We start from the raw sequence: 72,089 nt of genomic DNA on the forward strand, positions 1-72,089 counted from the left end.
AAGATAGTGATGGTGATGATGATGAGATGATGAAGATAGTGATGGTGATGATGATGATGATGATAAAGATATCGATGGTGATAATGATGGTGATGATGATGATGAAGATGGTGATGATGGTGAAGATGATGATGACAATGAAGATAGTGATGGTGAGGATGATGATTTGTACCTTGCAGGCAAACATCCCTGCCAAGCAGGGATTTCATCACCAGGTGAATCTGTGATCTGGATGTTCCAGACCCCTCAATTGCCAGTATTTATTTCCTCACTACTTCTACCTCACATGTTATTTTACTTTCTTTTCCAGTGAAAAAGTAGGTCCTGAAGAATGAGGGCAGAGTCTTTTCTCTTTGCGATGCAGATGAGTCATTGCCTGGTGAAGTGCCTGGCTTAGAGCTTGGTACATGGGTGAGTAAGCTACAGAGTCCTTCCCTCTCCCCAGGCTTCACTACTTGTGAGGACATCTGCAGAAGGAACTGGGGCCAGAAGCCACAATAGCCTGAGTGCCACAGAAAGGATGCTCCATCTGAGACCAGGGTGTTCGGTGCTGGGATCCATCACTCCCAACGGCTAGCTGCTAGTGAAGAAACCTGGGAAAAGGGCCACAGTGGCAGGTGTGTGGGGAGCTGCCAGGGACTCAGTATTGCCAGGGCAGGAAGTGAGGAGGTGAGGGGCAGGAGGCAGCCGGAGGAGGCTCAGGGGTATCCAGGGCGGATCTTGGAAAGCTACTAACAGCAAAGTGCAGACTTGTTTATAGGCTTAAAAAAATCAATATAGGCATACAGGACAAAAGGTTAAAAAGGAAGGAGAAGGGGAGGAGAGGGGAGAGAAAGGAGGAAGAAAAGGGAAGAGAGGGGAGGGGAGAGAAGGAAAGAGAGAGAAGGGGACAGGTGAGAAAACTACAAATAACAACAAACTTTTCTCTCCTCGCACATCTCCCTGTTCCAGACTCTTCTCCACAAAGGAATGTAGAATTTCTAAGTTCTTTCTAGGAAAGAAAGGTGTGTGTAGCAGAGTGTGCTGGCTAGTTTTATGTCAACTTGACACAAGATAGAGTCATCTCAGAGGAGGGAGACTCAATGGAGAAAGATAAGATCATGCTGCAGGCAAGCCTGCACAGCATTTTCTTCATTAGTGATTGATGGGGGAGGGCCCAGTCCATTGTGAGTGGGACACCCCTGGGCTGGTGGTCCTGGGTTCTCTAAGAAAGCAGGCTGAACAAGCTTGCTCTATGGGAGCAAGCCAGTAAGCAGCACCCCGCCATGGTCTCTCCATCAGCTCCAATCTCCAGGTTCCTGCCCTGTCTGAGTTCCTGTCCTGTTTTCCTTCAATGATGAACTGTAATGTGGAAGTGTAAGCCAAATAAACCCTTTCCTCCCCAACTTGCTTTTGGTCATGATGTTTCCTCATAGAAATAGTGACTCAAACTAAGACAAGAGTGTTCTAATATTTGTGAGCATGTATATTCACTTTTTTTTTATCAGTGATCACATATGATGTGTACTGCCCTGAAGTTGATATTGTAGAATTTAGTTTAGTCTTGTGCATTAGAAGCCATCTAAAGTCCGGACACACGGATATATGACATTGGTCTTAAAAGCTGTAGGATTCTCTGTTGTATGAGTGTCCAGTGATTTATTCAAATTCTCCCCTGTCTCTGGATATTCGGGTTGCTTTCAGTTTTTGTCTATTACAAACGCTCCTTCGATGCACTTTTTTTTTTGGTCTGTGTATTTATTCAATGCATATTTACTGAGTGTCTTTCTGCCAGGCACATTTCTAAACTATAGTAGAAACAAATATTGCTCTTTTTGTAAACAGAAGGGGGAGTTCTGATTCAAGGGAATGTATGTTTTTAGTGTTCAGGGATCTTTCCAAAATGTTCACCAAAATGGCTGCAGAAATCACTACTCCTTACATGCATGGCTGAAGATGTGCTTAGCAGTAGGGTGTTCATCCAGCACGTGCTGGGCCTTAGGTTCAAATCCCAGCACTGGAAATAAAAACACTACATGTGAATGGTTGTTTTGCTCATCCTTGCTGGCACTGGGTATTAATCAGACTTGAGAACTTTCACCAAGCTGGTGAGCAAGACCCAGAGCCTTTCATTACTGCTTTGACTGATTACGTATGAGCAACACTGGATGCCTTTTCTTATTGATTCATCACTTGTATTTCTTGCCTGTAAACTACATGTTTGGACACTTTCCTACTGAATGGTTGTCTTCCTACAGTGTTCTGCTTGTTCCTCATAAATCAAGGAAATTAGTCTTTTTTTAAATATGTTTTTCAAATATCTTTTTTGGATAACACCTTCTCTTTGACTCTACTTATGGTAATTTTTTTTTGCAATCCTTTCTTATAAAGATGATGTTCAAGTTGAGTCTTGAAGGATGAGTAATAACATTAATTGCTAATACCTACGTGTGCTTCATACATGCTGAGCATGCTTCAAAGAGTTGAGCTACATATTAACTCATTTAATTTTTTCCAAAGCTCATTTCATTTTTCCAACAACCCCAGGAGGTAAACCCCAATCATCTCTATTTTCAGAGAAGAAACAAGCAGGTGGTCAGGGAAATAACTTGTCAGGACCTCGCCGCTGGTGAAGGCAGAAGCCGGAGTCAAAACCACATGAACCAATTGCCAGGCAGTCTGGGAATAGTGGCCGAGGCATGGAGGTGCTGGCACAGGGATAGACTGGTGCTGAGGAGACAAGGGGAAGAAAACTGGTGAGGCACAGGGTGAGGGTACTGGGCTTGGTAAGGGGGTGTCCATTTTTGCCTCTCCTATTGCATATGGCTTCCTTAAACTCAGGGTCCATGTCTGGACCTCCTATTACTTCACTTGAAAAAATGTCCAGGGAGATGGAAGAAAACGGAAACACGTATGTCATTGTGCCTGTATATACATGAGTGACATAAGGCCTGTTATAAGGCTGAGAGAGTGGCCAATAATCTTTTCTTGAGATCACTGACATGGCTTGTGGGGTTGGGCAAGCCATGAGGTGGGCAAGCCTTTCATACACAGTCTACAAGTCCACAAGTCCGTCTTGTGCAGTTGGCCTCTGCTTTACAGGCCACTGGCAGCAAGTGTTTCTCTGGCGGCTGTGTTACCACCCACAGGTGCATTTCAGGATGTCTTCTCGGGACAGTCTCGGACAGAGTACCGTTCTCCAAGAAAACACGGCTGAGAAGAGAGATGGGAATACGATGCCTCAAAGACAGATAAAAATGAGGGCAGATTATGTGTCCCCCTGTCATAACACTTTAGAGACGAGTTGTAATCTCAGGACTTGGAAAGCACAGGCAAGAGGATCAGAAATTCGAGGTCATCCTTGGTGGTGCATCAAGTTTGAGGCCAGCCTGCCCTATATGAGATCCTGTCTTTAAAAAAAAAAAGTTTGAAAATGAACAATTCTAAATGTCTTTCTTACATAGAGGTGATGTTAAGTCCTGTGTGATGGACAGAAGATTCTGGCATGACAAAGTGTCGTGTTATTTCTCAGCAGTGCTCTACTCCGTTAGCCTTTGACAGTGCTACTCACGGCTGTGTGCATGGGAGGGATTTCTGAGCAGGTCGCTCAGTGTCCAGCAGTGTTTTCTCTTCTTGTCTATTGGGCCAATGGTTGTGTGGCGGTGTGTGGTGTGCATGCATGTGTGTGTATATGAATGTGTGTGTGCATGCATGTGTGTATATAGGTATGTGTATGTGCATGCATGTGTGTGTATATGTATGTGTGTGTGCATGCATGTGTGTGTATATGTATGTGTATGTGCATGCATGTGTGTGTATATGTATGTGTGTGTGCATTCATGTGTGTATATAGGTATGTGTGTGTGCATGCATGTGTGTGTATAGGAATGTGTGTGTGAATGCGTGAGTGCGTATATGAATGTGTGTGTGTGTGCATGCATGTGTGAGTGTATGAATGTGTGTGTGCATGTGTGAGTGTACGTATATGTATGTGTGTGTCTGTGTGTCCTGTTTTGTTGTTTCTTGTCACTGCCTTGGCCTGTGCATGATTGTCTAGCCTGAAGATGACCAAAGCTAGTAGAGATAACTGAAGTTGAGAATGTAATAAAGTCCTAATTGCAGAAGGGACAATACAATGAGATAAACAGGATGAGATTCAACAAGGATGAGGTAAAGTCCTGTCCCTGAGGCTCAGAAAGTCCCACCCTGTTAAAGCCTAGAGGGAGACTCAGAAGAAAGATTCTGAGATAGAAACTCAACCTGAGCGGTCCCTTTGAAGTGTGGCTGCTTTGAACTGGTTGCAGTCAGAACTCTTGTCAGCTGGTGGGCATGGACCAGGATGAGGTGGTGTCGGTATGAAAAGAACAGGCTGCTAGTGAGGATTCTGTAGACAGGCGCTGAGTGATCGGGTCCTTTAACAACAGCCTTCAGAACCTGCAGAGAGGTTCTAGCAGCAACCCACGAACACAGGAATTGCAACTTAGAGACTTTGGGGGGTGGTCTCTGTCCTTAAAGGGCAGGGTCTTTTGTCTTTAGAGGGGGGGTCTCTGTGCTTAAAGGAGGATTTCTGTGTTTAGAGGGTAGGGGTCTCTGTGCTTAGAGATTTGGGGGGGTCTTTGCTTAGAGGGCGTGGTCTCTGTTCTTAGAGGGCGTCTGAGTGCAGTAGATTAACAAAGGCACAAGACAAGTTATAAAGCCCTAAACTGGGAAGCCAATCCAGTTGTCCCACCATGCCTTGGGGCAATTACATGAAGAGAGCTTAGGGAGCTTAGCAGTTTGGGAAGGTACTAGGAAGACTACAAGGTGGGGCCAGTCCCATCTACAACAGTCTCTGTGATCTACCTGGCATCACATTCACACTGGCTAGATCCTACCTATCTGGAGCAGCTTGGGTTTTTAAGAATATTTTAAGAATTCTGAATATGCCCCGCAATGGGTATTTAATCAAAACTACAAAGTTTTGTAAATGCTAGAAGGTGCTAGAAAGTCTTTCCCTAGAGGACTAAAGTCTTTGAGAGGATGGTGAAACTGCCTACATGGATTTGAAGACCGCACCAAATAGCCCCCCAAACCTACAGGCCTGGTGGTACATGCTTGTAATTTGGGAGGTTAAGGCATGAGGATTGAAAAGTTCAGGGGCCAGTTTGGGCTAAAGAGTGAATTCAAGAACAGTTGGAACAACTTCATGAGTGAGACCCTGTCTCAAAATAAAAAGACAAGTGGAGAAGTAACTGAAAGATAGAATGTTTGCCTAGCACTAGGCCCAAGTGAAGTCCTCAGTACAAACCAACCAACCAACTAACTAACCAACCAACCAACCAACCAACCAACCAACCAACCAACCAACCAAAGAGTCCAAAGGTCAAAGATGGATAGGTAAAAATACAGGGAAGGGCTGGTGAGACGGCTCTGGCTAGGATTATGTACTGCTCTTGTAGAGTTATCAGCATCCACATTAGGTGGCTCCCAACTGTCTGTTATATATATATATATATATATATATATATATATATATATATATATATATATACATATATATATATGTATATATATATATAGTATATATATATAACAATTTTTAAAAGGCAAGAAAAAATAAATCTTAACCTAAGCAAAGAAAATAATATAAACAAAGAAAAATACAGGATGGTAGACCTTTGTGGTTTAGAGATTTACCAGGAATTTCATTCTTAAATATTAGTTGCTTAATTTCTTTTGCTCTTGCTTCTCTCCCTCATAAAGTGGCACTCACAATTGGAACTCCTCACAGAAATCTTATAAAAAGAAATTGAAGTAATACCAAGTGCATAGAGCAGGGTGGAGCATGCAGGAACTGCTTAAAGTGATACCACTTAGTGTACTGTATGGAGACATGTGGTGGTGGGCAGTGCTGAGCTGAAGGGCATAAGCAAGTCTGTCCCCGAGGGTGTCTGTGTGCTTGCAGAGGTGGTGTGGAGGAATGCCACCACTGGGGGGAAGACTGAGACAGTGGCCTCCAGTGTTTCAGCCATAGCACGAGCCCGTGATCCTGTATCCCCATTTGCCACTGCTAGGAGTGAGAACTGTACATTGCTGTCCCCACTGCCAGGGACTTGGAGGAATAGCATCATTAGTGTGACTTCTCAAATGCTGTCACACCAGTCCTCTCAAAGAGCCAAGTAGGTGGACATCTTCATCCACGTCTACAGTCTCCCATCTCCCACGCTCGTGGTAAGAAAGCACTCACCCTCAACCTCAGTTCATATGGTTAGGCTGAGTCTGATCCTACCTCCCAGATCTGAGCCTAGCACAAGACCCACTTAGCTCTCTATTCCTGCCTCTGCCATGAGGGCTTGTTCATAGATGTGCATGTGACCCCAGTCAGTCCAGTAAGAACATCAAAATGGCGCTAAGACCTCACGTGAAAGCCACCTGCTGAGCCCAGTCAAACCATAGAACCTCAAGAGAAGTAATAAATCATGGCTTCATTAGAGATCACCATAAAGAGTAGCTGGGACAGAGACTGAACAGTGGAGCCTCGGAGAGAATCCAGCCCCAAAGTCAGCCCCCACTGCCACCCTGCAGCAGCACCTGCCGTAAAGAACACAGGTCTTAAACAAGACCTTAGGCCAAGGGTAGCAAGCAGGTAGAGACTCAGAGCCCTCTTAGCCCAGTCTACCTCTCTCCTCATCAGCGATGGAGATGACAAGCACTCCAAAGATTTACTTTGCTCTTTCTCAGACAATTCACCTTCTTAGCTATGCAATCCGGATACAAAATCATTCAACACCATGATAATAAGAGATTCTCAAGGGGTCAATCCTTCCTTGAAGGGAAAAGTGAAATCAGGAGAACCTTTGTTCCTTGAGTTCTTTATAATTAAGTGGGGAATTAGGACATATCCATAACATGAAAACGTATATTTACAGACTCCAGAATCCCTGTTGAGAATTTCCTCTCTGGACATCCACAAAGTTTGCTATGGTGTGTGTGTGCAAGGAGTTCACTGGAGGGTTTTGCAGGGGGGTAAGGAGATCAATTATTCTCCTACATGGAAGTGGTTGAAGACATTGTGATCTACTCACATGATGGGATCTATGAAGCCAGATGCTATAAAAAACATAAAACAGATATATTTGTGTTGACCATAAGGACACAAGAGAACAACCCTCCCACTCAGTGCCATAGCTCCTGTGAGCACCATGCCCCCCCCCCCCCCCCGTATAGCACAGCATGATTGTTACTTCATGGAGTCATGTGATCCTTCCTTATGCTGTTTTGTTTTTGAAGACAGGATTGATGTAGCCCAGGCTGACTTTAAACTCTTGCCTGTATGTTCCAACTGCTAGGATTATGGGCATATGTCTCTAGGTTCTTGAGGTTATTTCGGTGTATTAAACATGCTTGTGGACAATAGATATGAAAATGTATGTATACGTTTCTCCAAGTGTGGTATGTGAGGGATAATAGGAGGGCGTTGGCATTTCATTCTGTGCCTTTTTCCAATGTATTAGTTAATCAAATACTTGTACTCTTTGTACATCCACAAGTATTATGTGGGGACTGGATTGTGGGTCATGGTTTTGTTCTTTATCCTGGTGCTTCTTTCTTTTTTTTTGCTTTAAAGAGTCATTGTTCTTATTTTATGTTTATATGTGTCTTGCTGGCATGCATGTATATGCACCATGTTCATGCCTAGTGCCCTGGAAGCCAGAAAAGGGTGTTGGATCTCCTGAGGAGTTACAGCAGGCTGGCTCTGGGCTACAGTATGGGTGCTGAGAACTGAACCGAAGTCCTCTGCAAGAGCAGCCAGTGCTCTTAACCTCTGAGCCCTCTCTCCAGCTCCTCTGTCCCTGTTTTCTAATTACTAATGCACAGCGTTAAATAGGTTTTTTTTTTTCCTTAAAGAGACCCCTGAGCATAACCATACACAAACCTAAGTGTGTAAGCTTCTTTAAGTCAAGGTACCACCTCCTCATGCGAGGCAACACATCTCTCCTGCTGCAACACTTCCTCTAAGATGTGCTTGTCTTCACTTGTGGCCCTGACACCCTTGGGTGAGCACATCCTTTTGGCCTCGGTACAGTTAGTAGAATGTGGGATAGGGTGGCAGGTGGTTGTGCTCCTACTTTTTTTTTTTTTTTTTTTTTTTTTTTTGATCAGTCCCTGCCAGGTGGCCTCCGCCATCAGATCCTCTGGGCGGCTTCCAGTGTGCCAGCTCTCAGGGGCTGCTTAGAAGAGGGCTATGAATCAGCAGATTTGCCTAAGGCAAGTCTGGCTGGGCGCCAGCACCAGGCCTGCCTGACTTCAACTGGCCCACTTAAGCAGTACCTGGGAAGAGGGGTCAGAGCCACCTCCGGGGTCTGGAAATGAGTCATCTCCTTTGGCTGCCCTGGGGAGGCAGATGGCCCTGCCAAGGGAGCGGATTTGGGGACTCTGAACTGAGGGCCTGGCACCAGTGAGTGAAGAGGCCTTGGCAGGAAGCCTGAGGAATCCTGACTCTCCCATCCTCCCCGCTGCCACCCTGTTGACGATGACTTCTTCCTCTGTATTCATTGAGAACCCTTCCACTGTAGTCCCCCTGCCTCTTTTTGCCTGGGGTCTACAACTTCCAAAAGCAGGAAGGAGTGAGCCAGTCACTGCAGTAAATCGGTGCAGGAGATACCCTCACCACCTTCAGCATGGCTTCCACGCGGCAGGGCAGATGAAGGAACTCTCACCTCCCAGACCAGGCAAAGCTGCTCAAGAATTAGACCCAACCACGGGCTGGAAGCGTCATTCCTCTTCTGGGGTCATGCTGCTCTATGGGTATGGTGCTCCCGCTGGTTAGAAAGCAGTGCTCGTTTATCTCCCTTCTCACCGAAGCAGCCAGTGGGGCAGGCAGAGTGCTGCCCTTGGGAGATTGTTGTTGTACTCTCTAATTCCACTTGCCTTGAACTTGAGCTGTTCCCTGGAGGCAGAGACCCATCCATGTTGTCCTTCGAAGCAAAATCTTTAACAGAGAACGATGAAGCCATAACACAGATAGCGCCATAACACAGTGTGAAGTTCTCCACCAGCAACTCCTGTCTGGGTGCTCTCTTCTGCAGAAAAGAGGGGTTCCCAGCCCCCATCAGTACAGGGTGAGGCTGCAGGTGTTGGGGTAGTCAGGCATGTGAGAGAGAAGACAGTCGTCTGGGCTGTCTGTCCTCTGTGGTACTAGACACTGGAACACATCAGAGTGGTGGACATTCTTCCTTATTTCTATAGATGACAGAAAGGAAGGTCAGAGGATTTCCAGGATTTGTTTTAAGGTCAAACAACCTGATGTCCAAACCTGTCCTCCTCTCACTGGGCAGATGAGGGGACCTCATGGTCTAAAGAAACCAATACCTCCTCGGTGAGTCAATGAGGACAGTGAGTGTTGAGATTCAACTTTCTACCCTCTTGGTTCCGGGAGTGTGACCCAGCCTCACTGTGGCTCACAATGGGGACTCTGTGCCAACAAGGCAGAAGTGACAAGTCTCTACCTGAGACTGGGCAGATACAATCTCTGCCCCGGTCTTAATTCCCACGAAATTCTATATCATCACACTGGAAGACAAACCAAAGGAGTTGCCCAACCCTTCCCAATTTCAGGGCCTGTAAACTGAAGGCCTTGTTTACTTGTCCTTCCCACCTCATGGGAAGATTCAACTGGTGGAAAGCATGTCTTTCCAGGCTCCAGGGCCCTGAGCTCCAGGCCTTTCAAGGATTGTGTAGGGGCTACCAACCCACCCAGCCACCTTCTTCCTGGTAAGGGCAATAGTTGCTGTGTTTCCTGAAGCACCTTGCAGGGTCTGGCTTTGGGCCTCGTGGTTACCATGACAAGGCTAGAACGCAGCCCCCTGGGCCTCAGCTCTGGCCAAACTGCAATAAAACATCAATTTTCAAACAGAAGCAACTCTCAATTATTCATGACCTAATGGCTCAATTTGTTGATCCTCTACTGGCTCCTTCCCTTTCCCTCCTCTCTCTTTGCCAGCTGCCTTTGGCTCTCCTCCTTAATCCACCCACCAGAGGAGGGCTAGGGAGGGGACAGAGGCTCAGGCAATGTTAGGGCCTGTTAGTGATTACAGTAGAGGGTTTGTTTGCAAAGCAGCTTGGGTGGAGGGTGGATGCTTTTGCATATTCTTGCTAATCTCATTCCCGCTTAGCGCAGCTGATAGACGACTTCCTTGAGTGTTTCAATTCCCCGGGCTTGCTAAATCTTAGCAGAAACAGAGGCTGAAATCCAAACAGCCAGAACCAGTGGGAGCCCAGGCTGAGGCTAGAGGGCTTGAGGGAAAACCCACCAGCGCTGTCCTATCCTGCCTGTGTGTGTTTACCTAGCATCTCTGAAGGCCCGTCTTTAATGGAACATGCTAGAAACTGGGTTTTGAGATATTCAGAACACTCAGGTTTTCCTCTCTAGATTGGTTGGAGTTGTATATTCCCAAATCAACTAAAGGAGCAAATAACACTTGAAAGCCTGTTTGCACAATATACTAATTCACAAGCAGGAGTAGGGGCGCACACCTGTAATGTCAGCATTCAGGAGGCCTCTGCAGGACACGGGTGAGTTCAAAGTCAGCTTGGCTGTCTGGTGAAAACTAGCTTAGATTGCAAACTGAGACCCCTTTTCAGGATACCAAGAGATGCTCAGGGTTCGAGTCCCAGAACTGCAAGAAAATAGATTCACATGCTATAGCAATCCAAGACTAAGGATGGGTTGTATTCTCAAAAAAGGATTTCTTTAAAGGATATTATGACTTTTTATTATCAAGAACAGAAATAAAGTTAACCGAGGTATCTCAGGTGCTGTGTTTGTCATTATGAACTATCTTTGTTTTTTGTTTTTGTTTGTTTGTTTTTTGAGTTTTTTTTTTGTTTATTTGTTTGTTTGGTTTGTCCAGACAGGGTTTCTCTGTGTACCGCTCTGGCTGTCCTGGAACTCACTCTGTAGATCAGGCTGGCCTCAAACTCACAGAAATCCACCTGCCTCTGCCTCCCGAGTGCTGGGATTAAAGTCGTGCCTGACGATTTATAAACTATCTTATTTCACATTTACCCCAACTCTGTAGGCAGAAAGGCAACATGCAGCTTAGGAAAGGGGCGCAGTTCAGGTTGCCCAGGGTGGGGAGAGTATATTGTCTGGCATTTGACAACATTTGAAGGAGCTGTGGTCCCAGATCTACTACATTGCTCCCCGTTTCCTCTAGGGTAATCTGAGGTTCATGTATCAGCTTCTCCCATTGGCCCAGCTACCGTCACCACTACCAGCAAGACCCCAGTAATGGGACCCAGAACCCCCACTCTCCTTCCTGTCTTCTTCCTGTATCTTGACTCCCAAGGGCTCCTGGACTCTGCTAGACCATCCCTCCCACCCAGCAGTGACCTGTGTATATCATGTTTCTCCCGTTGGCATTGTTATGTCTCGTATGAGCATTTGACTTCTTTTGTACAGATTCATTTCATGTCTTCAGAGGATAAGTTGTACACAAAGGGACCCCGCCATGCTTTGTGAGGATTTTAATTGGTCACTATCCTAGCCTGATGCTGGGTGCACATAAAACTGATAATACCTATTCTCTGATTGGTTTACTGATTTGGGAGGTGGAAACCAAATGAAGTGCACGTCATCCTCGTTGTATGTCTCATGGCACTTAACACAATGCTGGGCACATCATAGACGCTCGATGCCAGTTTTGATTGCGTGACTGCTTGGCAGAAAGTAGGCTGAGCATCTGCTATGCACTTTCTGTATGCTACCTAAGGTGAACTGCAGAATATGTCTATGAAGTAGATGTTGTCTCTGCTTTTCACACAGCCCCAGACTACACAGCTGGGGTTCCTAGGCACTTTAAGGATGTTAGCTTGAGACTATGATCACCCTTGGGGACATCCAGGAGGTTGTCATCTTATAGACGAACACAGGCCTAAAGTTAGGCCAAAACCTACAAACGTCTGATAATTGGGGCTGTGTGTCTTCATCAGCAGCCCTGGGAACACCTGGCCCATGGGGAGTCTCTGTCCCCAGACCCTGGGCCGAGTTCTACCTACTTGAACAAATGACCTCAACCTTCCTGTAGTACCAGAACACACAGAGAGAACACCCTGGGCAACTGTGGGAACTCTGGGGGTGTGGAGAGGAGACCATGGGATCAGAAGAATTAACAAAGAAAGCATTCCTTTCCAGGAACAAGGCCCAACAAGCGGGCCTCGAAACATTTATGGAGTGGGATTTTGTTATTTTGTTTTGGGGGCCTGGAAACCTCTACAAAATATGGGCGTTTGCTGTTGCAGCCAGCTTGTTTGTAGGAGAGACTAGACCTGCTCAGGGCTCCCAGGCTACCCTGTCAGCTCCCTGCTGCCCCTCCCAAATCTCCAAGCTCAGTTCTTTCTCCTCAACCCCTGCTCCTCTGTTTGACACTGTAGAACTCTGAGGTCCACCTCTGCTGCCTGTAACTTCCTCTCTGAAAAACTTCTCCTACTTTGGATTCACAGCGGCCACCTCCTCTGAGAAGTCTTCCAGGGATGCCTCTGACAGCCTTGGGCAGGCGTTGGGTCTCTGAGCTTTCTCCTCTGTGTCACTCAGCATTCTCCCTCTTCTTCCTCGAGGAATCTCTGAGGGGAAGGGTTTGTCCTTGGCTCCTGTAAACTGGTGCCTGCCTGCTGTGCCAGCAATGTGGCAAATGTGAACAGCTACAGGGTCTGCCTGTCTTCTTCTTCTTCTTCTTCTTCTTCTTCTTCTTCTTCTTCTTCTTCTCTTCTTCTTCTTCTTCTCTCTCTCTCTCTCTCTCTCTCTCTCTCTCTCTCTCTCTCTCCACATATATTAGCTAGTTTAACCCTGCAAGAATTTGGTGGTGTGAACAGAAATGGAAGATTATGCCTGTCTGTAGAATGCCACTATTACCATCGTGGGCAATCCCATTTTGTTGGAGAGGAGGGTGCAGGCTGGCCTCTCCGCATACAGATGTCCCTCCCTCCTTCCCTCCCCTCCCTCCCCTTCCCCTCCCCTCCCCTCCCCTCCCTCCCCTCTGCTCTCAGGCCATGCTCATTCCTGCCTTCTGAGGAATGCCCCCACTGGCCTCAGCTTTTTAAAATTGTCACTCCCTGTCACATTTTCCATGACCACGTTCTTCACCCTCTGGCCCAAACAGCTCAGTCCTGACCTCCCACAGCACTGAAGTCCGCACGTAACTGCATTCCTTGATTTCTGTCATTTCAGCTCATTTGTTCTGTCCAGCTTGAGGCGTGCTGTGTGAAAGCTCTGTGGCACACGTCCTTTTCTGGGCCGCTTTCTTGCACTCAGTGGACTATTAGGAACATGATAATGGTCAATAAGTAAATATTGGTGCCCAGAATAACAAGCCACTCAGAAGTTGTCGCAACTTTGCATAACGTTGTTGCTACCCGCACATGGACACCATCTTCTGTCCCTCCTCCTGGGCACGTGGAGGCCCACACGTCAGACTAAGGCAGGGCTTTTGGGTGTAGTGTGTACGTCTTTGTCTTGAGGTCTATAGATGGGACCCTGCCTGCAGGTCTCTGCAGATCTGGACTCTTCTCCTTGCTCTTCCTTTGATTTCTTCACTTGACCCTGGAAGAAGGTCAACAGGAAACAGCTGTTGGACTGAACTAGGAAGAGATAAGAAATAAAATATAAAGGAAAGTCCAGGGAAGAGAGGCCTGGGAATGGATCAGTCAGCCAGGGCTGTGACCTCATGTGCCTCCTCTCCTTTTCTAAGGACTTTCTTAATGACACACAACTACCCCGCCCCCAGAGCCTCATACCACCCTGCTTGAAGGAGCATGCTAAGTCACGAGGGACACGAGCGAGGGCTGGGGGTCCCTCACTATGACCTGTGGACACTGAGAGCCCGTCAGCCTCTTCCATTTCCTTGCCTGAAAGGTTGAAATAATGATTTCTAGCCTTCCTAAATCATTAGGAGCTGATGTGCAAACTGGACGAGAAACGTGTTACAGCACCCCTGTGAACCATTGCTAGCTCTCTGCATCTCTACTCCCATTTGTACTTCCTCTGATTCATTCAGTAGATGTTTACTGAGCACTCGCTGTGTGGCAGACACTGACTTAGGCAATGGAGGAACTATGGAGGACTTTCTCGTGAAGGGTTTTACACACGGGCGTCTTCAGTGAGACAGATGGAAAGGGACACAGTTTCACGAGACAGTGGACAGATCAGCATGTCGTGTTGTGGTTGTTAACCTAGGCAGTGTTTTACTCTGGCACTTGCAAAACTTCCCTAGGAAACCTGTTGAAACAAATGCAGATAGTTTTGGCTGGATGTTTGAAAGCTCATGGTTTCAAAGACTCCACCGTTACCAAACCACAGAGTAGGGCCTGAGCGGTTAGGTTCTGTGATCATCTTGGTTTAGTGTAGGCTTTCCTGCTCACTTGCCCTATGATAGAATGTCACCAGTGTACTTCCCTGAGCCTCAGCATCCTCATGTATAAGTGGATAATCCCTCGGAGGACTGCCAAAGGACTCAAAGCATAGAAAGAGCTTAAAACAGCACCAGAACACAAGGGTCTCGGTTGGTATCCTATGGAGTCGGGTGTCTTTGTAAGAGCCATCCCTCCACAGGCTTATTTGTGATGTCTGACTCTCTTCTTCTGCTGATGGACACTGTTTTGCCATCAAAGTCTAGTGCCTGACCCCCAGGACATGTTCCTCCAGAACACACACCCTTTTCCTGACATTTCGGTAATGACTGATTTTCTGATTCGTCTTCCTGTCCTCCACTTCCAGTGTGAGCCTCTCCCACTGTGAGGGCCTCTTCCATAAGACTCCACTGCCCTGGAGACAAATATAAGTTAGCTTTAGAGCAGCGGTTCTCGGCCTTCCTAATGCTGTGACCCTTTAATACAGTTCCTCGTATTGTAGAGACTCGAACCATAAAATTATTTTCATTGCTACTTCCTAATTGTAATTTTGCTACTGTAATGAATTGTAATGAATATCTATGCTTTCCACGGTCTTAGGCTACCCCTGTGGAGGGGGTCACAACCCACAGGCTGAGAACTGTTGTTCTAGAGGTGCCCGTACCCCAGAGCCTCACCCATGTCATCATCACCACAGAGTCCCTGAACTGGACACTAGTTAGCTAAGGGTGAAACTCATTTGATTCTTGCTCAGTCCACAAAGTTTAGTGACCTTTCTTCTAAACTGAGGACACTTAATCCGAATGCTGCAGAAATTGATGATGACCTGTGCAAAGCCTGCTTAGTGCTCAGGGGCACTTACTACTTCTGTCTTGTGGTCACCTATCTGCAGAGAAAGCTGATGACAGTTCCTGTCTGCATGAAGAATCCTAGGCCCTGCACAACCATTCTGCACCACAATATTCCCCAACTCTACCTTCCTAGAGCAAAAACATCCTATTGTATGTAGTTCCATCTCAACTCTAGTTTAGGCTCTTTCAATATTGTGTAGCTGCCTCCACCTTGTTCTACTGGAACTTTCTATCATTAAACAATAACTCTTGGTTTCTCCCTGACCCCTAGATCCTGGTACCCATTGTTCTGTGGTTCTATCTCTATGAGTGTCCTCACCATGTGAGTAACTTAGGCCGGTCAGGTACTCACTAAGAAGTTCAGGCTAGTCTACAAGTCATTAATGCTGCCCATGCTGGCCTCAACTCTTCCTGCCTCAGCCTGCCCTGGGCCGAGATTACAGGCATACTCTATTCCTCCTGACTTGTCTCCATGAATGTGACTACTCTAGGAGTTTCCTATTAATGAGAGCATACAGTATTCACTATTTGTCTCTTTGCGGTTGGCTTTTTTCACTTAGCATAATGCTCTCAAAGTTCATCTTGTAGCGTATTCCAGAATCCCCTTCCCCATTAAGCTTAACATTGTTCTATTTTTTGTGTGTCACATTGCTTATATTTCACCAGTGGTCACATGGGTTGTGTCCTCATTTTAACTACTGTGGATGAAGCTATTACAAATATAAGGCATACATACTTGGGACCCTGCTTTCAGTCTCTGGAGTATATCCATGGTGATGGCAACATTTTTTATTTCCACCATTTTATAATGCCTAGTGTTTGAGTTTCTCCACATTCATGTCAACATTGTTTTCTGTGTATTTTTGTTGTTGTTGTTGCTGTTTGTTTTGGCAACAGTTATCTTGATGGGCATCAGGTGGTCCACAGCTCCCTCAGGAAGCTCCACTGACCAAAGACAGATTTTCTAAATGCATCCTCTAATTCACGGACTCATCAAAATTTCCTCCAATTTCTGGTGCCTTAACTTCACAGGCAAAAAGCAGTGTGGTCTAGAGCAGCCTTGCCAGCAGGCACACCACTGGTGAAGTGGCATTGGAACTGGATCAGAGGCCATATAGGAGTTGAGGGTTGCCCTCTCAACCCTATGCAGTACAGAGGACCAAGGTGAGAGCACTCCCTCTTGATTCTCTAGAAGCGATCCCACCCTGAGGCCCTGCCCAGCAGCCTCACCCTCACCCCAGCTGCCCAGTTGCTGCCAGCTGCCTGAAAGGGAAACAAAGCAGATTTCATTTATTATTTAACTAAGTCCCCAGGTGCGTCTGTTGTGGCATTGGGTGCTGTTTATGGTCACAATAAAACACAGTCCCAGCAGTAGGTTTACCTCAACTTTTAAATTCTGTGAGGGAGGGCCAGCTACCTGCGGCTAATGTCTTTTCAAGTCTAGCCTGCTTGCAGAGCAAGCCATAAAAACTGCGCTTGGTTGGATTTTTGCCCGATCTTTGACTAACAGCAGCAGTTTGAAGACTTTCTCCTGGCAGCAGCTGGGCAGGATACTTGGACACTCCACCTTTTGTCCTGCAGGAGATAAGGCAGGGTCAGGCTGGCAGGATCTCAGCCGGACAGGACCGGTCCCATCCACTCAGCTTGCAGAATCAGCTGCCTATTTTACTGGAAAGCCTTTGTCCCAGGTCTGGTTATCTTAATTGCACCTTGGGGCCCCGCTGATCAGTGATCATGCAGCCATTATACAAGCCTTGGGAACCTATCAGAGGTGTCCACACATTGACTCTAGTGTGTGCCTACGGTCACAGGGTTAGATATGCTTGTCTGTCACGTGCTGGTTCTGCTTCCCACTTGTAACTTATAAAAAGTAACGTCACACTGTGACTCAGTCGGGTAAGGCCCAGTGGGAACTGTACCCTCGATGACAGGCTGGGGAGGGGACCAAGCAGGGCCTCACTCCTGACAGCAACCCAGGGCAAGCAGCAGGGAGGCTTTGGTTGGAGGCAGCTTCTGCTGGGATCTCGGCGCTGAAGGAAGAGTTACATGTGAGGGCCAGAGCTGACTTGGCTTAGGGAAGAATTGTGCAGATCTCACCATCCCTGAGCTTGGGAATTGAATGGAATAGAACACAGAACTGTGTGGGCAGCTGGTGACGCAGAAAAACCCATCACAGGCTTCAGTGAGCGAGGGACAGTGGAGAAAGAGGACATGACAACAGTGGTCAGAATTTTGATTCATCAAGAAAATATACCAGCTCTTTTGCATGCCTCGTGGGAATTTTAAAAGCGAGGCAGGTCTCTTGGGCTGGAGAGATGGCTCAGTAGTTAAGAGTGCTTGCCGCTCCATTGTAAGGACCTGAGTTCAGATCCCAGCACACACATGGACGGCTCACAAATGCCGGCTCCAACTGGATATGATACCCTCCTCTGGCCTCTGCAGGTACCACATACACATGTGGTCGTACAGACACACACATGTAAAATAAATAAGTATAAAACAACAACAACAAAGAAACAAAACCAAGGTTTAGCCAGGCATGGTGGCTCGAACATTTAATCCTAGCACTCAGGAGGCCGAGGCAAGCAGAACTCGGTGAGTCCAAGGCCAGTCTGGTCTGTCTAGTGAGTTCCAAGCCAACCATGGCTACATAGCTACATAGACCCTGTCTTAAAAACAAAAGCAAGGCAACTCTAGGGGTGTATATATTATATCAGAGTACATGTACTATTATTCCAGAGGTTGTGGAGTAATGGCTGAAAGCTCAAATGCTGGCCTCAGAGAGCTGTTCCTTGGGTTCTGGTCTCAGATTCGCGCTTAGCAGCATGAACTCATGAACGCTCCTTCATATAGGCTTAAATATAAATTTCTAAAGGAAGACTATGGTAACGCTATTGCAAAGTACTGTGCATGCTTGCATACAGCACTCCATTTTCCCAGAGTGAGACTTCAGTAATTATTGGCCACTATTTATGGATTTAAAAACCAAGGCTAGTCAGAAAAGACAATGGTTAGGTGCAGGGCACTGGACCAAATTGTGTGTATGAATATATACCAGTTAATACTCATGGCTTTAACCAGACAGCTGCTAGCTTGCTCCTGTTTGTAAGTCAAGACCAGAGGAAAAGAAGTACTTGGGAGGATGGCTGGACAGACAAACACAGTGGCAAAGCCAGGGGAGCTCTGGCTAGATGACGGTCCACACGTTCTCTGAGCTGGCCTGTGGTCTGTGCCAGCTTACGGAAGTAAGGGAAGAGCCACAGTTCAGAAGTCATCACCTTTTCATGATTAAATGGGATGGAATTAGGCATTCCCACTGCCCCTGGCTCCCCCCAACCCCACCCACCCACACACACACCTTATCCTGACTGCACTGGGGTGGCTCTATCTCCCAGCATGCTTTGGGGCTGCCTCTGCGTGTCTAGCCCCTGTAGGAGAGTTCAGCTAGAGACAGTTTGTTTGTTGGCTTGTCTGTTTTTTTCCCTACCCCTGGGGAAGAGCAGCAGGACTGCAGTGTGAACACACGGGGCTTCATTTCTAGATAGTTTTGAAGAGAGAGAAAAAAAAAAAGGAAGCCACACGAATTGAAGAAAGAGATGAAAAGGTGTCACATCTGTTTCAAGATGGACTCCCACAGGCTGAGCTGTTTCCCTCATGCTCAGCTTCTGTTTTAGACTCCCAAAGTCTACAGCATCTTAGTCCTGGGAGGGATTAATGGGCCAGTTGGCCCAGACACATTGCCAGCGCAGTGAAAGTCAATCACTTGCCTGTGTCTCAGAACCAGCTAATCACAGCCAGACCGAAGCCTTGACTTCCTCCCTCTCTGACGCTCTCTCCATCTCCTCAAATGGGCCTTCAAATTGCTCATTTTCCCAGAGCCCTCCAGGAAGCCTTTGTCGCTGGCCTCGGGGCTTTGGGGACCGCAGGAGAAGCTGAGCACCTGGGGACCAGCAGGATGGGCCTCCAGTTAATTTTCCCTCTTCTGCAGGGACCAAATGGAAGCAGAGCGTTAACGTGAGGAGTGCGCCCCAGACCTGTCTAAAGCAGCCCTGAATACTACCAGGGAGCTTAGATGGAGCTAAAAATAACTGGCTAATCACCACCAGGAGGAACTGACAAGGGCTCGGAGGAAGGGAAATGTCTTAATATTCCTCTCTCTCCAGCAGCTGGCCTCCAGCTGGGGATGCAAACTCCTCCTGGCTGGTAATTAGGCCTCAGCAGCTCTAGTGCCTGGAGGAACAGCCCCCCCCACTGTCCCCCCCCCCCAGCCTTCAGGGGGGCTAGTGACAGGGTTATTCGGGGTAAGGTAAGGTGGAAACCAGTGAACATAGAGGAAATGCGCCACCCAGGAAGCGGGCTGAGGAGCAGAGCGGTTAGTGTTGTTCGTTCGTGGTTAACGGCCTTTCTCTGAGAAGGTGAAATCCTTCATCTAAAGAAAGTGTTTTAGTCTGCCCTGCTCAGCCACACTCCACCCCTTTGAAAATCATTCCCCGTCCCCCAACACAGCTGCCCCTTCCAGAAAGCATGAGTGGGGTCCACACCCGGAGGCTGTTTGGAAATGAAGTCTCCCTGACAGTGTCCTTTGGAGAGGACCAGGGCGGAAGTCCAGCAGGTTAGAGCAGAGAAGAATGTGTGACTGATTCTTGGGAAGTGTGACTCGAGAGAGCGTCCTGTGATCTGAGAGAGGAGGGCTAAGGGGTTGTTACTACAGGATGAAGGAGCTAGTTCTAGAGAAGTGGATGTTTTTGTTTGTTTGTTGTTTTGTTTTTTGGTTTGTTTTTGTCTAGAGCAAGGTGGACATTCTAAGCCCTTACTTCTTCCAAAAGGTATGATGATCACTTTCGGTAGAGGACTATAAACTGATGTGAGATTCGTAGAAAGGCAAGATGCATTACTAATGAGGAAGTGCTTGGGAGCACATCCCTAAGCATCCATCGCCTGGGTGTGCTGGGCAACAGGATCAGGAGTCCTCCCTCTGGGCTGTGTGCTTGGGAAGGGCCAGCCAGGTTGGGGGAAGAAAGAGTTGGAGTGAAGGGAGGATTCAGAGACCACCACGGACCCTGGATACAGATGTCAGAGCGGAGTGCTGCTTTACCACTTTTTGTCCTTGTCTAAACAACTTGGGTGTATAGGAGTTTATCTTTCCCCTACAAATAAGGATGCTGGGATAGCTTTGTGCCGGCATTGGAGTGAGGAGCAGCAACCTAACCTGACTGAAGACACTTGGTGCTGGCTGCCCTGCAATTTAAACGTTTGGCTCTGCTAACAGAAGCGGAGCCTCAGACACAGATGAGGATGGAGGTATTAAGCATTCGCATCTACATCTGGTCCTTTCCTTTTCTAGAAAGGTCTCTCTCTTATTTTCTCTGCTGTGTATTCAGGTCTGGGGCTCTCCACATTGGATCCCTACATGGCCATGGCCCCTGGGCAAGGTGCTGTTGGTGAGCCACATGGGGGCTGGTTTCTGGAAGTCTTGGAGTCTGTTTGCTTTGCTTTTCCCTCAGCCAGACTGGCCCCCTCCTGCAGCTTGAGTCACATGGCTGTCTCCTGGGAGGAGATGGACAGCCTTTCTGCCTGAGGCACTGAAGAAAGCCAGATCCGAGTGTTTTGTTGTTGGTCTTTATCCACAGGCTGAAAATTCCCAGACAGCATAATAAGGCTGAAAGAGAAAAGAGCAGAAATCAGAATTGCTATGTCACCCACCAGCTCTTCGACATCAGTAAGTCATGTAACCACCCTGAGCTTCAGCTCGTGAAAGGGCAGGGGGATGGGCTCCCCTTGCCTCCCAGGGCTGCGCACAGCCATTTGAGGCAAACATTGGCATTGTGAATGACGTCATCTCCCTCCACTGTGACGATAATTCGTGATTTGATTAGTAATCAGCTAGGATGCTACCTTCACCTTCTCTCTTCTTTTCTTTCCTTCTTTACTTCCTTCTTCCTTCCTTCCTTTCTTTTTTTTTGGTTAAGTTTTTCAGGCAGGTAAGTTTTTCTCTTTTAGAGTTTTAAGAAAACGTATGCAGATACCGTCACAACAGTGACCTTTGTCTGTGTTCTAACCTACTAGCACTAATTATTCCAGAAGACTCATAAGTGGGATCAAGGAGCAGTTTCAGTCTGGCCCTCCACTTAGCATAATTTAGGGAGACTTACCAAGGTACATTCAGGAATCCCTTCCTTTTCATTGCTAAGTAGTATTTCATCCTGTGGTTGTATCATGGTCCATCCAATTGGATTGCTACTATGAACAAAATTCCATTAACATTTGTATACAGATTTCACATAAGATGCTAACATTTTGTGTGTGTGTGTGGGGGGGCAAGTATCTAGTAATGGAATCGCTGCACCAACATAAACAGAGTGAGACTGGGTCCTGGTCTCTGAGAAGGTCGCAAGATGGTGAGGGCGGCAGATGATCAACAGCCCCTCCATGATGACAGTGTTCTGTTGACACGATGGTGCTCTGGAGGACCTCCTGTCCCAGAGTGCATGGTAGAGCCTCCAGGCAGTGTGGGGGTAGGGGCCCAGGAGAGAAACAGCATGCTATGAGTGGGCTGCGGTGGACTTGGCATTGCCCTAGGATGAGATGGGAAGAAGGGCGCAGCAGGGGCCAGGGTGCCCTTGGAACAAGATGCAAGTACCTTCTGGCTGCAGCAGTGCATGCTCTTGCCTTCCTTGGCTCTGTGACCTTTGGTTAGGCGTTAAGGCCTTGCTGATAGAGTTCCTGCCGCGTGAGTGCTATGTATGGAGAAAGGTGTCTTCCAGGAGTAACCAGGGCCTGGCACCAGGGGATGAGACGCTACAGAAGACATGTCCCCAAGGTGGGAACAGAGGCACATAGCCCCACACAGGGCCGCCAGCATCTTACTTCCTTCTCGACTTGTAGCCAACTCCTGGGCAAGCTTATTTACCTCCTCCCTAGCTTGCTGCTTCTCGCAAACACGCTGGTGGTTTTATCTCCTGGGTGGAGCAGGTCAGAACATTGTGTCTTGGCAGGATGCCTCTTTTTGGAGAGAGTTCAAAAGGTGCTGCCCATGCTGCCTAGAGTACAGAGCACGTGAGGTGGATAGTGTTGAAAACCAGGCCCTTTCCTCCCTCCCTTAGAGGGAGGCTGGAGCTGAAAAACCACAGGAAGGGGTGGTAGTCACTGGTCCTGACAGGGATGTGCAAAGTCCTGCTTTGGACTTGATAAAACCAGTTCAGGTAGAATTGCCGTTTGCTGAGCCCAGATGTTGAGCATGTATATCTGTAAATCCCAGTACTCAGGAAGTGGAAGGAAGAGGCCAGGAGTTCAAGGTCACTGTAAGCTATGGGTCTGAGGCAGCCTGGACGATGGAGAACCTGTCTGTAACTAACTAAATAATAAACGACAACGTTAGCAAAGGTTTTATTAACACAGTGTTTGCACATCAGTCTTCTTCATTCAGCTATTTAAAAGCACAGATGAAGGGCTGGAGAGATGGTGTAGTGGTTAAGGGCACTGGCTGCTCTACCAGAGGTCCTGAGTTCAAGTCCCAGCACTCACATGGGGGCTCACAACTGTCTATAATGGGGTCTGATGCCTTATTCTAGTATGCAGACGTACATGTAGACAAATCACCCATATGCATAAAATATAAGAGCATGGATGTGTTGCTTGTACCATGAAGCATGGCACTTACCTTAGTTTGTCTTCTTTCTACAAGTTAGAGCGGTGGTTCTCAACCTTCCTAATGCTGCAGCTCTTTAGTGCAGTTCCTCTGAGGAACCTGCCTGACTCCATTTTGAAGGCAGGAGCCATTATGCTGTATTTTTAAAAATAAGTTTCTATTTACTGTGAGAGTTGAATAGTGCTCTCTGTTTCTTGGAACCTGACCTTCCCAAACCCATGACCCTGATTTGTTTTTGAGACTACCCCTTACCCTCCTTTATTCTCCTTGACCCCTCCCTAATTGCATGGTGGGTGACCACATATTGTTCCTTAAAGATTTTTTTTTATTTCCTTATTGCCCATCTCCCTTCTGTAAAACTATCTGTGATTTTGTTCTTTAAAGGGCTCCCAAGAGGTGGAGGCAGTGCTGCTCTTTTTAACTGACTTAGGAGGCAGTCGCTGGCCAGCTTTTGAGAGCACCCCAACAAAAAAAAAATTCAGCTTGCTTCAAATTTGGCTCAAATTGTGGTAGTCATTTTTTTTCATTTTTTAAATTTATTTATTAAATTTAATTTTACATATTCTCCCCCCCACCCCCCCCTCACTCCACTCCACCCCCGCCTTCCCCCAGCCCACCCCTCATTCCCATCTCCTCCAGGGCAAAACTCCCCAAGGATTGAGTTCAACCTGGTAGATTCAGTCCAGCAGGTTCAGTCCCCTCCTCCCAGGCTGAGCCAAGTGTCCCTGCATAAGCCCCAGGTTTCAAACCGCCAGTTCATGCACTGAGGACAAGACCTGGTACCACTGCCTGGGTGCCTCCCAAACAGATCAAGCTAATCAACTGTCTTATTTATCCGGAGGCTGACCCAGTTGGGGGCTCCTCAGCTATTGGTTCATAGTTCATGTATTTCCTTTGTTTGTATATTTGTCCTGTGTTTTTCTAACCTTGGTCTCAACAATTCTCGCTCATACAAACCCTCCTCTTTCTCACCAATTGGACTCCCGGAGCTCCACCTGGGGCCTGACCGTGGATCTCTGCATCCCGTTCCCTCAGTCATTGGATGGGGTTTCTCTGGTCCAGAATGGAAATCCGGGGCAGGATAGGAGCTGGGGGCCGGTCTCTAAGTCTCAGGAAGTGGCTGGGGTCTCGGGCGGATGGCGTGGGGCAGGGCATGGAGATTGCAGGGTCTGCCGGGGTCTCTCTGGACAGAAGGGAAGTCCAGGGCTGTGGTAGTCATTTAATTCTTGCGATTGGGATTAACATTTTCTGGAGGCTCCAGCACAATTCAGACCATCCCCCCAAATCCTAAACCTGGACTTTTGCTCCAGAACTTCAGGGGGCTAGGGGGCTGCCTCAGAAGGCATGTGCCTTAAGATGTTCCAAGGCTCTGGGGTTGCCTTCAGTTGGTGAACTTATGTGCTAAGAAAAGCAGCAGTCATCTATGGAGGCCTCTTGGTGATTATAGTCTGGTTCTGTTCTGTGGGATCCCTACCTGGGATGTGGAGGGGATTTGACGGGACCATAATATTCTCCCATCCAGGGCAAAAAGTGAGACATTGCACTGCCCACTTGAGGTTCTTGGTCTGGTTTTATGTCCTGTTTGTCTTGTTGTCTTGTCTTTGGCCTCATTTTTACTGTTGTTTTTCTGTCTTTTGTACTTTCTGTGTTAGTTGGTTTATTTTGGACTTGGGGCGACTGAACTAGCGGACAATATGGGTAATAATACTAGCAAGCCTAGTTACCCTCTAACCTGTGTCCTAAAGAATTTTGAAACACTTTACCCCCTATAGCTAAGGAGGATTATGATTAGCCTATCACCAAGCATCACCTCCGAACGTTCTGTGAAACTGAATGGCCCACATTTGGGGTTGGCTGACTCTCTCATGGTACTTTTGATTCTCAGACAGCCTGGGCAGTGGCTAATATCACCCTAGGTAAGCCAAGTCACCCAGATCAGATTAGATACATCTTGCCTTGGGCTGAAGCAACTTCCAACCTGGCCCTTGGATGAAGGTCTGTATTGTCTACAACAGGGAAGATGGCCAAGCCCTGGTTGTTGACGTATAGACAGTTAGAGGGCCTGTAGCAGAGACCAATGAGCCCCCTCTGAAGACCATTCTGCAGGATTCACAGGAGGAAGAACCCCTTCTCCTTCATATAACCATCATTATCATCAACTTCTCCCCTCCTCACCTCAACCTCCACCTTTGCCTCCCCAATCCCCACCACCAAGACCTCATTCTGACCCCCTGTCTGCACCTACCCCCACCCCACCATCTAGTTTTTCCCTACCTCCACTATGTTATCTCCTCCCCCCCAGCTCTTCCCTATGCCCCTCCATGCCTTTTCCCCTCCTCATACCCTCTGGGAGTTCCATATGGCCCTCCAGACTTCTCCTCTGATTCTGGTTCTAGGGAGGCATCTGCTTCAGTCCTCGCTCGCCTATGGCCATTCCCTGATCATTGTTATCTGTGTGTCCCTTTCTCCGCCACAGATCTCTAAAACTGGAAGAATCAGAACCCCCTTTCAGCACTAGCCCCGATTCCTTAATTTCTCTCATTGATTTTATCTTTTTCATTCATTTGCCCACATGGGACAACAGTCAGCAGATTCTCCATACCTTCTTCACTACCAAAGAAAGGGAAGGGATTCTCATGAAGGCAACTAAAGTGCTCCCCAGAATGGCTTCAGTGGTTGATGACCAGAGGGCAGAGGCAATTGAACGTGCTCTGCCAAGAAGGAGACCCCCATGGGACTACAACATAGAGAGAGGTAGGAGGTCACTCTGTGACTACCACCAGCTTCTGCTAGAAGGGGTAAAACAGGCATCCTGGAAGCCCACTGACCTATCTAAGGTAACAGATATGAAAGAGGACTCAGATAAATTGCCTTCAGCTTTCCTGGAGTGCCTGCTGGATGCCTATTGGTTATATACTCCTATAGATCCAGAGGACCTGGCAAATCTCAAAGTGATTAACCTGGCCTTTGCTACTCAGTCAGCTACTGATATATGTAGAAAGATATAAATGATGGATGTGTTTGCAGGAAAGAACAGGTCAGAACTATTAGAGAGAGCCCAGACGGTGTTTGACGGCAGAGACAGCAAAGATCATCTGATAAAAATGGGGCATGCCACTGTGGCTGCACTACATACAAGCCCCTGCTCTCAACTCTGCCCATGCACACCACGATTAAAAAGAAAGAAGAAAAGACCTTTACTAAAAGACCAGTGTACCTACTGCAAAGAAATGGATCACTGGAAAAATGAATGTTCACACTAGAAACAGGTAGCACCGCCCCCCAACCCAAGGCAATCCAAGCTATGAAGGATCAGCAAGGTCAAAGTTCCTTTGAAAAAGGCCCCAGGAGCCTATGGTAGCTTCCACCATAGGGGGCCAACCTGTAAAATTTCTGGTGGACACAGGGCCTACTCATTCAGTATTACAGGAGCCCCTGGGACCACTTACCAACCAAACAATGGAAGGGGCAACAGGAGATGTCAAAGAATACAAATGGACCACTGACTGGACTGTTAACCTAGGACAAGGAACTGTGACTCATTCTTTTATTGTTGTTCCGGAATGTCCCTACCGTTTACTGGGCTGGACCTCTTGAGCAAGCTCCAGGCAACAATATCATTCTCAGAAGACTCTCCTAGGTTGCAATTGGGAGGTCCTGCTGTGGGATGGTCTGTATGTCAAATTGCTCTGATTGGTCAATAAATAAAACACTGATTGGCCAGTGGCCAGGCAGGAAGTAGATGGGACAAGGAGAGAGGAGAGTTCTGGGAAGCAGAAGGCTGAGGCAGAGAGAAACTGCTAGCCGCCGCCATGACAAGCCTCATGTGAAGACACCGGTAAGCCACAAGCCACGTGGCAAGGTATAGATTTATGGAAATGGATTAATTTAAGCTATAAGAACAGTTAGTAAGAAGCCTGCCATGGCCATACAGTTTGTAAGCAATATAAGTCTCTGTTTACTTGTTGGGTCTGAGCAGCTGTGGGACTGGCGGGTGACAGAGATTTGTCCTAATTGTGGGCAAGGCAGGAAAACTCTAGCTACAAGGCCCTGCTAAGGCTTTAACTATAACCTGCCCAGTAAGTGAGGAATATCTTATCCTCCAAAATCCAACCCATTCCTTGGAATGGAAAAAGCTGCTGATCCAGGGAATTCCTACAGTTTGGGCAGAGGACAACCCTCCTGGCTTGGCCAAACATGTGCCCCCATCATAGTGTGACTAACATCTGGGGCAGTGCCCACTCGGGTCAAGCAGTATCCATCAGTTCAGAAGCCAGGAGAGGGAAGATTCACATCAGGAGCCTCCTTGAAGCAGGCACACTTACTCCTTGCCAGTCAGCCTGGAATACCCCCTTGTTGCATGTTCAAAAGCCTGGAACTCGAGACTGTAGACCAGTACAAGACTTGAGGGAAGTGAACAGGATGGTGGAGTCCATTTACCAATTGGTCCAAATCTCTACACTTTGCTCAGTTTATTACCACCAACCAGAGCATAAAGTTTACACTGTATTAGATTTAAAAGATGCATTATTCTCCATCAGTAGTTTTTCTGCTGTTATGAATTGTTTGTTTTCAGATACAGTGTTTCTCTGTGTAACCCTGGCTGTCCTGGAACGCACTCTGTAGACCAGGCTGGCCTCAAACTCAAAGAGATCGGCCTGCCTCTGCCTCCTGAGTGCTGAGATTAAGGGTGTGTGCCACCACTGCCCGGCTTACTGTAATGAATAGTAATGTAAATATCTGATATGTGACCCCTGTGAAAGGGTTGTTTAACCCCCAAAAGGGCCACAACACACTTGTTGAGAACCTCAGAGTTCGAGGATTTTTCCAGACCTAGGATAGACCATGATACCCTGCAATTTTAAAAATAAATTCCCCTCTTCCCTTCCCCACCTGGAGACTTACTGCAGCCTGCCTTTAGGTTCAGTGGGCAAGGATGAGTCTAAAACCCAGCGGAGTCCACATTCCCAGCCTCATGGCTTGGATGGAAGAAGAGAAATGGCTTCCTTAAAGTGACCTTCCCTCACAGCAATGCTTCTTAGGGAGCCCTGGACAGTTGACTCTCTCCTGTACATCTGCTGGCAGGTCCCATAACTACTGGAGATGTACGCTGGTTCTCCAAACCCAGGCAGAAATGAGTTCTTTTCATCACTCAATATGTCTTCCTTCCCTTCCTCCTCTCCTCACTCCCAGTGTGTGTGTGTGTGTGTGTGTGTGTGTGTGTGTGTGTGTAAAAAAACGTATGTGCACATGGGTGCCTGTGTGTCATGGCCTATGTATGGAGGTCCAAGGACCCCTTTGTGGGGTTGGTTCTCTTCTTCCATTTTTACTTGGCTTCTGGGCATCAAATTCTTGTGTCAGGCTTGTGCAGAAGTACCGTTGCTCACCCAACCACCTTGCTAGCCCATACCTTATCCTTTTGGCTGGTTTTGAGACAGGATAGCTCACTGAGACCCAGGGCTCACCAAATAGGCTAGGCCAGCTACCGTAGTATCCCAGAGATCTACCTGTCTCAGTCTCCTAAACTTTGGGATTATATGGCCTGCTTCCCCCCCCCCCCCCAAACATCTGTGCTAGGAATCTAATTCAGGTCCCAGTGCTACATGGCAAGCACATTACCCACTAGCTATTTCCCTGGCTCTCTTTCCTTTCACTTGTTTTTGGAGTAAAAAAAACTTACCATGTAGTCCAAGATGTCTCAAACTTATGACCCTCCTGCTTTGGCCTCCCAAGTGCTGGGATTGTAGTTGAGTGTCTTCATAAATGGCTCACTTTCTCTTTTTCCTTTTCCCCTCTGTTTCACTGATGGTCACTGTGTCTGACATCTTATACCATCCTACTTCAATCCTACCTTCCTTTGGTACAATCAACAGGAACTTCCGGTTACAACCTTGCAAAACAATCTTTCAGTCTTCCTCACTTTAATAACTGGCTACATGAAGCTGGGTTGGGGCAGGTAACTCGGTGGAAGAGCCCTTGCCTGCCTAGCATGCATAAGGCCCTGGATACCCCAGTATCACTCCCCACAAGAAAAGCTGGCTACATAGGACAGAACTTTTGTTTTGAGACAGGGTCTCATGTAGCCTAGGCTGTCCCCAAATTCTCTGTGTAGCTGAGGATGACTTTGAGCTCCCAATCCTCCTGCCTCTGTCTTCCAAATGATGAGATTACAGGCATGTACCAGCTTGCCCAGTCAACAGTGTCTCCATACCCACGCCCTAACTATATTATCTTTCTCTGAGGCAGCACACTGTTTTACCACCTTGCTGATTTCTTCCCAGCAAGTTAATGAACTCTGGCGTGTGCCTAAGATGCATTGTTCTGATATCTCACTACTCTCAGGAGCTTGGGGGCACCCAGCTATGAGGTTTTTCCCTCCTAGACAGTCTTTTTTCAAAAATTTCAAGTGCCCAGAGGATTGCTATTGGCCAACCTCTAGCACCATGCCCATACTTTTATTCTACCTTCGGTGACTCCTGTTTGTCTTTCAACATTCAATTGAAGACCATGTCTTTTCAAGAAGCATCCCCTACCTGCCTCCCCCTCCCCCACCTTTCCATTCCTTTCTTCATACCAGCTAGGGGCTGGCTCCTCCATGAAGCCCCCATGCATGTCTTAGAATGTTAGCATCCATCATTGGACATCATAAGAAAAATGCATGTTAAAAACTGCCTGCCTTTGCAACTTCATCTGAAATAGTTGTAGCTCGTATTTACTGAGCTCCTGCTTGCTCTGCGCCGGATGAGTTTGTGAGCCCTGTCTGTCAACTAGCCCTTTTAAGTTTCACAGTAGCCCTGGGTAGATGCTGCTCTTCCCTACCGAGCTATCCAGTTCCTCTCCGTGGCCAGAAGAACTCTAATTTTGTGTGACTGTCGATTGCTTTTCCTAGGAACTCATGGGAAGCGCTATCCCACTCAGACTAAAACAATTACTCTAATTTCTTTTCTCAGAATGATTGGTTTCAGCCCTAAATGGGACAGCTATATGACCGTCTCCCTCTGAGGCTCCGGGAACGCTGTGAAAGGGTGGAAACCAATTACTGTAATCGCATTTCTCTCAGAGTGATTAGTTTAGACATGGACATGTAATACAATTCTGGCCAACGTGGAAGAGAAGCCTAATGGGTGGGAGGAGGGGAACTTCAGGCAACTTCAGGATGACAGGCATTTTGGTAATCATTTTGGAGCTGGTAGGGTGTACTAGTTATTTCCCCATTGCCGACAAACTACCTGGCAGAGACAATTGAAGGGAAGAAAAGCTTACTGTGACTGAGGTGTTGGGTATGTCACGGAGGGAAGACACTGTGAGGACAGCTCCATCCGTGGCAGTGGCAGAGAGGCCACAGAATCCTCCAACTAGAACCAGGGGTGGATATACCTTCCAGGCTGCCCTCGGTGACCCGCCTCAGCAACCCCAAAACAATGCCAGCACCTGGGGCCCAAATGTTCAAACACAGGAGGTTGTCAGGGATGCTTTGCATCTAAACCACAACACAACAGAGGCAACTTGCTTGAGAGCAAAGATGCATAAAGAAAATATTGGAAGCAAGAAATGAAAAGTAATTGAGTCCCTGAGTCCACTGATCGCTAAGATAACCAGCCAAGGCCTATCAGGAATTCTTTTTATGTGAGGAGACATGTTTTCTTTATTTTTCAAGTAGAAATAGCTAGTGGCCTCTTAATCACTGCAAAAGCCATTAGACTATTTTATATTAATTTTGCAAGTAAGGCAATTGAAGTTCATTGAATTTAAGTAATTTACCCGGATTCAATCGCCTGTGAAAAGCTAATCTAGCCCCAGGACTTTTACATATTACACAGTGCTCGTACTCTCAGCGAGGGGCTCGATCTTACAGTTTCTATAATTACTGCTATTATTTGTTGGCACTGTTTTGAGACAAGGTCTTAAGTTTTGTTTTGTTTTTTTTTTCTTTACATTTGAGAGTCACTTACATGCACACAATGGAATGTGACCACACTATTCCCCTTCCCTGCCAACTGTCCCTATATTCCCTCTGACATCCCACCAAATTCATGTCCCACACCAAGGCTCAACTCAACTTGATTTACACTCATGTCAAAGCACAGGACTTAGAACTAAACAATAGGTCTCAAGGGGTGGGAGGTTGGAGGTCATGGTGGATGTAGAGGATAGTGACAAGGTTGGGGAAGAAGAGGGAAGGGGCTGGTGAGGATGCATGGGACCCTCTTCTAGTGTCTTCCACGGATTCCCAGGTGCCTCCAGGCAGAGAGAAAGTAAGGCTGACTTGGATACAGCTAGTCCACCGAATCCAGCCGTCTAGCCATGCTGAGGGCCGTGCTACCAATGACGGCTGTCCATCAATGATGGCCATGTCTGCTAGTCCATGTGTCTTCAGGGTCTTGTGAACGAGGCGTTCCAGTTCTCCGGGTTTTTCTGGGGGCTCAGTCTGGCAGCAGCGCACACACATGCTTTCGTCTTTCCATTGTCTCCACCCCTGCAGTTGTCCACTGCCGTGGAGAAGACTGTCCCGGTTCCTCTTCCCACTTTGGGCTACAGCTCCTCCAGTGGTTTGATGCCTCTACTGATGCCATCCTTGTATTGGCACCAGACCAGGCACCATGCATGCTCACACTGTTCGTTCTTGGAGACAGAGCCAGCTGCCTGCTCAGACCTAAATTTCAAACTTTTCAGATCCTCCACAGACACCGGCTCATTCAGCACAGCCTTTATGGCCTCAGCCCCTGCAAGGCAAGCTTCAGACTGTGGTCCCTCCTGGGACACAGGCTCCATGGTCTGGTGGCAGTGGCAGAAAGTTGTTTTGTTTTTTGGTAACCCACTGAGTCGGGTTAGTACGGCATCCACTGGAACACGGGAAACCTACCTGTGCCCACACCTCATAAAAGAATAATTCTTCCTTCCTGGCAACCATCCACAGCCAATAGCTCTTCAGTAAGGGGTGCAAGTAAGGATCACCTATTGCTTCTATGCTGGGAGTTTGGCTGGCTTCATCTTGAGCAGGTGACCACAGCTACTGTGAGTCCATGGAATCATTAGCCATGTCCTGTGCAGAGAAAGCATTTCACAGTTCTCCTCCCCATCCTCTGGTTTATACATTCTTCCCTCCTCCACTTCCACAATGTTTCCGGAGGTTTGCATATCCTGTTTAGGGTCGAGTGCTCAGTCTCTTCCTCTCAGCCCTCTGAGGGGTTCTGCATCTCTTTCGGTTGACTGCTCCTTCCGTGGATGGGGGCGCTTCTGCGACCTAGACTGAGAGCAGCCCAAATCCATGGCCATAAACATAAATATTTAGGAGTAAATTTGACAACATGACATTTAACAAAATAAAAATACCAGATTCTAGGCCCATGAAAGTTATTCTTTAACCTAGGCTTGTCTGAAGCTTGCTTTGTAGACCAGACAATCCTCTTGCCTCAGCCTCCCAAATGTTTAGATTACAGTTTTGTGCTACCCTAGTCAGCTTCTTACTCGTTTTTTTAAGTCCTTATTTCTAGCACAGTATCTGGAATGTAATTATTGTCCAAAGAATAGGCTCAGAAGACAGCAGTTTATGTGAAATCTGAGATTCTGTGAACTGTTACAATTTGAATCTGAAGCATTCCTCCTTTCATCCTGCCTCCCCACTTCTAAATATCTACCTGTCTATGATATCATCAAATTACAACCTCATCAATGGACTGTGATAAAGTCACAGCCCTCTTGGTCCAATCACTTCCAAATTCTACATCAGCAGGTACACATGAGCTCCGGCTGTGAATATGCAAAGTCATTTGCGAGAGCCCAGAGCTGAAATGCTTCAGAAGGGGGGTTCCTCTCTTGAAAACAAGTGCCTAGGCAAGTGTTTTATAGATTCAGCCACCCGGTCATACAGAAACCACTACAGCTGAGCTCCAAGGGGGCCAGGTTGTATCTCTTAGTAGTAGAATTTGACACATCATCAGCATGGTATTATTTTCCCCAGGCATTAAAGTTGCAAAGGTAAAAGGAACCTGGAATCTTATGCCAGGGGTCCAGAGAACTGTTCAGACTAGGCAACGTGTTGGCAGGGGTGGCATCCATGCAAGGAATCCCTACAAAGATATTCTAAAAATCTATGAAAGTGGAATCTGAGTTGTAGTGGGAACCCCATGAGTTTGGAGGTGCCAGAACAATGTGGTATTTGCCAGGGAAAGCTGCAGGCTTGAGTGCAGCCAGCCCAGGAGAGAGGACTCACGTTTTGTAGGTAGCAGAGCTGAAGGGGCAAGGCTACTCAGGCCTTCAGGAGCGCAGACGATTCCATTATGAGCCGCAGATGCTGGACGCGGATCTGCAGGATTTGGTATTTGCGCTAGTGTGCTTGGGTTTCGTTTGGGCCAGTCTTCGAGGGGCATGCCCGCATTCCCCTCTTTTGCCATGGAAATGTGAACTCCGCCACTTTTCACTGGAAGTATATGACTCATTTTGTTGTTTCTTTTTCTTAATTTTGCAGGCTCTCAAAGTTAAGAATTTTTTCTTGAGTCTCAAAAGTATTTGGACTTCTAAAAGCTATGGAAACATTTAGAGATGGACCAACAGGAGGTGAAAATAGGACTTTGAGGCAAGGGGTGGAATGCTCTGACAAGCTTACGTGTTTGGATGTCAAGTTGACAAGGCTGAAATTGTGATTGTTAATCTTCAGTCAAAGTGATAGAATTTAGAATCATCGTGGAAACCCCTCTGAATGTGCCTACAAAGGTGTTTCCAGGAAGCCTTAACTAAAGAAGGAAGATCTACTTGGATGTGGGCAGCACTGTCCCATGGGCTGGGTCCCAGACTGAGTAAAAAGGAGAAAGTGAGCGGAGCACCAGCATTCCCTGCCCCCCCCCCATCTCTTCCTGACTTCTCAGTGTGACCCGCTGCTTCACACTCCTGCTGTCATGCCATCTCCACCATGATGGAGCACACCCTCAAGCCAGGAGCCAGAATAAGCCCTCCTTCCCTACCTTAGTGATGTTGGTCACGTGCTTTGTCACAGTAGAGTGAGAAAAGTAACTGACATAATAAAAAGCACATCATAAAACCTGATCTCCATGTCTTCTTATAAAGCTTGGCAAGCTAGAGGGGAGGACCAGTTCCTTAATCTTGTAAAGGGTATCTGTCAAAAAATCAACTACAAATATCTTAACAGTGTTAAGGAATTTCAGTTCCTTCTGTCTTTCATTTAGGATCAAGACCATGACTATTTCTTTTCCCATGTGTACAAGAAAATTTATGTAGTGCATTAATACAAGAAAAGATTGAGATAGCATGAATTCATTAAGATAGCATGATATCATTATTCATAGTAAATATTATTACCCCCACAAAATGCAGAGGGGATGTTTATAAATATTATGAACACTAATAATATTCTTCCTGGTTGCTAGACCAATATGCAAACACATATTGCATTCCAGTATATTTACAAAATTAGGATGATAATAAAACACTGCCTTTAGTAACAACAAAATCTGTGAGCTTCCTGGAATAAAATGCACGAGAGAGACATATATTAGACTTTTAGGAAAGAAAAAAAACAGAATTTATTGAAAAACACAAAAGACAAAACTAAATGAAGAAGTCACAGAAGGTGATGCGTTGACTTAGATTCTTATGAAAGTTCCAACTCTTCCCAAATGAGGCTGTGAATTTTATGTGAAGAACAAGAGGAGGCTCGACATAGGGTACCTCAATACTTGACGGAAAGCTATAGTAATTAAGAGTTCAAAAGCACTGGGTAAACTCAGACTTCATGTTCATCTGAATCCTATGGGAATCTTATTAATCACAGATCCTGACTAAGAAAGTCTGGGTCGGGGCTTTGAGGCTGCCCGATTTCTAATGACCTGATGCTGGCACAGCTGGGCCATGCAGCACACTTAGAGATTATTACAAGGCAGTAAATAATTAAAAGAAAAGAGTAGCGAGCCCAGACACAGGCTCATATGCTTATGAAAGCTTCCTGATTAAGGGGGCATAGCAGGTTAGTAGGGAAAGTTAGGCATGTGAGAAACTGTGCTGACAGAATGTTCTTGTGAGGAGCCAGGAGTGAAAGATAGAAAGACTTGAAGGTTTTACAGGCCCAGCTTGGAAGGTGGGGGAGAGACTAGAAGTCAAAGAATGTAGGTATCCTTTAGAACAGAGGTTCTCAACCTTCCTAATGCAGCAGCCCTTTAATACAGTTCCTCATGTTGTGGTGACCCCCAACCATAAATTATTTTCATTGCTACTTCATAACTGTAATTTTGCTACTGTTGTTAATTGTTATGTAAATATTTGATACAGCAGGATATCTGATATGTGACCTCCGTGAGAAGGTCATTTGATACCCTCTCTCCCCAAGAGGTTGTGACCCACAGGTTGAAAAGCAATACTTAAAAGCTGAAAAACTGCAGCTGAATGTGATGTTTCCATCCTTGTAATCCCAGCATCTGGAAGGCTGAGGCTGAAGGATCAGGAGTTCAAAGTCAGCTTTAGCTATATTTAGTTGAATTTGAGGTAGGCTGGAGCTACATGAGACTGTACACACACACAACACACACACACACACACACACACACACACACACACACAGAGATAGAGACAGAGAGACAGAGACAGACAGAGACAGAGAGACAGAGAGGAGAGAGAGAGAGACATCAGGGAAATTGATTCATCAATAGAGCCTCCAGGAGGAACATGGCTCTGTGAACTGATGCTGCCCAGTGAATCGTCTTGGGCTCCTGACCACAGGACTATAAGAGAGTAAGTGTCTTAGTTAGCATTTTTATTGCTGTGAAGAGACACCACGACCATGGCAACTCTTATAAGGAAAACATTTAACTGAGGCGCTCACTTACAGTTTCAGAGGCTCGGTCCATTATCATCAGGACAGGGAGCATGGCAGCGTGCAGGCAGACATGATGCTGGCTACTTGGTGTGGGCTTAACTTTTTAAAAGTTGCTACGATGGCTGCGCCATTTCATAGTCCCCCTAGCAGCATCTGTGAAAGTTACGCGTGACATTCTGGAGGCCCTTGTTAGATACTGAAATCTTCAACCCATTCTCCTGGGAAAACTGATGCAAGAGGTCTGGAAAACACCAGGAATCTGGAATGTGGGTGATCTGACTTTTAACTACGAATTTGGGCTCATAGGCCTTCGAGGATCTTGACACTGACTGCTTCAGCAGGAGGAAACCTCCTGTATGGATAATATGAAATGTGCACAGCCCTTGGTATGATGGGCTCTGCCATCTGTCCAGGGTTTATGGAGGCTAGTGGATGTGATGGTGGACCCTCCAAAAGATATGCCTACCTTTTAACCCTCAGAACCTGAGTCCGTGACCTTCTTTGGAAAAAGGACCTTCAAGATGTAGTTGAAGAACTCGGGAATGTATCAGCCTGAATTTGGGGTTGAATCTGTCTTAGGTTTCTATCGTTGTGGTAAAGCACCACAACCAAAAGCAGCTTGGCGAGGAAAGCGTTTATTTGCCTTAATTTCCATATCATAGGCCATGAACAAAGGGAGTCAGGGCAGGAAAGCAAAGCATAAACCTGGAGGCAGAAGCCGAAGCAGAAGCCGTGGAGGAACACTGCTTACTGGCTTGATCTCAATGGCTTGCTCAGCCACCTTGCTTACACACTCCAGGACCACCTCCCAGGGGTGGCGCTACTCACCTTGGGCTGGGCCCTCTCACATCAATCATTAGTCAAAAACATTCCCTATTTATTTCCTTACTGGCAATCGATTGGAGGCATTTTCTCAATTAAAGTTCCTTCTCCCTAGCTATGTCTAGATGTTGGTCAAGTTGACAAAAACCGACCAGGGCAGAAGCCACGATGCTAGAAGCTAGAAGAAAGATCAGCTACAGCATTTCCCTCCCCCATGCAAGGGGTCACCTTCCCTGAAGGCGTTAGAGAGAGAAGAATGACCTCAGTTCACACCGATGGCTTTTAGAACTGTGAGAACATATTTATACTACGTCCCTCAATATTTGGTAACTGGTCATCACAGTGAGGACTTGAAGATCAAAGGTATAGAATCAGTCAGACCTGGTGATTCACACCAGTATTTCCAACATTTGGGAGCTGAGGCAGGAGGATCATTGTAAGTTTGGTGACAGTCTGGGCAGTCTGGGCTACATGTTGGACCTTGCTTCAAAACAAAAACAAACAAAAGTATACTTTTTTGTTTCAAAATAGGTCCCTTTCCATAGTAGTTCCAGCTGGGTTTAAACTTACTGTATGGTCCAAGTTAGCCTCAGACTTGAGACTCTTTGGCCTTAGCCTCCTAGGCACTGGCATTACAGATATGTGCCACCAACTCTGGCTGGACCATGGCTCCCCCACAACCCCTTTGCCATCTTTGTGTTTCTGAGACAGAGACCTTGGAGTCGAGTACCTAGTATCTACTTAGTTTGTGTTTGTACATCCACAAAGGTAATGCAGCGTTGCTAATAACTGAAAAATTGAAGACAGATTATTGAGAGCAAGTCACATAAATTACAATCAATTCATGCTATGTACGTACTGCCAAGGAGTGCTTTCAAACAACGAGACAGATCTGTACGTACTGGTGTGAGACATGTGCCATGACAGATTTGGAGTGAAAAAGCAAAATCCACCAGAAGGCCAGTCAGAGGACAGGTCTTAAGGTAAGCCACTGTTTTACAATCAAAGCATTGATTGACAGAGAGGAGATGAAGCGTGGAAAGAAAGTCAATTTGTTTTCTGAGATGGGTTTTGTTTTTTGAGACTAATTATAAAATTTTTGTGTATGGTTAGGTAGCTGTCTTACTACATAGATTTATATATTTACCATACATTATCTCTCTGTATATGTCTATTATAGATTTGTGAGTCAAGTGTATAGTGGTACATGTCTATAATCCTAGCACTCAAGAGACTGAAGCAGAAAGAATACAAGTTCAAGGCTATCCTGGGCTGCACAGAAAGCTCCAAGCCAGCTAGGGCTACATAGAAAGATCTTGTCTTTAAAAACCCTCAGAGTTGTAGTGAGCCAAATAGTTAACATCCTATAGTGCTTTCCCAGCGATACTGAGAGAGCAAAAGAAACAGGTTACTTGTGCTTTATGAAGACTCACAAAGGCTTGTTTTATTTTTTTTATGTGTAGGTACATGTATCTGCATGTACATATAAGTACAGTGATTACAGTTGCCCGCAGAGACCCGAGGCATCAGATCCCCTGGAGCTGGGGTTACAGATGGTTGTAAGCCCCTGATGTGGGTGCTGGGAAGCCCAGTCCGGTTCTCAGGAATGGTAGCAAGTCCCCTTAACTGTTGAGCCACCTCCTGCCACAGAGCCACATTTTACAAAGAAGCATTTTTTATGGGTTCAGCTTTTCATCAGTGTCAATCATTTTTGTAGTGGACAACACATGTGTAAGCCAAGCCCAGTGACATACGCAGCAGGGAGCCAGTGTGGGATGCAGAGGGAGACCCTGTCTCAAAAAATTAACCAAACCAAAAATATACACGTTTTGAGAGAACGAAGAGTAGATGGGAAGCCACCCAGAGGGAAGAGGCACGCTCCCTCACACCCACTATCACACACTCTCTCTCTCTTCTCTTTTGCTCACCAGGCCCATGTGCACTTGACTCCCGCCCACCTGGCCGTAGACTGGCTACCTGCTCTCCCCTTGTGCTCTTCCCGCTCTCTCTGGCCTGTCCCCTGCTCCCTCCCCTGAACCCTATCCTCTTACCTGTGTCTACCGGCTCTTGCCTGAATTCCCAAAGCATGGGATCTTACAAAGGTCAGGAGGTCGAGGCTGTTAAAGCTATAGTTAGCTTCACCTCAGTTCATGGTAGTGACTCTACTTCCCTGGCTAGAATTGAAGATCCCAGGGAAGGAATAAAAGTGGCATAAAAAAAAAATCAAACTCCTAATACCCAGCAGGGCTGTCCTAGCCAGGGTTTTCTATTGCTGTGAAAAAACACCATGACCATGGCAACTCTTATAAGGAAACATTAGTATTAAGGCTGGGCAAGGCAACCCAGTATGGGGAATAGGTTCCCAAAAGCCAGATCAAGTGTTAGGGACAGGCCTTGATCCTACTGCTAGGAGTCTCATAAACAGACCAAGCTACACAACTGTCACACATATGTAGAGAGCTGAGGTCGGTCCCATGCAGGCTCCCTGGCTGTCGGTCCAGAGTGTGTGAGCTCCTGTGAGCTCAGGTAAGGGAGAAGCTTAGTCCTACCTCAACTTGATATGCCAGGCTTTATGGACATCCATGGGAGGCCTGCCCCTTTCTGAACAGAAGCAGTGGAGAACTGGATCGGGGTGGGGTGGGGGGTCAGAGAGGAGGTGGGGGAGAGAACAGAAGGAGAGAAGGGAGGGGAAACTGCAGCTGGGATGTAAAGTAAATGAAGAAATTTAATTAATAAAAGAAAAACTTGCATTTAATCACATCGAAGACAGGTATTTGTAAATACAAAGTAGAAAAAAAAAAGAAAATTAAAAAAAAAAGAAAAAAAAGAAAAAATACAAGGAAAACAGGTAATTGAAGAGGCTTGCTTATAGTTTCAGGGGTTCAGTCCATTATCATTATGATGGGGAGCATGGTGGTGTGCAGGCAGATGTGGTGCTGGAGGAATAGCTGAGTCCTATATCTTGCAGGCAACAGGAAGTTGACTGAGACACTGGGCAGTATCCTGAGCATAGGAAACCTCAAAGCCCACCCCCACAATGAGACATTTCCTCCAACAAAGCCATACCTACTCCAACAAAGCCACACCTCCTAATAGTGCCACTCCCTATGAGATTATGGGGGCCAATTACATTCAAACTACCACAAGGGCCATCATATTCTTAGGAGAATCATCTGGAACGTTCAGGACGCTGAGCTCAGCTGGTCAGTTGCTCAGGGTCTCAAAGCAGGAACTTGAGTAGTGCTCCACCAGCTCTCAGCTGCAAACTGCACCATGGCACCAGGGAAGCCATTATATGGTCCCCTCCTGTGGGTTTCCTAGCTCAGGGCCTCTAAGATAGTGCTTGCTCCATTAATGTTTCGTAATGATAGAAGTAGCTTGTCTTTTGGCCAGCCTGTTCACTAAATAGTTTGTAATTCATTTTCCATTAAGACTTACCTCCCCCAAGTTTAAAATAGAATTGGGAATTTGCTGTGTTTGAAGTATTTTGGTCCCATTAGCATAATTTATCGAGTTAGGAAACCGGGAAGCAATGAGAGCGAAGAGCGGCCAGCCCACACAGTCTCAGGTGTGGGATCAGGCAGGGGCATCGCAGGCCTGAGGTCCTACAGTTGAGGACTGAAAATGACTTAGAAGTCATGGCAGGAAGGAGCAAAGGCGAGCACCATATCTTCCTTTTTTTGTTGTTGATGCTTCCCTATGGTAGGGGTCAAACCCAGGCCCATGGATGCGAGGCAAGCATCTAAGCTACATCCTCAGCCCAGCATCACCCTTTCACAGCTCGGTGGGAAGAGCTGGGACTTTCTGGAAGCAGCCTGGACTTGGGCTCCAACTCTGCTGCCCATGGACTGGGAATCTGGTCAAACCAGCCTCAGTTTCCTCCTCAATAAGGTGGCATTAGTTCTGAGGAGTTAGCATGCATGAATGCAGCTTATGTTGATAGAACTAAGCCAGCCAGGCATTTGCAATGTTCCAAATGGCTGATATACCGATGGGATTTCTACATTCTGTGTTCTCAATCTGAAAGATGCGATCATACAAAATGACTTGGAATGCTTTAGAGGCAGGGGTCACCCTTTTATTCCCTTCCCTTGCTCCTGCTAGAATGGTATCATGATGATACCATGATGAAAAGAATTGGTAGTAGCAGAAGAAACCGATTCTTACAATGGATTGAATCATAACCCTGAGAGAGCTGTATACATCCCAACCCTTGAATTCATAAATGCGCTTTATTGAAGAAAGGCTTTTTACTTTAATTAAACTAAGAATCTTGGTGGAAGTCATTCTGCATTATTCAAAACCATATAATAGAAAGACAGAGAGGGCTGTCCTTCTAACAGAAAAGTGTGTTTGGGGGCACAGATAGGGAATGTGAAGACATGAATAGAGAATGGATGGATGGGGCTGCAGGCAGGGGAATGCCAAGAATGGGCAGCAGGCACCAGCAGATAGGAGGTGGTTCTGCAAACATGTAAAGATGGCTGGTGGGTTTCTAATAGTTTAAGTCGTTGAGTTGGCAGTAACTTCTTACAGCAGCTCTGGAATGTGTACGATTCTGGATGCAGATGTTTAATCTGAAAGGCTTCTGAGCAGACTCCAAATCCCAGTGTTGAAAAGTTCCCATGGAAGGCCTCTCCAGCTTCCCTGTGCTCTCAGGAGTGCTTGCCCGGGGCTCCCAGGCATCTTGACTCCTTAGTCAAAGCTCTGCCTCTTGCTGTATTGCAGACCCTCAAGCACTGCCCTAATTTCTTTTCTGTTGATCTCATAAAACTCTGTCCAAAAGCAACTTAGAGGGAGAAATAGATTATTTCAGCTTATAGGTTATAGTCGATAATTGAGGAAAGTTGGGGGAACAAAAACTTGAAGAAGAAAGCATGGGGGAATGCTGCTTCCTCGTTCTCTCATTCATGCTTAGTTGGCTTCCTTACAGAGGCCAGGATCACCTTGCCCAGGGAATGGTGCCTCCTGCAGTGGGCTGGGTCCTCCCATATCAATTAACAATAGAGACAATTCTGACAGACATGTTCACAACTTGATCTGGGTAATTCCTCAACCAAGGCTTTCCTCGCAGATGAATCTAGAATGTGTCAAGTTAATAAAGTTATGAGGACAGTCAACGTCCTTTCTAGATACGTGGAGCCCAACACACTCTAGCTTTCCAGTTTCTCACTCGCCCAAGCTCTGTCTCTCTAGGAAGGTCTGAAGATGTCTCTAAGACCCTTGTCTCAGGAGGATACGTCGATCCTGGTTCCCGGAGTCTTTGCAGTTGTATGCTTGTGTCTCATTGGGAGTAAGGACTGTATTCATGCATGCACAGTGAATAGATCTAGCAAAGATGGCTTGTGAGGACTTCTGGGGCAAATTCAGAGTGGATTGTCTGCTGACTACCTCTTGCAGATTTCTAAAACCCCCATGCCTCCATCCACCTAGGGCCACTGTATCGCTCTGACCTCTGTGCAACCCTGACATCCACAAAATGAGCCTACCACATACCCATTGGTCTAACATACCCATCGGTCAAGTGCTTTCTCCAATGCAAGGGCTATAGTAACTGGTACTTAAATCTAGGTCAGCAAATATATCACGGAACATGATGGACAAATGTCACTCAGACAGAGGCCCTATGGGTGGATTCACAGCTCAGTGGAAACTGCTCACCCAGTGAAAAGTTCTTGGCCTTCCTCCTATATAGCCTTGGTCTGCCCAACATTTTTTTTTTTTAAACATTTTTTTTATTTTTAATTGTCTTGCCCAACATTTTAAACAATAATTTAGTAAAGTCAGAGAGGCAAACCTTTCTGATTTGTGAACAAACATTTGTTGACAGACTCGGTGTCTTGAAAACCACAAGGTAATGGACCACAACAAACAAGGCAAGATCAATAGGACAACCACCACTGTTTCAAAAAGTAAGCCACACTGCATGATGAGAAATCACAACTGGCACACCTTATCTGCCCCGTGGGGCCATGGTGAGTGGGTCTGAGTGACAGAGGCAGATGTGCCCCGGGTTCAAAAGGGCACTGGAGTTGAAAAACACTGTGTAGGGCCTCAAAACTTGGTCCCCAAAAGCAAGTGAAATCCGTTCACAGTTCTGGGTTGACTACATGTTGAAATGATATTCTGGATACATTAGGTTAAATAATACAACCAAAATCAATAATAATAATAAGTCACACAGGTAAAAGAATGTTAGTGGCGCTTCATGACGGGTAAGCTGTATAGTTTTATTTCCATCTCCCTGCATAAGTCACTAGTATAAAAATGAACCCTTAAAAAGAAGGATGCTCAGGTGGCATCTGTACAAGGCGCAGAGTGTGGACTGAGGCTGTTGGCCAGACTAGCATGTTCCTTCCTGGTAGAACAGAACTGTGGCTGTGGTGTGGTTCATGGTCAACGAGAGACACGTTCTCATTGGTGGGTGCCCCGAGAGAGGTCAGGTGATGTTTTAGTAGTCTTGTCACCTTGGCAAAGAGAAGAAAGGACTTGGGCCATGTACAAAGAACGATCCATTTAGAAGGGGTGTGCAGATGGTGGTGGAGGTGTGTGGCAGCGTGAAGTCCTATGTTTTCAGAAAGGGAAAAACAAAGACCAAGGAAATGGGTACAGAGATCAGATTACTATACGTTTCTAAGAATCAGAGGTATCCCGTGGACGGTGGCCTGCTCTATGAGGAGGGGGACACTTGCATTCTGGGAAAACTATAACTCCAGTGACCACCAGGATGGGTGAGGCTGGGCTCACTAGCTGGTTGATTCATTTGGCCTTTCTTCAATACTGTGTATGTTCCTTTGAAATCATATGGTTGATCAGAAAGAACAACTTTTCCTTACTAAGAAAGGCCACCTTTTTCCTTTGTTTGTTTCTTTGTGTGTGCATGTGTGTCTGTGTGTTGTGTGTGGGGCGGGGAATGCGTGCCCATGAGTGTACATATAGTGGCCAGAGTTCGATGCCAGGCATCTTCCTCCTCACTTTCTCCCTTATTTTTCTGGTCAGAGTCTCTCACTGGGCCTGGAACCACTTCAACTAGACTGTCTGGCCCAGGAGCCCCAGGATCTGCTGTTTCTGTCCTCCACCTCTCTTCCCCCCTGTAATGGGCTTTTCACATGGGTGCAGGGATCTGATCTCAGATCTTCAGGTCTACCTAGCCAGTACTTTACCCACTGAGCCCTGTCCTCAGGCCAGAAATTCCGTTCTTGATTAAATAGGTTCAGGGAGCATCGTCCCTGGCTTTCAAATCTTACATTGAAGGAATTCTCTTGGATAATTGTATGTTAGTTCTATTATTTAATTATAAATATTTTTGTTTTGGGTGACAAACGCCTAACTCAGATCAGTTCGCAAGGGGGGAACTAGGCTCACACAGCAAACATGGTGTGCTCATGTGTCTGGGGACAGAGGTCGAGCAGGTCTCAGCCATACAAGCCAGAGGCTTTGCATTCTTCTTCCTCCATCCACAGCCTGTGGCTCTTGGCTGACTTCATCCTGGTTGGCAAAGCAGGGAAGAAAAGGCCTAGAGTTCTTCCCAAGGAAGAGCTCCCACTGGCCCAGCTGTGTGGGTCCTGTGGCTGTTCTTTGGACAAATCACCATGGCCAAGAAAATGGGGGCTACCACAGGCCAGACCTGGGTCAGTTTCTCTTTATTTTGGGTCCCGAGAAAGGGTTATGATTAGCAGTCGAACCAGCACACTATGTGGATCTGTAATGGTAGGAAGCCACCAGGGAGATAGGACCATGGGCATCTCTGACAAGGCCTACCCAACCATTCACCGCGCATGCCCACTTCCCTGCTCTCATTGATTCCCCCTGGAGCCCTGAGATGGGATGAAGATCAGATATCACTTAGCTCTGTGGTGCCACTTCACCTTACGGAGGCAGCTGGCTGGACGTTAGCCAAGCCACCGACAGGGTCAGCAGAGGGTCTTCGTCCCCTAAAGCACAGAGCCTGTTGTCGGGGACTCTGCCCGCAGCAGATGTTTTTTACTCAGCTCCTGATGACAGGAAACTCCCTCCTGAGTTTTCTGATAGTGAATTCCCTGGGGAGGAACCTACCATCATACAACAAGTGAACCAGTCACTGTGCCCTGAGGGAGTCGTCCTCGCAAACACCTGCCCCCTTCTCTCCCAGTTTTTCCCGGCTCATGGCCTTTCATGAAAATCAGAGACACCATTAGGAAAATCAGACAGGTGGTGTTGGAAGGAGTACTGCAAAGCCAGGTGTGGGGTTCATGTCAGTAATCTCAGCACTCCAGAGGCGGAGGCAGAGGGAGCCCACGTAAGTCTATCCTGGGCTACACAGCAGAGTCCAAGCCTGGTTGGACAACAGAGTACTGAGTGGCAGAAGCTTTGCCCCAGGTTCTTTCTATCTTGTTGCTCTGAGCCATCATTGCCCCAGCACATCTTGCAGGCAGGACAGGTCGTGGGTTGAAGGTTTTGTGGCCAGGTTGGTGTCCCAATCCTCACACTGGGAGCTTTGCCAGGGTTCAGGCTCTGTATCCTTCATTACTTGGAGTCCTCGATAGGGTATCGAGATCCCAAAGTAGGATGATTTATGGAAAGTCCTGGGTTTTTCCTCTCACACATATATTTAAGATTAGTAGTGGGTGGCAGAGAGCTTTGCTGTGAGTCCAGGTTCTTTCCAGCATTGCCCTTCTGCTCCTTGGGTATGGGATGTCTGCCACATCCATTTTCCAGGCCATAGGAAAGGAAAAGGTAAACATGGGAACTTCCTGAGGTCAGAGCTTGTGAGAGTGGCCAACCAATGACCGATTTAACTTGAGCCCCAAGCCAGGAGAGGGAGGCCATACCTGACACTGCCTGGATGGCCAGGAACCAGAAGCTGGACAGCCTGGAGACCTAGGACAGAACCAAACACATTGGGAAAAAAAGTCAATGAAGTGATCCCTAATGATATTCTGTTATATTCATGCCTTGCCCAATCGCCTCAGAGACACTTCATCTAGCAGCTGATGGGAGCAGATGAAGAGACCCACAGCTAAATATTAGGCAGAGCTAGAAGAACCCCTTGGAAGAGGGGGAGGGAGGATTGTAGGAGTCAAAGGGGTCAAGGACACCAGAGAACATGGCTCACAGAATCAACTAAGCAGGGTTCATAGGGGCTCACAGAGACTGAAGAGGCGATCAGAGCCTGCATGGTTCTGCACTGGCACCTCTGTATACATGCTGTGGTTGTTAAGTTTGGTTTTTTTGTGAGACTCCTAACAAAATGGGAGTGGGAGCATCTCTGGCTCTTTTGCCTGCTCGTGGAATCCTTTTCCTCCTAGTGGGTTGCCTCATCCAGCCCTGATATGAGAGTTTGTGCCTAGTCCTATTGCATCTTGATGTGCCATGTTTGGTTGATATCACTAGGAGGCTTGCTCTTTTCTGAGGGAAATGGAGGAGCAGTGGATCTGGGGGAACAGGGGTGCTAGGTGGAGTGGAGGGGCAGCTGAAGTCGGGATGTACTGTATGATAGAAGAAAAAGAAAAGCGTGGTGGCCCACGCCTTTAATCCCAGTACTCAGGAGGCAGAAGCAAGAGAATCTCTGTGAGTCTGAGGCCAGCCTGGTCTGCATAGAAAGTTCCAGGATAGCCAGGACTTCATAGAGACCATGTTTCAAAAAGCAAACAAACAAAAACTCAAGTGAGTGTTCACCTTTCCTCTACCTTTAAACAAGAGACAAACCCTCAGGGTCATTTCTAGCTGCAAAGGAATCCAGTAAATGTAGCTCTAGCTACGTCATTGTGTGTCCAGTCGAAACTTACCACAACAGAAAGGCTGAATGGCAGATGGGACCACGGCAATGTCTGCCTACACAATATACAACATGACGTCCAAGAAGAGGAACACTGCAGGGGTCCTGCTCGTTTGTTACCTTGAATGATATAAAAGACATTCTTTGCTCCCTAGCAATAATATAAGGCAAGGTGGAAGAAGAGATAAGAGAATGAGTCAACCATCTCAGAATATTCAGACAGGAGGGAGGAATGCCTTGTATTTGAGATGATCAAAAAGGGTTCCAGAAAAAGGCAGCATCTGATGTGGGTTACCTAGGCTTAAAATACGGCCATGACTGAGATTGGGTATGGGCTGGGGTCAACAAGAACAGTGACAGCTGTAATAAAATTTCAGCCTTCAGAGATAGAGGAGGGTTTCTTTAGTTACCTCTTTCTGACATCCCTATATACCCATGCATTTCTGTACCTATCTGTTTTAACATCTGCCAGCCACCAAACCTCTGTGTCCTCCTGCTCCTGGATCCTCCAGCCCTCCAGAGCCAAAGACCACATAGCCTAAGAAAGCAGGCCAGGCTATGAGTCAGAGCAGGGAAACCCAGCCTATGTCTTCTTAATACCCACTATGCCTGAGCTTCGCAGCTCACAGAGATGCTGGCCTACAGGACTTTACTGGACTCTAATCTCACTTCAAGTCAGACCAGTGAAAGTACACTACCAGGTATAGGAATGGTTTGAAAATTCGAAGTGCTGCAGAATGGAAGACACCATTCTGGCAATTATCTTGTTGTTTCAAATCCATTAGCTCACAATGTGGAGGAATGTGTGTAAGAGTCTAGACTGAAAATTATCTTTATGCTTGATATAGCTGGAAGGATTCGAGGAGCAAATTAACAGTGGTGAAGATTGCTGGGAGACATGAAGAACCCAGAATGGACAGGGACAGTCAGTGATGATTGTAACACTCTACAGGGAGCATGGGACTTCAGTTCATTTTGAACAATACTCTTTTTATTCCAGCAGGACTTCTACAAGGCAATACCATGTTATGTTAGTTATTTGTTTGAGCTTTGGAGTATTCTAAAGAGTAAGAAATTGCTAAGTGAATTAGGTTGGGGCCTCACAGAGTTCACGTGCTTGAGACCACACACTGGACTACCACTTGGCCTGATGATGGAGATGGGACAGATCTGTTGTCAAGTTGAAGACTGAACTCATTTTGGCATTGACAACCCTTCCCTTTTGGGTCCCCTAAAATCTACCTCCAAGCTCAATAAACCAGATAAATGCACCAGGATTCTGGTGATATTAGGATGTATCTCCCTGATTCCCTTCTCACCTCTCAAATTACCTTGACCTGGCCCTGAAGAACTCACTGAACTCTTGGATGTGTAGAATCTCTTGGACTCCCATGGAGAGCCACATGAAGAGGGGCTGGTATCTTTTTCAAATGTATTCTGTGTTAAGTTCACAATTTTATGGATGCCTAAGAAACTGGTCCATCTCAGGGGTGGAGCCAGGACTTGGACCCTGAGTTGCAGATATAAAGCAAAAGCATTTTTCTCCCTTCCAAGCATAGGTCTTTCTTTGTTCCATGTCTTTGGTAGTTGGTTTGTCTGTCTGTCTATGTATGTATATATGTATGTATGTATGTATGTATGTATGTATATATGTATTATCTTTGGGATTCTGAGGATCTGAACCAAGAGTTTACAACATGCCAAGCAAATATTCTATGACTGAGCAAGTATTACATCATGCCAAGCAAATATTCTATGACCCAGTTCTCATGTGCATGCTTTAAAAAAATGTCCATGGGTTTTTTTGTTTTGTTTTGTTTTGTTTTTTTTTTGTTTTTTTGCCTGTATGTCTGGATACCATGTGCATGTCAGATTCATGAAACTAGAGTTTCAGATGGCTGTAGGTTTTCATGTAGGTGCTGCGGAATTCCACCTGGGTCCTTTGGAAGAGCAGTCTGTGTTCTTAACCATCGAGTCATCTCTCAAGCCCACATGTGCATGCTTTTATAGTCATCTTCCTCATACATCATCAAACTTTCATATTAACATTTTCTCTTTTAAAAAATGTAATTTAATAGCCTTTTATCTTAATTAGGGTTTCTGTTGCTGTGCAGAGATAACATGACCATGACTACTCTTATAAAGGAAAACATTTAATTGGGGCTCACTTACCTTTCAGAGGTTTAGTCCATTGTGGGAAGCATCATGGTGGGAAGCATGACAGCATGCAGGCAGATATGGTGCTGGAGAAGGAGCTACATCTGGATGGGCAGGAAGCAAGAAGAGAGAGTGGCACTGGGCCTGGCTTGAGCATTTGAAATCCCAAAGCTCATCTCCAGTGACACACTTCCTCCACCAAGGCCAGACCTAACAGTGCCTCCCACTATGAGCCTATGAGGGCCATTTTCATTCAAACCACCACATCTAGTTTTCTACATGTTTAGTAATGTATATCCTGACAAAATTCAGAAGAGGAGAATGTGTTTTCCAGTTGTTTTCCTTGAAGCCTCAGTAAGAAACCTTGATACCAGTGGCTGTGTCTTCTGGGAACTGGCCTTGGAGGGAAGAGTGACAGTAGCTGAGGAACTCTGTAGATCCAAGTGGACAACTCCACCCTACATGGCAAGGTGGATATGTTGTGCAGGGATGTTGTTAGCCAAGCTAGACATCAGACATTTGGGGGAATTACAGAGCCACCCAAATACTTGGTGAAACTTAAACGTGGTGGTTTTATCTGTCGGCTGTCATTCAACACTCATTGAGACTATCTATGACAGATAGGGTGGATAAGGAAGAGAGAGCCTCATGGGAAATGACTTGGAAAAAAAAAACAACAACAACATTCAAATAATGCTTCTCCTAAAAGCCTAGGCAGAGAGCAATCACAGTGATATCGGTACCCACAGCTATTCTTTGAGAGAGCATTGGATACTGCACAGCAGAAGCAAAGAAGGATCTAGAGGAACTTCATAAATGTATCTTAGTGACACATCAGGCCTCTGTTAATGGCACTGCCATCATGTTGAAGGGGGGGGGGAGATCTGGCCAGAGGAGAGAGGCCCTAGTGCAAGGCTGCCAGACTCCTCAGCAGCCTCGGGCTCCCAGGGCTGCTGGCACTGGCTGCCTTGATTCTGAGAACAGACATAATTGATGGGAAGCCTGGAGCTTGTTCTTTCACCTCAGATACCCTCTCCCTTCACAGAGGGATGTTGCCTTCCCCTCAGTCAACCTGTCTGGCTTAACCCTCTAGTATTCTACACGGAGAGCCCCCATCCAGCCATTGATGGAGAAGAGCTGCTATACTAGAGAAACAGGAATGGCTGCCTCCCTCGGGTGAAGGGAGCCAGTGATGGGCTCGTGGAGAAGAGGAGCAGGCCTACATTCCCTGCTTGAGAGGCACACAGCCCCATTGGTTGTAGCCATGGCTTTTTTCCCATCTGGCCTTCTCTTAAGTGTTCTGAACCTTTAGAGACAGCGTCTTAGTCATTGTTCTATTGCTGTGAAGAGATACAATGACCACCGCAACTCATAAGAGAAAACACTTAACTCTTTCAAACTACCACATTCCATTCTCTGGCTCTCCTAGGCTTTTAGCTATATCATAATGAAAAACCGTATTCAGTCCAACTTCAAAAGTCCCTATAGTCTAGCACAGTCTCCACACTGTTTAAAAAGTCTAAAGTTCAAAGTTTCTTCTGAGACTCATGAAGGTTTACTCTTAACTATAACCCCATGTAAACCTAAAATAAAAGAGCAGATTATATACTTTCAACATACAATGACACAGGATATACATTACCATTCCAAAAGGGCAGAAAGGGAGCATAGTGAGGAAATACTGGACCAAAGCAAGACTGGAAACCAGGTGGGCAAACTTCAAACTCTGTATTGTCACGTCTGCTGTCAAAGTGCTCTTCAGAGCTCCAACTCCTTTCGACTTGGTTGACTACAGCATACTTTTGTTTCTTGGGCTGGCTCCACTCCCTGTTAGAGTTCTTCACAGCACGTATCCTAGGGCTCCGGTATTTCCAACATCTGGCCTCAGCTGCTTTCCTCAGTGGTGAAGGGAGATTCCACAACCTCTCCCTTGTATCCTTGACTCTACAGCTGGAACCATGTGATCAGAACTCCCAAGTTCTGCTGCTTTGCGGACCTGCAGCTTGGCCCCCTCCTTCAATGACATGGACACCAGCTCTCTGGGGTTGCTGATTTCCTTCACTGCTTAAGCTTTTCTTTAATTCCCTTTTACAAGTTGGAAGCTTAGCTGGCTGGGGTCTTGCCCTGTGGCCACCACTCCTTTTATTCCATTTAGCATCAGGCTTTTCTTTAAACGTTTTATCTCCTCGAGCCCTGGACTTAGCTCCATTACACTTCCTGGTGCTCCTCTTCTCCTCAAACTGTACATTTTGTATTTCTCTTTGTCCATCCTGTTCCTTTTCATGGTGGATCTGTATAAGAGTCAACACTAATAACCATGGACACGGTCAATACTAGTCTGTCATGAAATTTCCTGTCAGCGAATTAATCCAGAACTCTTCATTTTAGCCTCAGGCAGATTTTTTTTTTCAGGACAAGGGTAAAAAGCAGCCACATCCTTTGCCAAAATGTCACAAGAACAGTCTCTAGTTCTAAAATTCTTCCCCCCGAAACTTCTTGAGCTGGGCTGTCATGATTTATATTGCTCCCAGCATCACTGTTTTCTATGCTCCTACTGGGATATGCCCCATTAAGCACCACTTAAAGTGTTCAACTGCTTTTCTAGTCCAAAGTCCCAATGTCTAACATATTTCTCCAACAAACAGGATGGTCAGGTCTATCACAATAACACACCACTCCTTGATTCCAGCTTCTATCTTTGTCAGTGTTCATTGCTTCCAAGAGACAACATGACCTGGCTTTTCCTGTTCTCTTACTTCTATAAATCTTACTCCATAGTTTGCTGTGTAGCTGGGTGGCTGGTCCCTGGAGTCCTCCTCCTTCTCTGGCTGCTTCTTCTTTCCTCCCAGATCTCTCCTTCTATATCTTCTTTCTACCCTATCCTTTCTCCTGCCTTGCTATTGGCCATTCAGTTCTTTAGTAGAACATCAGGTGTTTTAGACAGGCACAGTAACACAGCTTCACAGAGTTAAACAAATGCAACATAAACAAAAGTTTATTGGTATCCTTAAAATAATATTCCCCAACAGAGGGGAGAGGGATTGAAACTGGGCCTGGAATAGGCTTTTGAAACCTTAATCCCACCCTCTACTCCTCACTCCCATGACACACTTCCTTCAACAAGACCTGACCTCCTAGTCCTTCTAATCCTTTCAAATAGTGCCACTCCATGATGACTCAGCATTAAAATATATGAGTCTATTGGCGGGCAGGGGGAGGCATTCTCATTTATACCACCACAGACAAGGTCTCTCTCAGGGTGGGTCAAGTTTATGCCCACTAGTATGTTTGGCTGTAAAGACAACTGATCTCATGGGAAGCTAAGGCAGCTGATCATTAGGCTCCTCCAGGGCAGAAAAAAAGTCAAAGATAAGAACCAGGGACCAATGTACTCACTGCCTCCGGCCATCATCATGGTCCCAGGGATGCTGCTGTCTCAATATATTAGAAAGACTCTTTCTCCTCTTTTCCTTCCTATTCCCCACTCCCTCTCTTCTCGGCTCCCATGTTGCCCTTGGCAACACCAATAGGTTTATACTACCATTTCTACTGACCGGTAGTAACCTTCTCTACAGTTCTGCTAGCCTGCTGTAGTGTTCAAGCTTCAGTGCGAGCCTGCTTGGATGGAGATACCCTAGGAGGATTACTGAAGTACCCCTGGGAGTGTGCCTGGAAAGGAGCTTCTTGAGATGGTTAGACCCTGAGGGCTCTGACCCAACCCACTGATGGAGTCAAACTTTGAATAAGCCATTAGAAGACGTGAAACTGCGGAAGGTGGAGCCTGGTCAGGGAAAGTGTGCTGCTGAGGACTGCCCCTTTGAAGGGCATGCTCCACTCTTCCCCCTTAACTCTCTGCTTCATGGCTGCTGTGGGGTGAGCAGCTTTCTCCTCCACTCTTCTCCCTCACCACAGGCCCAGAAGCATGGCACCAGGTGACGATGGACGGAATCCTCTGAAACTACAGCTTCCTGTGAACCAAAGCAAATCCTTCCTTTCTCATGTTACCTCTTTTAGGCATTTGGTCACAGTGACAAATGGCTGACTAACACAGCCTTACTCTCTGGGAATTTTTTTTCAGCCTCTGTTCCTAATTCCAAGCCTTCTAGCCCTTCTGTATAATCACTTCAAATTCCAGTCTGACCACAGCTGTTTCGCAATATTGAGGGCTCAGCTGCTGCCTCAGTTGACCGGAAGATGGCCAGGGTTGCATGTATCACAGGTCCTTTGGGGAATGTACTGATTGTGAGCTGGTTTCAGTACCCCCATACATTACCTTCTCCTCACTTTCCCAAGGAGGAGTCTCTAAATACTGATGACATTAGGGGCTTGTCCTCACTGGCCATAGCCTCTGCCACCATTGGAGTCTGAGTAGAAGGGACTTAAAGAGGCCTGTCAAATACCACTGAGGGCTTAGGTGGCCTCTTTCACAGCCTGGCCTTCTGCTCCTGGGGCAGTTCAGTCTATGTGTTCCACACTGACTGCAGAATCCCCCCATTGGAGGTGACTGCCCAGAGCCTCCTCACTGCTCCCATTCCATCCTAGGACTTAAAGGGGAAATCCAGTGCCTTTTTAATGTGATGCCTAATGCTGAGGATATGACTGGGTGGTAAGTGAGAAACCCCAGGCTTGCTCTCCAGTGCTGAACAGTACAGTTATGCCTCATTAGATAATAGAATTTTTTCATCTTCTCTGTAAGAACTGCATACCCCAGTTCCTGCAAATATTTCCTCACATGACTTATTTTTGAGCTATTTTAGCACCCTGACCATTCTCCCTGGAATGTGCTCCCATTTGCCTATGTTCCTTTTAAGATGTAGCCCCGAAGAGGAAGCTGTTCTCTAGATGTGGGCTAACAAGTTCCCAGCCAAGTATGGGGAGGTTGCTCCCAGATTACAGTTAAAGTCGTTCACTCCTCAATACTTTAGTCTAAGCAGGGGCTGTAGCCCCCGGTGATGTGACCGATTAGCACACTGCTGTCATCAGCGATGCTTTTGCTTCAGAGTGTGCATAGTGTTAAAACTGAGTCATCCAAAGACAACCCAGGATAACCTACACACACACACACACACACACACACAGAGAGAGAGAGAGAGAGAGAGAGAGAGAGAGAGAGAGAGAGAGAGAGCTGACTGACTGACTGACTGACTGACTGACTTGATCTAGCAAGGGAAATTACCCCAGAGGAATTGAGGAGTGCTGCTAGATAAGATGGAGAGGCTGTGTGCTTTTTTTTTACTCTCTCTCTCTCTCTCTCTCTCTCTCTCTCTCTCTCTCTCTCTCTCTCTCTCTGTGTGTGTGTGTGTTTGAGACAGGGTCTCATGTCTCCCAGGCTGCCTCAAATTCACTATACGGCAGTGTCCTGATTAGCTCTATGTCAACTTGACACAAGCTAGAGTCATCAGAGAGGAGGGAGCCTCAATTAAGAAAAAGCCTCCATAAGATCTGGCTATAGGCAAACCTGTAGGGCATTTTCTTAATTAGTAATTAATGAGGGAGGGCCCAGCCCATTGTGGGTGGTGCCATCCCTGGGCTGGTGGTCCTGAGCTCTATAAGAAAGCAGGCTGAGCAAGCCAGTAAGTGGCACCCCTCCCTGGCCTCTGCATCAGCTCCTGCCTCCAGGTTCCTGCCCTTGAGGTCTTGTCCTGACTTCCGTCCTTGATGGACCATGACGTAGAAGGGTGAGCCCCATCCACCCTTTCCTCCCCCAACCTGCTCTTTGGCCATGATGTTCCATCACAGCAATATTCACCCCGACTAAGACACAGAGGATAACCTTGAGCCTCCGATCCTCCTGCCTCTGCCTCGCCAGTGCCAGATGACAGGTATGTGCCACTCAACTTGGTTTATGTGGGATTGAATCCAGGGCTTTGTGTATGTTAGGCAAGTGCTCTACCAACTGAGTGGCATCCTCAGCCCCGAGGTTCTGTTTCTGCTACAGGACGAGGAGAGGGCCACAGGAGAGCAGGGATCAGTCCTACATGTGGCTTCCGGCTGTAGCATCCGGGAGGCAGGGAAGGGCAGGGTGCCGTCATGACAGTGTCTGTAGTAATAAATGGGGTTAATGAAGCGGATTGAGGTTGCCATTGGAAGGAAGTGGAAGTCATCTATTTCACAACTGTGACCTCTGGAGAAGCAAGGTGCCTGTTCGATGCGGGGCTCTTCTATGAATGTCCGTCCCCCAGCCAGGTTAAGTTGATTCCATTCTTTTGCTTCAGGGTGATTGTCCTCTGAGTCCCTGGATTGGCCACCGATGGCAGTTTCTCCTTTTGGAATCCAGGGACTTGGCATACGTGGCATGGCGAGCATCTCCCTAGCTTGTCTTCACAAAGGGACGTCAGAGGAAGAACCCACATGTATACCGCCACCCACATGCATGTGTTCTGTGGTCTGTGGCCCCAGTTCTCAAGGGCTCCAGGCCTCCCGTCTGAGCTCTGTAGGCACTCACCCACTCTCTGATGTGTCCCTCTGGCCAGTCAGACACCCCCACACTCCTGTTTGTTCTACTGGCCCTTCACCACTTATTCCTGCCCGAAGGGTCACAGGAACAGGTACAGGGACCTCCAGCTTCTGTCACCCAGTTATGCATATCAAGTCACTATGCATCTCCTTCAACCAAGGCCTCTCCCTCATCCTTATGCCCATCTGGTTAGCATAGCCTGACAGACCTCCAAGATGCCTTTCCAGCCTGCTTGTCCGCTCCCTCTTGGGTCTTTCGTGTTTTTAGCGGGGGAGACTGCATTAGTCTGAAAGCCCTTGAATGCATCTCCTTATCTCCTGTCTCCCTGTCTTCTATTCCATCTCACTCTCTACCTCCCTAAATAAGATCATTTCATAGCCTCTTTGAGCTCTGAGTGACTATAGAGCATGCAGACTGTTCACCAGGCAGGGGAGTCTATTTCCCCAACCTTGTTTTCTCTCTACTACACTTTGCCCGTACCATGGAGACTCACCGGTCCTCCCTGCACTGGTTGCCCTCTCTACTTGGGATGCCCAGAGTACTAAGGCCAAGAGTATGGTGCTCACTGACTGATCACACATAGTGAGTTAGGCTCTCTGCTGATGAACTCACATGTATCGTTGGACCAGTTCTGTAAAACAGGAACTATTGTTATCACCACTTTCCAGATTAAGAAGTTGGTCTTGGAGTTTACCCTGCCACTCGGTGCTGGCTAGTTTTATGTCAACTTGACACAAGCTAAAGTCATCTGAGAGGAGGGAGCCTCAATTAAGAAAATACCACTGTAAGATCGGGCTGTAGGCAAGCCTGTAGGACATTTTCTTAATCAGTGATCCATGGGGGAGGGCACAGTCCATGTGGGTGATGCTTACCCTGGGTTGGAGGTCCTGGGTTCTATAAGTCAACAGGCCAAGCAAGCCATGAGGAGCAAGCCAGTAAGCAGCACCCCTCTAAGGCTTCTGCATCAGCTCCTGCCTCCAAGTTCCTACCTTGTTTGAGTTCCTGTATTGACTTCCTTCAGTGATGAACAGATATGGAAGTGTAAGCCAAATAAATACTTTCCTCCCCTGTTTGCTAAGGTCATGGTGTTTCCTCCTGGCAATAGAAATCTTAACTAAGACAGCACTCTAGCTACTAGGGAGGCTAATCCACAGTATTGCTTGAACCCAGGAGTTCGTCCTGCTGAGCTTTGTCAACTTGCCGCAACAGAATCACCTGAAAGGGAAAGTCTCAGCTGAGGAATTGCCTTGATCAGATTTGGCCTGTGGTGTGTCTGGGGGGAATTGTCTAGATGGTGGAATAGGAAAGCCCAGTCCACTGTGGGCAGCACCACTCCCCTGGCAGGTGGTCCTGAGCTTCGTAAGAAAGCTAGCTAAGTATGAGCTTGTGAAGGAGCCAGTGAGCAGAGTTCCCCCATGATTTCTGCTTCAAGTTTTTGCCCTGACTTCCTGCAAAGGTGAACTATGACCCAGAAATGTAAAACAAATAAGTTCTTTTCTCTTCTAAGTTGCTTTTGGTCATGGTATTTCTTAGAGCAACAGAAAGGAAATGATTCAAAGCCAGCCTGGCCAACATAGAAAGACACCAAGGAAGGGAGGGAAGGAGAGAGGGAGGGAGGGAGGAGGGAGGGAGGGAAGGAAGGAAGGAAGGAAGGAAGGAAGGAAGGAAGGAAGGAAGGAAGGAAGGAAGGAAATGGGTACTTGAAGAGTTTAAGACCTATTCAAGATTGCATGCTGACAACTGACTCAGCTGGCCTGTGAATCCAGGGTTCCAATAAGATGTATTCTTATGTCTCTCTCCAATGCAAATAATCAGCTGTCAGCTCTAAAACTCAGTGGTCACTTTCCTTTGTGTTCCAACCCTCCCCATACCCTTTCATAAACAGTTAACTCCCTCCTCTTTGTGTCTGTAACTTGCATGTCATTGTATTATATCCATCATCCCTCTGCTAAACAAGACAGGAGGCCAGTGCTGAGCCATTCATCACAGTCTCCCTGGGAGGCAGCCTTGGGTGGTCACTGCCCTCCAGCCTAGGCTGTGACTGATTGAACAAGGAAAGGACAGCCAATCCCAAAGGGCTGCTCCATGGACTTGGGATGTAGATGTGCTATGTGCGTATCTCTGTAGATTGAGAATGAATGCCAGGAAGGCGGTGTGAGCCTAGACAGACTCTACTCAGATCTCCCTCTCATCATCTGCTTCAGGGAATGTGGTGGACAAACAGCCTCCATCTACTCCCTTTCTCTCCACCATGGTTTCTGCATTTCCCATTTGTACCGAGTCAGTGCACATCTGGATGCTCTACAGCCTGATCATTCCTGCCCTGGGTGTGGCTCCTCTAGCAGACAACCTTTGCTGGAGGCTCTTTGCTGGCTCTACTGAGAACTGAACTGCCCTGGTCCACTGTCCTCGCTTCCTCTCTTCTCCACTGGGGACCCACAGCACCAAGGCTGAAGACTCCCCTCCTTTCCTGCCTCTTCCTCCTTTATCTTTCATAAGCCCTCCCCCAAGTTCATCTCCAGACCTTCTCACCCCGTATAGACATCCTAAAGGAGATGAAGTGAGCTAAGAAGCCACCTGTGTATTCCTGACTCTCGGTCCAGTACTAAACATAACAAGTACCCAGTAAAAGCTTGCTGAATGAATGAAGTTGTGAATGCATGCTTGTTGAATGCCTGAGGGCCATGGCATCTCTCACACCATTGCTGTTTCTCCTTGTCTATTTCTATACCAACTTCCAGATCATGATTTCTGGTACCTGACTTGGTGCTCTTGGCTCCCCCACCCACCCACAGGTAAGGTCACAAAAGAGTTGGCTTTAATAATCAAAGGGAGGGGTGGAGTGTGGTTCACTTGGTAGAGCGCTTTCCTGGCACACACTTGGCCCTCGGCTTGATCCCCACCATCACATAGATGAGTCATGATGGTGCACACTTGTAATTGCCATCACTTGGGAGGGAGAAGCAGTGGATCAGAAGTTCAAGGCCATGCTGAGCTACAGAAGGAGTTCAAAAGCAATCTGGATTACTTGAGACCTTATCTCAAACAAACAAAAGGATCTAAGAAAACACAATGCCCTTTTAAATACTGGTCGTGTGGTATTAATAATGCAGGGTATGATCTTTGCAATTGCATTATGATAAACTCCAAATAGAATGGTTATTTTTGACCACTGGGTACTGGAAATGGATTTGAAAATAGTTTCAGAAAACTGGAGCTTGACCAGAATGAAGGTGACTCCATTCTTCCTGGCCCAGCACCCTTCCCTTGGGAGGCCTATGTGGTGGTTTGAATGCTAAATGTCCCTCATAATATGTGGCATTTGAAAACTTGGTCCCGGTGTGTGGTACTGTTAGGGGAGACTCCGAAGGTGTGGCTTTGCTGGGGGAAGTATGTCATGCAGGGCAGGCTTTGAGGTTTCGAAAGCCACACACCATTCCCAGTTTGTTTTTCCTGCTTTCTGTTTGTGGATCAAGATGGGAGCCCTGAGTCTCAGCTTCTGGCTCCAGCCGCCATGCCTCCCTGCTGCCATCTTTCCCTGCCATGAAGATGGTGGACTCTCATCTTTCTGGAACTATAAAGCCCCAAATAAACCCATCTTTATATAAGTTGCCTTGATCGTGGTGTTTTATCAAAGCAATAAGTATCCAAGACAGCTTGTGCCCAGGGTGTGCATATGTGCTCAGTCTGCCCATTCCCCTCATTATCCACCCCCCAGAACGTTCTGCACCCTTCAGAGTGTCCCCTGTGATAGGCCCTTAGTTCAAGATTAAACATCTTCGTGGTTGCCCACTTCTGATGGTGCCACCAGCACCACCACCATGCTCCACTCCAGGGAAAAGGAGGATGTTACTTTTCATTTTGCTGTAATAAAAATAACGTAAGGAAGGAAGGAAGGGGTTAGTCAGGCTCAGGATTTGAGGCTATCATCCATTAAATAGAGAAGCCACGGTAATAGGAGCCAGAAGCATCTGGTCACATTGCATCTGAGTCAGGAAGCAAGGCTTATCTCTCTCTCTCTCTGCTTCTCGGTTCAGCCCAGAACCATAGCCTGTGAGTTGGCACCTCCGTTCAGGATGATTCCCCTCACAGACACTATCAGAGATGCATTTTCTGGGTGATTCTAACTCATCAAGTTGAGAGTGAAGATTAACCATCACAGGATATTATCTCACAATCGTCTCTGAGGCTGGCAGTCCCTGAGCTGTAAGGGTGTCTAGCCCACATGGTCTTCCCTGGCCAGTCCTCTGGAAAGCTTCTTTCTCTCCCCACTGGAAAACAACCCCAAAGACTTCCATGGTGATAAGATGCACCCTGCTTTCCCTGGCAAATTTCCTTGAAAATGACTCTGTGCAGTGTTTTTTGGCACAAGCATCCAGAAAGGGTTATAATAACCATCAATCTGAAGCCTTAAATACAGTCCCCGGTTCTGCAAATACCATAATGACAGACTTGTATTCTCAGTACCAGGCATGATTGTGGGCACCAGAGCTTAGAAACGTCTTGGGCATGGAAGCAAGCATTAGTCTTATTTATGTCTGGGATCCAGAAAGAAAATGAGAGCCTTGAAGACCAAATTACACAGCATCTCGTAGAGCAGAGAGAATCATCTCCACAGAGGCATTTCTGGGATGAGAACACACCTTTGTGGGTCCCTCAGTGCACAAGGCCATGGGGTCTATGTGTGAATGTGACACCAGCGTGCATCTGAGTTCATTAGTTGTCTAGAGCAGAGGCAGGGGTGAGGCCAGAGCCAATGGGTGGAGCCTCCTTGGATACGTAATGGACTGTGGTTAGAAATATTTGTGGCTGTTGATGAAATTGGGTACATCTTAGGTTCAAATGATGTCAAGAGGTTATCTTGCCAGAACCATGAAGCGGTAGTCCTTAAGCTTCCTTTCATAACCCCCTCCCCTCCCCCCACTCCTTGAGCTCCATCCAACCACCCCTGAGGCCTCAGTCCAACTTGCTCAGAAAGTAGGGCCTGGTGGTGTACACCTTTAGTCCCAGCAAACAAAAGGCAGAAGCAGAACTCTGTGAGTTCAAGGTTAGCCTGTCTAAGAAAGAAAGAAATTCCGACACCTGTTTTGAATCCATTTGTACCTTTATTTCAGAGTGCAAATGTCCTTGCAGAATTCAAGTAAAAAATATAGTTTCTTTTTTTTGGAGCAGGGGAGGGAGAGATGCAGTTGGAGAGATGGCTCAGTGGTTAAGAGCCTGGCTGCTCTTCCAGAGGACCAGAGTTTGGTTCCCAGCGTCCACATCAGCCTGCTCACAACTCCAACTCCAGGAGATCCTACATCCTCTTCTGCCTTCGAGGGAACTGCACTCAGATGCAAACACGCATACACATAAATATTTATATATATATATATATATAGTTTTAAATTTTTGTATTTTAAGTATTTTTCTTTAAAATTAAAATTTTTATGTATATGAGTATTTTGCCTATATGTATGTCTATGCACCAAGTAATGTCTAGTGCCCATGGAGGCCAGAAGAAGACACTGGATCCTTAGAACTGGAGTTATGGATGGTTGGGAACTACCATGTAGTACTGGGAATTGAACCTGGATCCTCGAAGAGCAGCCAGCACTCTTAACCACCGAGTCACCGCTCTGCTCCCTAAAGTGTTCACATACATATAATGTATTTGGGTTATATTCACCCCCGTTACCCATTCTTGTCTCCCTTCCACTCCCAATGATTCCTTTCCTTTGCCTTTCTTCCTCCCCCTCCTCCTCCTCCCCTTCCTCCTCTTCTTCTTTTGGACACCATGAGTTTTAACTACAGTTGTCTACAGGAGCACAGACAAAATCTTCCTCCTTTTGCTTGGCCTAAGCCTAGTTAAAAGATACCAGTTGTGTTTTTTATAAATCACACCTAGTTTGTAAAGCAGGTTTTTCTACATTGAGTTCCTTAGACCTGGATAAAACTGCATTTTTTTCTAGGAGCTCTATGTCAAAAGTGGATTCCTTGGGAGCTCTCTTGTCTTCCAGGGATTTTCCAGGGTAGCCTGTGAGTCTGGCTCTCTGACAGGAGCCTACACGAGGGGCTGGCATAGAGTGGGTTCCCAGGATGTGACTGTCATGTTGGAACATTCATCTTCCAGAGCAGCCCCTCCCTACCAGGGTATGGAGGCTGGCTTCTAGATTCCAAGAGATTGCTGCAGCTTCCTGAGAGGGCAAGTCAGACAGAGAGAGGCCAGCTGAGAATCCCTGCCCTCTGCAGGCCCTTGAGGAGTGGCACTTTGTGACATTTTTGTAAGGTAATTTTATGACATGCTGAGTGGGAATTCATTATTAGCTGCAGACAGAAGGTGAGGGTCCTGGTGATCAGTTCTAGCCACTGACGCTAAAGAGGTTGTCTTACTTAGGGTTTCTGTTGCTGTGACCATGAGCAAAAAGCAAGTTGGGGAGGAAAGGGTTTATTTGGCTTAACACTTCAGCATTGCTGTTCATCAGTGAAGGAAGTCAGGACAGGAACTGACACAGGGCAGGATCCCAGAAAAAGGGCTGATGCAGAGGCCATGGAGGGGAGCTGCTTAGTGGCTTGCTTCCCATGGCTCATTCAGCCCACCTTCTCATAGAAGCCAGGACCAACAGCCCAGGGATGGCACTAAATGAGAAAATGCCTTACAGCTGGATCTCATTCACTCAGGCATTTCCTCTATGGAGGCTCCTTCTCTGATAGCTCCAGCTTGGGTCAAGTTGACACAAAACCACCCAGGACAGGGGTCACCTTGGTCTGCTCAGGCTCCCATAACAAAATCATTGTCCTTCAGGATCTGTGGGGTATTGGTTTGAGGCCCCTCCTCAGCTATCATGGTGCTCAGGTCCTTTATACCAAACAACATGGGGGTTGAAGAGAGAGCTCAGTGGTTAGAAGTGCTTGCTGTACTTAGGGAAGATCAAGTTCTGTTTCCTGCTCCCACACCAGGCAGCCTGAAGCCACCTGAACTCCAGCTTCAGGGGGATCTGACCCTTCTGTTCTCCATGGACACCTGCATGCATATACTCTCCCATATGTGCACACTCACGTACACACACACACACACACACACACACTAAAAAAATAAATAAATAAAATAAATCTATTTTTTAAAAGCTCAGCATTGGGCTGCAGAGATTCTTCCAAAGGATGCAGGTTAGGTCCCCAGCACCCACATGGCAGTTAGCAATCATCTGTAACTCCAGTTCCAGAGGATCCAATGCTCTCTTCTGACCTCCTGGGTACTGCACACATGTGGTACAAATACATACATGCAATCAAAACACTCATACACATAAATAAATGTAAAAGTCAGCATCATGTTTATACATAATCCATGCATGCTCTGTATAATTTAAATATTTTTAAATTATTTCTAAGACCTAAAATTTGCAAATGCTATGTAAATAGTTTTTATATTGTTTAGAAAATCATGATAAGAGAGATGTTTGTATATGTTCAGTATATATGAACAATTTCTTCCAAATAGTCTTGATTTGGAGTTGGTTAAAGTCACTGACTGGAACCTGCAGGTACAGAGGGCCAATGAGACCACAAACTGGGTGACTTTGACATCAAGCATTTATTTTCACACTTCTTAAGCCTGGGAAATACAAGATCAAGGTTCAGGCTAATCCATTTCCTGACTGGGGCTCATTTCCAGGATCATAGACAGCAGCCCTATCTCGACATCCTCTCAGACAGAAGGGAGGAAGCCAGCTCCTATCTGCTATTACAAAGCCCTCCATCCAATGCGATAGGGCCACACCATGTCAGCCTCATGTACCCTTTTCATCCCCTGCAAGGCCCCCATCTCCAAATGCGCCATACGGGGGTCAAGGTCCGATATGTCAGCCGTAAGTTTGGGGTCACAAAGAAAGAGACCACCGTTCCAACTGAGGTGTGTAGACAAGGCACACTTGACTCTTGAAAGGGAGGGCGTACTGGGAAGAGCGAACATACAGACATTTGGTTTTTATTCTAACGCAGCTCTGTGTCTCTTCTCCTTTGCGTGGTGTCCCACCTCAGAGCCTTTCACTTAGTCGGAGAAGAATTGATACACAGAAAATAAAGACAGGAGAAAGGGGTCCCTATCCTTTGGTGGCGTTGTCCAGTCAGCGTGCCAACACCCAGATGATGCGATTACACCAGTCACTCTCGTCACTGGCCAGGCCCTGGTGCAGGGAGAGCCTGGGGGAAGACCAAGATGAACCAGGAAGACACATGTCCTTTTCCCCACAGAGCTCGGAGCCCACCTAGGACAGAACGCAGCTGTCTCACAAAAGCTGCGTACTTGGCTGCCTCACACATATCACAGGCTTAATCTCTTGGGATCTGAGTGGATGGCTCAGCATGCCCAGCCAATGATGCAGGCATGTCTGTCATACGTAAAGGCCCAGATCATCGCCTAAGTAAAAATAGAAAGGAGCAAAAGCACGGGATTTGGCCGGCACAGCCAACAGACCCGTGGACCGGACCTCCACAGACACCTCTCCCATCGCCTTTGTCCCTCCCTCTCACCTGGAAAGCCCCAGGGTCTCCACTCTTGCTCTCCTTCCTGCCCCACCCCACCCCACCTGCTGTGGCTGCAGCCTGTCTGCCAGCAGTGTGTCCCAACACCCTTCAAAAGCTCCAGGGACATCCTTCCTTTGTCAGAGTGTCAAAGTCACACCAACGTAGGCTGCCCCCCACTTAAGATTTTATTCTTCTAACCATGAGTCACCGCTACCTGACCATCTTGTCTGGCTTCTTCCTGCTAGGAGACAAAAGAGGAGCAGAGAAGCATGAGAGGCTCAGGGGGCGTCTTGTGGGTCCAGGGACTCCGGGCAGGGCCGTCACAAGACAGGTGGGCGAGGGAAGGAACTGTGACTCAATAGAGTGAGAGGGACAAGACTTCTGCTCCTCGCATTCTGGAGCCGTTCCCCCAGCTGGATGAGCCTCGGTTTCCTTGCTGGTGTAGCAAAGCAGCCCCCCAGTCTCCGCCCATGGTTCTTTGAGAGAGTAAAGGAAATGATTCCATTGTAAAGCTGCTGGGCAGTGCCTAGTTCCCCACCCCCACCTCTTCCTTCTCTCCATCCTCCTGGCACTCATCACTTCTCCTGATGCTGTGACCAGCCACCCAACAAAAGCAGTCTGAGGGAAGGGCTTCTTCTGTCTCACAATTTGAAGGGTCACAGCGCCATGAGCCATGGCGGCCCAAGGCAGTTGCTTGCTCACAGGGCGTCTGCAGGCAGGAAGCAGAGAGAGATGGATGGATGCCACTGCTCAGTTCCCCTTCTCCTTTGTATTCAGTCTGGGACCTCACCCCATGTTAGGGTGCCATCTACATCAGTTACGTCTTTCTGAAAACGTTTTCATACTGGAGATGTGTTTCCATGGTGATTCTAAATCCAGTCAAGTTGACGGTGAAGATGAACTAACCATCCTGCTTCTCCTAAAAGGAGAATGATTGTCCCTAAACAAGCATGTTTTCTCAGACAGGCTGGGCAAAGTGCTCCCATGCCACCACCATGTACCCAGAGGGGAGCAGGGACAAACGGGAGGGGACCTGGGAGACAAGGGACCCCCTTGTACTGAGGGGTTCAGCACACTCATCTATTCCACTCAACACCGCGCTTGCAATGATTTATTAATTCCACATCTCAGACTCAAGGCAAGAGTTTAAATCCCACTTAAAGTCAGCTCCTCTCATGATTCAGCTCCACAATCATCATCAATATTTATCGGCGCAGGGCCCGCTTCCAGACACCATAGATCTACTTCAGTCTGGAAAGCTGAAGGCTGAGAAGGGCTACTGAGAGTGACTCCACCCTCCCAAGGGACAGCTACAGCAAGGAGAGCAAGTCCTTGCTCACACAAGCCCTGTGCAGCAGGTTTAGGAAGGGGCCAACAGCATTCAGAGCATGAGGACGTTCTCGGTCAAGGGAAATGCTATTTTGTCTCAAGCCAGAGTGAGATACACAAGGGGGCGGGGGAGTGGGGAGAGAGGGGTTGTGTTGAATGTGACCACACAAAGAATGCAGGAAAAGCTTCAAGCAAGTTCATGGTTGGCTGACCTCTGGGAGGGGCACTATGGCCCCCTCAGATTGCCCCGAGGAGGGTCACCTGGCATTTTGCAGGACTCACAGAAAGAGAACCCCGTGTCCTCAGGCCTTGGGTTCTGGCCCCGTGACTGGCTTGTCATATGCCAGTGTTCTGCCCGTGCTCCCTCCTCACGTTTGTGGTTTTCCATTGCTGTTCATCTGAACTGGGGCAAGCATCCCCAGAGGAAAGGGCTTTCCAGCTCGGGCAGCTGAGCTTTACCTGTCCCAACCCCCAAACATCTGTACCCCTTCCACAGCAGCACATGCGCAGGAAACATTTCCAATGAAGGGAGCTGCTGGGCTGCTCCATGAACCATGGACTGTGGTTTTCTCCCTGAACAGCTTTGTGCATTCATGATGAGACTTGGAAAGAGAAGGGGAAACGGTGGCAGAGACTCCACGGCTGAGCCCTGTGCATATATTCTTCTTTCTAAAATTTTGACCATGCTGAGAATTGAAGCCAGGGTCTTGCTCAAGCTAAACCAGCACTCTCGCAGTGAGCTACACTTCCGGTTCCGGAGCTATCTACCTTTGAGGCTGTGAAGTCCATGGGACTTCAGGTTTACTCAATTATGCAAAAAAAAAAAAAAAGTTTCTGAGCACCAACTCTGAGCCACAGGCTTAAGCTAGGAGAATGAATAAAACAAGATGGTGGCCTCTTGAGAGTCCATCCACTAGAGACAACAAGTAAACAACTCCAATACTGTAGGTGATGAGGGGCAGGGAGAGGGGTACCCAGAGAATGCCAAGGTGGAGATGGACCCATGAAGGGCATCAAGCAAAGAAATGGGAGGAGACAGACCTGCCAGAAAATAGTGGAAGGGTAAGTTTTGAACCAAGAATATGGTAGAGTGGCCTGGGAATATCAGGACAAGAAAGAGACCACCAGAGCTGGCACTCAAATCCTTATCGTGACTGGGTAAAAGATATGGTGGGGAGATACAGGAGTGGGACAACAGCAGAAAGCCTTTTTCATCTAGGAGGCAAGTTGTACCAAGGGGAAGGTTCAGAAGAGGACACTTGAGTTATGGAGGATGTCTAGGAAAACCAGGCAATGAAGACATCAAGCATGCCCACAATGCTTGGTGGCTCAGGTTCTATGGACTCCATTTCTTCCCCCCATGTCCCATTGTCCTTCCTCATACCATATTGACTTGGACCACATGCATGGCTCACCTCCCATCATAACACCATGTTTTATATAATACTCCCTGAAGTGTGTATTGTCCAGAGCTCTCCATATATAGATATATGGGATTTATTAGAATGGTTTACAGGATGTGCTCTGGCTAGTTCAATGGTGGCTGTCTCCTGACTGAAAGGCCAAGAATCTAAGGCCAAGAATCCGGTTGTTTGGTCCTGGATGATGGACATCTCAGCAGTTCAAATCTAGCTCTGGAGTCCTGAAGGATTCTTAGAGAGCTGCTTGTCTGCCGTCTATGTTGGAATCCTGGAAAAGATAGTTCTGATCCACTAACTTTTTGAGTGAGGGCAAGCAGGCAAAAAGCAAAGCTTCCTCTTCTACGTCCTTTCATGTGGGCTGCCACTAAGGAGCGTGGCCTGGATTTAGGGTGGGCCTTCCTGCCTCAAGTAATCCAATAATCCAATCAAGAAGATTCCCTCACAGGAGAGCCCAACAGCTTGGGTTTTAGTTGTTTCCAGATGTAGTCAAGTAGATAGCCAAGATTAGTCACCACAGAGTGTGTGTCTTGTGTTCTGTGATGCATTGGAGATCTCTCCCAGGACAGTTTTAATGTTTTTGTTACAGTCCCTGGCTCCTCTGTTTAACAGGGCTGAGTGCCACCCTGTAACAACCTTTTACCTGAAGGTCACCTGTTGAGGTGAGGAACACAAAAATCAGGCACCCTGAATTTTACGTGTGTCCGTGCAGCACCACTGAACTTGACTGTCCAGACAGAGCGCCTCACATTACCAGCCTCTCCCATATCCCCTTCCAGTCAGTACCCACCCTAGCCTGCTCTCTATCACTCTCTATTTTCCCCTTCTCTTGGCCTTTTTAGAAATGGAATCATGGGATAGGACACTTGAAAACAGTCTGACTTCTTTCTTTCTTCCTCTCAATAATGTTTCTTGTAGCACGCAATCATTAGTTAAGTTCTAGTTTCCTTGCTACAAACTATTCCATAGTGTAAATATACCAGTGTTTCTACCTACTAATACATACTAGTTCTTTTCCTAGTGTGGGCTATTATGAACAGTGAAGGGATATTGTATGTGTACATATTCGGCACAGTACTCACTCTGTTGGGTGTGTGCCTCGGAGCATTATTGAAGGTCATGGGGAAGACAGTTTTACTCAATTTTAATAAATGATGACAAAATTTCTGTACCAATACAGGTGTTTGCAGAATGTGGGATTAAACATCCCAGCTCAGATGTTTCAATAAAATAAAATTTAAGAAGAATGTTTAAAGCTCCAAGGAGAGCAACTGCTTTCAGGAGCCCTGGATACCTCAGGAATATCAGTTAATAAGCTAACCATTGTTATATGAGCTGGCTTCCATTTTATAGACCATTTTGTTGGCCTAGATTTGGCTATGGTTAAATTCTCATGAACGTAAAACAAGCATATTTCCTTAAAAATGATTCTGTAATTTATGATTATCATTTATCTTGACAGACTCCATCTGCTCACACAGATCCATGAAATTTTACTACTCAGATTAGAGATGTGATTTTTCCTAAGAATTAGGGCAGCTGCCATACTCTAACATCGTGATGCATGTGCCTTGTCTATCTTAGGAGGTGACAGAAACTCAGTTACTTACTCCTTGTGGTCCATTCTTCAGGCACACAGTAACCAGCAGCCCTGTGTGAGGCACTGGGGAGGTGGGGTGCTAAAGGTAGACATAGACATGTCTTCTGCCCTCTGAGATCATGGTTCAGAAGACACGGATGGGAAGAGCCCAACTGCCTAGGAGAAAGTTAAGGAATCTCACACATCACAGCAAGTGTCTTTACTAGGCAGTGGGGTACCAAGGTGGGTGGCTCTTCAGCAAATGGAACTGTCTTTAAAAGGGCCCCCCAAGGACGCAGGCTACACAAGGATAGGTTGTTCTTCTAAAACTCCTTGAGGGCTCCTTTCACATAAGTTTCATAGGTTCCTGCTGCCTCTACCTAGAGGTCAAACAAAGTAACAGGAGGAGGCTGGGGAGATGGTGTCCTCAGTAAAGGGCTTGCTGCACAAAGTGAGAGCCTGAGGTCCAGTGCCATGCAGAAAACTAGGCACCTTGGTAAGCATGTACAACCCCAGATCACAGAGGCAGAGACAGGCAGATCTCTGGAACTTGCTGGCCAGTCAGCCTAGCTTCCCGTCTCCCTGCCCCTGCCCCCCAAACACTGGGCTTATTGAAGCTTGCTCTTCCAGAGAGTTCCAGGGAGAAAGTGAACCAGAATTATCTAGAAGATTCCAAAGAATCTTTTGGGAATTAGGAATTCTTGGCCAGGACTCGTTTCTCATCTTCCTGATTATAAAACCATAGCACATGGTTGTATTTATTACCTTCATCAGGTTGTGACAGGGATGACTGACCAAAGGATGCCCAGTCTTGAGTGATGGCACCTGAATTAGTTTCTTTTCTGACTGCTGTGGCAAACCACCTGGCAGAAGCAGTTTAAGGCAGCCAAGGTTTATTTGTTTGCTTGTTTGCTTGCTTATCTATTCATTTTTGGCTTACAGTTGGAGGGGATACAGTCCATCACGGTAGGGAACGTGTGGTGGCAGAAGTGTGAGCCAGCTGCTTGCATTGTGTCTGCAGTTAGGGAGTGGAGAGTGAGGAAGGCCGCTGATCAGTTCCTTTCCCTTTTTGATATAGTCCGGGACTGCGGTCTATCGAGAGATGCCACCCACATTTAGGGTGGGCTTTTCCATGCCACTTAACCCAAACTCCAAACTGCCTCCCAGACATGCCAAGATATCTGTCTCTAAGGTGAATCTAGATCCTGTTCGATGACAGTCATTATTAATCTTCAAATGGTCTAGAATGCTGTTGGCTAGGGAGAATGAAACAAAGACCTCAAAAGGAACCCACTGAGCTCTGTGTTAGGTCTCTAAGTGCCAACTGTGACAATGACCTCTCTGGACTCTCAGCATGGAAGAACTTCCTTGGGGGTAGCCACTGAGTATGTGGATGTGACCATGGAGTCCACAGAGCTTCCTTAGTTGAGTTATAAATAGGGAGGGAGTAGAAGAGGGACACGACCATTCAAAAGCCAGTTCCTAGTCATAATTGAATGAATGATCCTACCCAGGTTGAAACAGATATTGTTGGTTATTATAGCAGAGTTTTCATCTTTTTTCCCTTTCCTATTATTTTATTAGATTATTCTCACTATTTTTAATTATGTGTCTCTGTGTATAGATATATGTAATTGAAAGCAGTTGCCCACAGAGGCTAGAGGAGTCAGATCTCCGAGAGCTGGAGTTGCAGGTGGTTGTGTGCCAATGATGTGGGTGCCGGGAACTGAACTCTGGCCCTCTTTGCTGGAGCAGGATGTGCTGTCAACTCCTGAGCTGTCTCTCCAGCTCTTCCTTCACTGTGTATGTGCACGCCGGATTCTGTGGCATTCTGACAGGTGAAATGCACTGCCTTGTACCTTCAGCCTGAAAGGTCACCTGGGCTTGCTTCTGTTCTTAAGAGTAAGTCACGTGACTCACTAGGAATGAAACAAGATTTAAATGGCAAATGTCTTAGTCACTGTTCTATTTCTATGAAGAGACCACGGCCAAGGTAACTCTTACAAAAGAAATTAAGTTTTTCTATTCATTTTTATTATACATTTATTTGATAATAATAGAAGAATAAATATAAAATAAAATAAATATAAAAATTAATAATAAAAATTTCTTATTATAAAAGAAATATAACTCAGGGCTTTCTTACAAATTCATAAATTAGTCCATTATCCTCTCAGTGGGGAGCAGGGTGGCATTCAGGAAGACATCGTGCTGGAGAAGTAGTTCAGAGTTCTACATACTGATCCATAGGCACATATACACCACACACATACACACGTGCTCATACACACACACACACACACACACACACACACATACACACACACACACACACACAGGGGGAGGAGAGAAGGGGGGGAGTCTAATTGAGCCTGGCATGGACTCTTGAAACCTCAAAGCCCAATGACACACCTCCTTCAATAAGGCCACACCTACTCCAACATGGCCACACCTCCTAATCCTTCTAATCCTTTTAAAGAATTCCACTCTCTGGTGACTAAGCATTAAAATATCTGAGCCTACAAGGGCCATTCTTTTTTTTTTTTTTAATTTTAAATGCCAAATGTCATTTATTGAAGGAGGGAGGAGGTCTTAAATACAGGCTTACAGCACAATGGAAGAACCCCAGAGGGCAGAAGTTCACTACTGATGTTTTACAATCTTGCATCTAAGCTGTTAATGACAAGGGCCATTCTTATTAGGTATAGAACTCTAGAATGGAGAGCATTGTGTTCCAGAACTTTGAACACTGAGTCACCGATGCTATTGGGAAGATGAGTAGCATCCTAACTTCTGATCTTTGTCCGGGACTGTTTTCACTCCCTGTATTCTTATAGGCTCTTTATCCTCCCCACACTGCCTTTTGAAACTTTCCAGTGAGGAGTCTTCATGTGGATCTATTTTTATTTGTTATATTGAAGGTTTGATGTATTCTTTAGAGGCAGAATGTTTTTCTTTCATCTCTGGGAAATATTTTGGAATAATTTCATTAATGAGCATCTATTTTCTACAAACTTAAATCCTTTACACATTTGGTGTCATAGACTACTGTTCTGATTTATTTTATCTTTAATTCTCTATTTCATTGTAAATTAAATTCTATTTATTTATTTATTGTGTGCACACTTATGTATGAGTGCAATTGCCATCACATGAATGTGGAGATCAGACAGTTTGCAGGTCTGCTCTCTATCAAGTTGGTCCCAGGTATCCAACTCAAGTGGTCAGGTTTGGTAGGCAGGACTGTTACCCACAGAATCAAAGAGAGGTCTTTGACTTTCTTGCTCTGCTCTCTGAGAAACTTACTCCTGGGTCCTTTCATTTCTGTTATTTTATGTTTAATTTCCAAGAATTCCTTTTGTCTTCTGCCTGTTACTTTTCCTGTTTTCTTTTCTAGGACTGAGCACGTTGTTATCTTATAGAAATGTAATACATATTATATATTAAAGTTTGTGTGTATAGATATTAATTCTTAATTCTCCTGCCCTGAGTCTTCTATCCTTTACACAATGCTTTTATTTTGTTTGTCTCGGTGTTTATCCTCCACATGATCAGTTCTTGAAAAGTCTGATTATGATCAAGACTGCAGGACTATTGTTTGATGGGAAGATCAATTGAAAACCCAGGGCAAGTTAGAGAGAGCGTTGAACTTTGTGTTACAGTGCAGGCTTGCTGGAGAATTTCCTGTGTTCTCGAGCTTGCAGCTCTTAGAGGACTTCAGCAACCTTGTGTCCAAAACCACAGAAAGACCTAAGACACATACAACACAGCTCACCCTTTGCCAGGCTCTTCAGATCTACACAGGTGCCCATTATTCTCACAACTGTTTGGGCACAAACTTTGAACAGCAGCTTTGCTGCTTCTAAGGTGGTGGGTGGGTGACAGCGGGGAGGGTGGGTGACAGCTGGTTGAGATGCTTTCTGCGCACCCTCTCTATGTGGGTGTCCTGACCCCCACATGGAATGGGGTTTGGCACATGTGGGGAAGCTTTGTAGACTGGTGACACATTCTTTCTGGTTGCCTTCCATTTGGGGATGACGGTGCCGGGGGCCAACTGCCAGGGAAGAGAAGGTAACTCCCACCAATCTCGTCTTGCGTTATTGAGCCACCTTTTCTTCCTGTCACAGGTTGTGATGACACCATGTTCTCTCCCACCTGTCCTCTTCCCTTAGGCCACCTGAGGAAGAAGATAATCAAGGCTTTTTGTCTAATGGACCACCCTAATGGATCCTGGCCGGTGTGGTTCGCAGTAGTAGGATTGGTACCTGTCTTAGAGTTTCCATTGCTGGGGTAAAACACTGACCAAAAGCCGCTTGGGGAGGAAAGGGTTGATTTGGCTCTCATATCCTGAGTCACGGTCCACGGACAGAAGCCAA

At 46.7% G+C, this 72,089-nt stretch overlaps 1 long non-coding RNA gene across 3 annotated transcripts; it reads left to right on the forward strand.

Annotated features, from left to right (window-relative positions):
* Window positions 1-19,656: 19,656 nt before the first annotated feature.
* On the forward strand, window positions 19,657-33,886 carry LOC119088206. Of its 3 annotated transcripts, none has more exons than XR_005091818.1 (4): window positions 19,657-20,516; window positions 20,846-20,934; window positions 25,448-25,617; window positions 33,332-33,886. It is a non-coding gene; the product is annotated as an uncharacterized LOC119088206 (long non-coding RNA). The 3 variants fall into 3 exon arrangements; XR_005091817.1 differs by lacking the exon at window positions 25,448-25,617 and having other exon boundaries at window positions 19,661-19,827; window positions 20,374-20,516; XR_005091816.1 differs by lacking the exon at window positions 25,448-25,617 and having other exon boundaries at window positions 19,664-20,516.
* Window positions 33,887-72,089: the final 38,203 nt, after the last annotated feature.

This window comes from Peromyscus leucopus, chromosome 6, assembly GCF_004664715.2.
Source record: "Peromyscus leucopus breed LL Stock chromosome 6, UCI_PerLeu_2.1, whole genome shotgun sequence".
NCBI lineage: Eukaryota > Metazoa > Chordata > Mammalia > Rodentia > Cricetidae > Peromyscus > Peromyscus leucopus.